At 42.4% G+C, this 72,089-nt stretch overlaps 2 long non-coding RNA genes across 2 annotated transcripts; both read right to left on the bottom strand.

The window, feature by feature from the left end:
* Window positions 1-16,982: 16,982 nt before the first annotated feature.
* Window positions 16,983-18,450, bottom strand: LOC117530321. Its single transcript, XR_004566312.1, has 3 exons — window positions 18,175-18,450; window positions 17,755-17,861; window positions 16,983-17,027 (listed from the first exon to the last, which is right to left on the bottom strand). It is a non-coding gene; the product is annotated as an uncharacterized LOC117530321 (long non-coding RNA).
* A 20,760-nt stretch (window positions 18,451-39,210) lies between these two features.
* LOC117530317 lies at window positions 39,211-57,192 on the bottom strand. The gene is made up of 3 exons (XR_004566308.1): window positions 57,132-57,192; window positions 44,431-44,633; window positions 39,211-39,902 (listed from the first exon to the last, which is right to left on the bottom strand). It is a non-coding gene; the product is annotated as an uncharacterized LOC117530317 (long non-coding RNA).
* Window positions 57,193-72,089: the final 14,897 nt, after the last annotated feature.

Here is a 72,089-nt window from a genome sequence, read left to right as displayed (position 1 = left end):
CCTAGATTCAACCTTTCATTTGAACCGTCAATGATCATGTTGAAATAACAGAATATGACATGGAAGTAGGACCAATGATTTTCCTTTTAATTGTAAACCAAATTATACATTAACTCAGAACAATTAAACTACATGAAATTCATGAAGACTGAAAAGACTGTTAAAGTATTTCAAAAACCACAGATAAAACTTGAAGAATTAAAAAAAAAAAATCATGGTAAAATATCAATAACATACCTTATAGTAAAAAGCCACACATTCTTGTGTAAATTCCTGTAAATCCACTCAAGCCAATGTCTTTTTTCCCATGAAAAAAGTCTACATTAATAAAAAATACATACATTGTTAATACATTGTTGTGTAAATTCATGTAGCCTAAATTCATTCAAAGCCACAATGTATTTTTTTCAATGAAAGAAAGTCTAGATTAATGAAAGAAAAAAAAAAAAGCATATAATCTTTTCTGAAATTCTGTCTGAACAGCACAATGTTTATTTTCCAGAGAGAAAAAAAAATTCTTACCAGTTCGCTTTTCCCGTTCATCTTTCAGGTGTGTTCATGAAGCCAGCAACAATTCCACGGATTCTTGTCCTTATCAGACTTTTTCAAACAGTCTTTCATGCCATCTTCGCTCTGTCTGATGTCGCTCCGTGACACAGACATGCTGCAAAATTCTTCTTTTAAAAACTTGAAAGTTCTAAAAGTTTGCGATGTCCACATGCTACATTTAGCTAAGCTTCACACAGGAGCCACGCAGTGTCATCGCAGCAACCAACCAGTTCCGCTTTACGACAACTGTCATAACAGCCAGGCTTTGAGTGGCATTTATTCTCCTCGAAACTTCACGGATCCGAGGAAACTGATTTGTATCTGTAACACACAGATCAGTGTCCGTGGACTTACAAAACTTGCATGATGTAAAAAAAAAAAAAAAAAAAAGAGAACGCTTTGCGATAACCATTTAAAAAACTCAGTAAAGATCACAATTAAAGAGTGCAACAGTAACACCCCCTCCCCATGATGAAATCCGCGGAATCCCACGGATCCGCGGAGTTTTCACAGCCATGGATCTTCAAATTACATTTAATGAGGCAGTATGGGTTGATGTTTTGAGGATGTTTTCATCTTCAATCTGTTCCAAGACATTCTCTTATTCAACTTAAAGTGGTTCACCAGACACACCTACACAAATCCAAACTTGCCAAAATTTATCCTCAAATTGACCCAACGTGCAATAGATGTAAATCAGGGGAAGTGACTCTGATACATATGTTTTGGACTTGTCCTAAAATCCCAGTTTTTTTGGAAGGATGTTTGTGAAGCACTTTGCAACAAAAGTAACCCCGTTACTTCTGCTTTTCAGGGTCACCCCTGAAGGACTGGTGGAGGTTTTAGCGTTATTGCCTTTTCACTCTCTTGGCCCATCGTCTCATCTTAAAATGAAGGCAGCTGCCCCACCCACCATATCACACTGGATAAAAGATGTGCTGTCTAATTTAAAACTTGAAAAAAGTGTGATGAAGGGTGTCAAAAAGAAATTTTATAACATGTATCAGTTTTTCTTAACTGCTGGGTAGATTGGAAAATGCTGCTTTCAGAGTCTGCATGATTGCTGCTGCAGGGCATTTGGCCGGAAGCTCTGCTTTTCTCTTCAAAGCAAAAAAAAACAAAACAAAAACATCCAAAATGTGCCCACACTTTAGATTTAAAATGTGATGGTGGAGGTTTCATCCCCGCACCATTTCGAGAGTTGTCCGCTATTCTCCGCTTTCCATTTAAGTTTATTTTTTCCCCCCACAGATGGATGTGACGTTGCGTTGCCAGGTCGAGAGTCAATAAAAAGCATTTTGCTCTATGCTGGAGAAAAGCAGTAACTTTGTCCAACCTGGCTGATAAACGCAGTCAAAAATGAAGCATTCAAATTTAAAAAAATATCAATATTTTTGTAAAAAACAAACAAATAAACAAACAAAAAAAAACCTGCAATACTTGTGTGAATCAATTTTTTTCTCCCACCCCTTACTCACACACACACACACACACACACACACACACACACACACACACACACACACACACACACACACACACACACACACACACACACACTTTAACATAGCTTCACTTAACGTAGCTTCTTTCACGAACTGGGAGATATTAATGGTCCAGTCACGCCAGAGGGTCGTGTGCTGCCCCACGGAAAACTGCACGTTAACAAGGAACTAATAATAACTGCTCACTGTGAAACGGCAGACATGGGTCCTGGTCTTTAACAAGCAGACCGGTGAGTTACGATTGACATCTTTAAACGGCTTTGAGGGAGTTTGATGAATACATTTTGGGCTCACTGCTTCAATTAAAATAATAATAATAATCAGCTCCACTCATTATCCTCTCAGGCTCAGACACACACTGGCATGACAAATGAGTATGATAATTAGATTCACTTAATTACCAGATCACACCTGAAAATAACTTCTACATCACGTTTGAATAGGCGGACAATGCGGGACGTCCCCAAGCAATCCCAGCATGCACCGCGCCAAATCCAAAATGAAGGTATCCGTTGGGCTATAATGGAAACAAGTGCATAGGGTTGGGTATCGAGAACCGGTTCTTTTAGGGTATCGCTAAGAAATGATTCGATCCGCCAACATCATTTGCCTTTTTGCTTAATGATTCCCTTATTGGTCCTTCAGAGTGGCCATTGTTTTTGAGGGTGTTTGTCGGGAAAATTATCATTTCTCTACGTTGACTACAGACCCTGCAGCGGGTCTGTTATCAACCGTTTCTGCAGCACGGCTTTATTTTGAACCAATGCTCTGATCCACTGCTTCACTGGAACTTTGCTTCACTCCTCTTCAGAAGTGGCAACTCCGCTTTTTAACCCCTCTCAAAGCCATTAAAATACGTCAATTCTAAGTCACTTTTGTGAGGATAAAAGTGACTAACTGGGACTCCTGTCTTGTTGCGAGAAAGAAACGAGAATCATCCTTCATTCCACTGCTCCAAACGCTGCGCCGCTCGGAATGAACAACTTCAAAGCAAATCACCATTGAAATCAAATGACACCTCTTTCTAAACACTATAATACAAACAATAAACTGCAACTGATCAAAACATTTTTATTTTTCCTCCCAAAATGAGACGTCCTGCTCTGACATGCAGCAGCCCAAGACTGTATGGCTGCAGACCTGCAGACTCCAGCAGCCAGCTGAGCTCAGCTCAGATGTATGGAGAGACTTTCATGCCAAACATGTCAAATGCTTTTGACAAAAACTGCAGATTTAGTTTATTTCTATTTATGTCCAGAGATCAAGGATCCAGTGACCAATTTCATATTTATTTACTTTAAAGGAGACCTGCATTGAAAAAAATGAAGTCAGATTTTTTGAACAAAAAATGACTTACATTTACACATGAGATCCTTCTGAATGTAGTAAAGTAAATCTGCAAGCCCAGATCTGTCATTCAACGGAGAAATCTTCATTTGAAAATGACAAATTTACAGCTAACATTTAGCCCTCCGCAAATTGTCCCTCTCATCATGGACGCTGCCGAGACGTCACGGACAAGACCCTCTCTCAGCATGCATTGCGCCAATTGTAATTTGTGGATTTAAGTCAGTTTGCATCTGCACCTTTTTCTTGTCTTATACGGAAGGATCTACTTTTTTTTAAAACTTCATATTGTCTTGCGGCACATTTGGTGAGTACACATTTCTTTTATTTGTGCTTGAAAATTATTTTGGGGGACTTTTTCATACGCCCGTTTGATTGAGTGGTGTCGCAATGAAAATCTACTATCTTTCGCCTCTGGTACCATCGCGGGATATGGAGGCGAGACCCGCAAAGAATCCCAGTCATTAAAAATATATAAACCTCTCTCAGCATCCATGGAGCTCTGGGGCTCCGATTGCCGAGACATGCGGTGCTGTGGATTTTGCCGCAAGAAGTCTATCCTTGCAGCAACAGGTGTACCGGGCGCTTTGCATTAAAACAGCGAGCGTAATCTCAGGACTTGTGCCAAGTGTGCTGCAGCTCCATTCAGTAACTAGAGAGGTGATGCCGGTGTTGTGTGCTGAATCTGACACAACACCGGCTGCAAAACAGACATGGGCGGTGTGAGTGGCCCAACGAGCTCGTTAACGAGCCCGCAGACTTAATAAGAGTAGCGGAGGCAGAGAGCGGGAGAGGAAGAACGGCGCCCGCTGTCGTTGCTGATCTGAGCACACAGATCTGTATCTCACATTCATTGCAGCTTACTTTTGGATGTTGAAACCAGGACGTGTATAAGTAACATTACTAACAGATAAAATCAATTTCAATGCGGAATCAGACTGAAGGCGGGAGCGTGTCGTCTTGTCCCTGAAGGAAATGATACGGCTGTACAAACTGTTTTCAGAGGGCTAAATTTTTAGCAGTAAATTTGTCATTTTTAAACAAAGATTTCTCCGCTGAATTACAAATTTGGGCTTACAGATTTACTTTACTGCATTCACAAGGGTCTTATAAATACATATCAGCTATTTCTTTCTGAAATCTGACATTTATTTCAATGCAGGTCTACTTTAAGACTCAATAAAATGTTGACATAGAAAACCTGTAAAGCCTACTTTTAGGCCACAGAAAATTCAAAGCAGGTATCGATAAGGGAATCGATAAAGAATCAGATCAATAAGCAGAATCGATAATGGTATCCATAAAATCTTAATACCCATCCCTACAAGTTCATTTGTAGCTTTATGTGTGTTACCCTGTATTTTAATGTTTTCTTGTTTTTACATTATTATAGAACTCAAATGGAATCCCCTCTCACTATCGCACGGCGTTCTGGCCTGGAGATCGGGGTAGAAGTTCCCCGCGGCCTCGGGGGACGAAGCTCAGGGCTGAAAGGGTCTTTAGGCGGCGGAGCTAAACTAATGCTAACAGGCCCGCTAGCCGACCAGATACTAAGGTGGTCTGGAGTGTCCGTGATATCTAACTCCACTAAACTCAGAAGCTGCTCTACCTTACGGACACGGCTCTCTCAGAGGGCCACCCTGTCTGACAACATCACACAAGTTATTTTAAAGTGTTGAGCACTAAGAAAAAAAACAAGCGAAGAGCGACAGCTAGCACAAGCTAAGTGCTAACGAGAAGCTAACCACCACTAGGATTCACACAGCAGCAAATTAATGAGCTAAACTCCGTAGCTGTTGCATTTAATGACTAACAAAAGTAATGCACAGTTAATTAACATAAAAGAAACGATTCCAACCTTGTACGCAATAGAAGAGCGAAGTCCAGGCACCGAGAAGTCAGTCCATTCACAGAAGCGGGAGCGGCCCACCTGCTCTTCTTGCAATCTGATTGGCCACCCTGTGTGCTTCTCCAATTGTCATTGGCTGTTGGTCATGTCAATTATTGTGCTCGATGTAAAAGGCCTTTCACATTGAAAGTGTCAGAAGCTTCAGGCAACGCCTACCAACGCTTTGACCCGTAGAACACCGTATTTCCATAATCTCTATAAATATTCCTGAGAACTGTCAAATTGAAAAGTGTGGACATGCTTTTCACTGTTGCAGCACAAGTAATGTGCTGCTTTCAGTGTGTTTGTGGACTATTGATTGACTGGGTTTATTTTGTAAAATCAATATAAACATACAGAGGTGAATATATCAATGATGTACGGATAACAATCAACAATAAATGATTATTTCCATTGTGGTCCTTGAGAAACTATCACGTGACAAAATAGAGGGGCTTGATTAAACAGGTACAACTTATAAATAAGACTATAGGACCTTAATAATTAATGTAAATAACTATAGTTTGCACTGGAATATCAATTAAACAAGTCCAAATTGTAAAGAAAACAAGATCTTAACAGTTAATATAAATGGTAAATATATACCTATAGATATGTAGATACAACAAATTTAGCACCGATATTAAGATGAGAAAAACAATGGACCAGAAGATAGACGAGACATTTCAACTAAAAATCACATTAATAACAAATAAAAGGGTTGAGTTCCTCTTCCTTTAACTGACTGAATAAAAATCATTCTAACTGTATTTTAAAACTTACCTTGTTACTTTTTGACTGTAACCGAGGAGTGATCCCATTCCAGGCTGTGACACCAAAAGATTTTACAAGAGAAATAATGAAAGAGTAGGGCCCTGAGTGAGGATCAGACTTTAGACAAAAGGACGATGATAGATAGATCAGGGCCGTACCACGAATAATATTATGCACTAACTTAATTTTTAACTGTTTAAATCTCAGACTTACTGGGAGAATTTGGACCTGTTTGAACTCAGTGTGCCCTATGTGGGTCCTGGGAGGGACATTGAGGAAATATTGAACTATTTTGTTCCAGGTGCTTTGCAGACAATTCTGAAGGTCCTTAGTAAGACCAGAACACCAAGAAGTTCTGTGGTAGTCATAGTGGCATTGAATCAAAGCAGAAATCAGGAGTTTCTTTTTATTTCAGGATCTAAATGTCTGGTCTGGCAATACAAAAACTTTAGTTTCTCAGTGTCCATCATAGAATCACCCAGTCACATTTCATTCACACCGATAACAGCAGCTCTGGATCCCCCAGTGATCAGATGAAGCTCGTCCACTTTGGACAACAGGCTCCGTGCATTCACGTGGAGGAAATGCAGCCTTTCTGTTTGAAACAGTTGAAGTTTGGTTCTGGGGGTCGGTCTTCAACTTGGATGTCAGAAAGTGAAATGTTATTTGGATTCAGTCTTAATGTGCACTTACTGCAGGACCAAGGTTGGTCAGAGTTCCAGAGCCTGGCGTAGCTTGATGAATCCATGTCGATACATTTGCAGTGTAACACATATTGTAAGTGTCACAGCAGACGCCTTTCTGGTTGGATCTCACCGGCTTCCAACAGTCAGTACACAGAAACTCCACAGGGCTGGGATTCAGGTGTGAATTTCTGGCTAGTAGCACCAAAACCAAAGCCAGATACAAACAAGTTTTCACTGGGCACCATGTTTGTTTATGTTTCCGTTTGACAGCAGTGTCCCTGACCCCAGGGTCAAAGGCAACAAGGTTTGCTATAGTTTTCATTGTACAGTGACAATGAAAAGGAGAAATGCAGATATTCAAGATTTCTTCATTCAGAAGAAACATACTGAGAGCAGGAACAGTGCAGGTCAGCAGGCGTCGAGCTCTGAAATCAGCAGTGAAATTCAGAGTCAGCCTGAACGCAGCAGCCAGGGATCACATGCTGAACAAATCTTCCAGGGTCGGACCAGCACTCATGGACCTCCAGGTGAAAATACACATATGAGGAAAACTGTTTAAAAATGTAGTATCGTGTTGTTCTGCAGGATTTTTGCAGTTTCTCAGTGAATGAAGTAACTTAATTACCTACTTTCAGTTACTAAATTAAGCCGGCATTGTGCACTGTGCAGTTTTTAATAGTGTCTTAATAGGAGTTAATCTGCACTTTATGCTATATTGTAAAAAGTAAAATGTAAGTGTTGGGTATTTTCTCCTTCAAACATTCATTCATATAAAATCTTTAACAGTAAGATTAATTTAAAATATTATGAATGAAGTGTTGACAATGTTGATCAATACATATTGGTTCACCAAGAGAGGAGACTGACCCTGACTAGGACCCTGTAACATCGGACGACAACAGCAGCAGCTGCAGCAGGAACCTCCCAGTTCAGTCTAAAAGTCTCCGAGGTCGAATGTTAATGAACTAAACTGTTATTAACACACAATATAGCAACATGTGAATGTGAAAACTTCAGGTACTGGTTTTTCAAACTGGAAAAGGCCCGTGTACAAAGATGGAGGATTCCAGAAGCATGACAAGGCAGAGCACCATCTGAATGCCACAGTGCCACAGACAGAGGATAAGAGAGATGTCGAGAACAAGACAAGGCAATTTACTCCAGGCAATGTCTCAACAACACCAGAAAAAGGTGGATGAAAACAGAAAGTATATCAAAACAACTGCTGATGTCCTGCTGTGTACAGCCACCAAGAAAACTGTCAGAATGTAATTTAATAATTACAATAAATATAAATATTGCAATATGTGATGTGTTCATTGACAATACTGTAAAGTCTGTTGGTGAGATAAATTGCACATAAGAGCCACGTTGATGAGAATATTGTAAACAATGACCCAAATGTTTGTCAGCAGTCAGTAGTTCTGCTCTGATTCTGCACAAACACACAGACAGAAATCGTCGAGGTCGTCACATCAAACGTCACGTGTTCGCTCGTCACCTGATGCTGTCAGAGTGGCTCTGTGACGAGTGTGTGTGTGTGTGTGTGTGTTTTGGTTTTTCATTTATCTTTGATGTCTTTTTAGTAGAATGCAATGGGCCCCCTAAATTTGCACCCTAGGCTCTATAGTTATCCTAACCAGATCTGGCATTGTATCCGAGGGCTCTCTTCAAGATGGTGATCGTTCCCTTAATCGCAGACAACTGCACCTCATGTGCACTTGGGTGACCGGGGATTGCCTCAAGGTATTTCTTCAGGTTCTTCTTCATCAGGCCTGTTGCTCCCACCACAACTGGGATGATATCGATGTTTTTCAATGACCATGTTGTTCTTAGGTCATTTTTCAGGTCTAGGTATTTCGAGATCTTTCCCCTTTCAGCTCGATTCAGGCCGTAGTCATTGGGGACTGTCACATCAATGATTTTGGCTGTTTTCTCTTGTTTGTTCCAGATGACAATATCAGGTTTGATTGCACCTCCTTCAATGTGTCTTCCTGCTGGGATCTCTTTGTCGTAGAAGATCGTTACTTATCTGTTGGATGAGACTGGTGCTGGCTCGTGCTCCCAGACATGTTCTTTGACTTCCATCTCCAGTTCCTTGCAGACTTCCAGTGGAGATATTGACAGATCTTGTTGTGTCTGGATGTATAATGTCCGTCTGCCATGAGGATCTGGCATGCTGAAGTTAGATGGTTTACACTCTCAACAGCTGTATGACAGAATTGGCATTTATCATTCTGTGAGATCCCTGCCATTTTTTTGAAGCCATTTGTTAGAAGTCCCTGATCTTGTGCTCCAATCAGAATTCTTTCTCCATCAAAACCAAGTTTTCCATTTTTTAGCCACTGCATTGATCCAACTTTGTCGATGTATTCCTTTTCGAGTTCTTCTTGGAAACGTCCGGCTCTTTTGTGCTGTTTCCATCTTTCCACTCGATGTTTTCCTTCTCTTTTGCTGTATTGTTCTCTGGTCTGTCTTGCAAGTTTTGTTGCAGGCATGAGACTGTTGCTTTTTCTCTCTTGTAGAAGTTCTCCGCCAAAGTTTTTTGCCAGTTTAGTGATTGAGGTCCGTTCAGTTATGGCCTCGTGGTGTTGTGTGACCGTTTTTATGATTTCTTCTTCAGAGCTCTTTAAGTACTGTCCAATACTTAGCGATGCTCTGTAGGCCTGGTTGATTTCAGTGAGACCCATACCGCCTTCTCTGCGAGGTAGGTATATTCTGTCCATGCACTGATTTCTGTATGTGATTTTGTGGAGGGTGAGCATTTTCCTGGTTTTTGTGTCCAACTTGTTAAGCTCACATTGTGGCCAGTTCACTATGCCAAACCCATAGGTCACCACTGGTATTGCAAACTGGTTTATGGCTGTGATCTTGTTTTTTGGTGTCAGCTGTGTTTTGCAGATCTTTTTTAAGCGGTTTAGGTATTCTTTTGTTGTTCTTGTTCTCATTTTCTTGTGCTCAATTGTATTACTTTGTTCAATTCCCAAGTATTTGTATGTGGAGTCTACAGCCAGATCTTCAATGTAGCTCCCTTCATCCAATTGTATGTTTTCGTTTTTTTGTCTTTTTTCCTTTTGTCATTGTGCATTTTGAGCATTTATCCAGTCCAAATTCCATGCCAGTGTTTTTTAAGAACTTATGGATAGTTTCCGCGAGCTGAGTGAGTCCGTTTTTTGTGTTGGCATAGATTTTCAAATCATCCATGAACAACAGATGGTTCACAAGTTTTTGGTTTTCCTTTCCTTTGTCTTTACTTAAGTCATATCGGATGTCTTGCTCCTTCAGGATCTTGCTGAGCGGGTCCATGATTAAGCAGAATAAGAGAGGTGAAAGGCTGTCTCCCTGAAGTATCCCTCTCTGAACTCGTACGTCTGGGATTGTTATTTGTCCTCTGTGTGATTGAGGGTGATGGTGGTGTTCCACTTGTTCATTTGTGCTCTCAGGAAAGATCTTATTTCCTCATTGATGTTGTAGAGTTCTAAGCACCTCAAGATCCAGGAGTGTGGTACACTGTCAAATGCCTTTTTGTAGTCAATCCAAGCCATGGTGAGGTTCCTCTGCCTTGTTTTGCAGTCCTCCAGGATAACTTTGTCTGTCAGTAACTGGTCTTTAGCTCCTAATCTTCTTTTGGAACATCCTTTCTGTTCATTTTCCAGGTAGCCACCAGTGTCAAGATGTTCATAAATGGCATCAGTTATGATTCCTGTCAGCCATTTGTATGTTGTTGTTAGGCAGCAGATGGGTCTGTACTTGTTGGGAAGCTGTGTATCCTTGGTCTTTGGAATTAGGCTTGTGTTCCCTGTCATTAGCCAGTCTGGTGTATCCTCTTCTCCGTTCAACATTTTTGTGAAAGCCACAGCATAATGTTGGTGTAATGCTGTCAGTCTTTTCAGCCAAAAATTTGGGATTTTGTCGATGCCAGGTGCCTTGAAGTTACTGTATTCACTCATTTTCTTTCTGATCTCCTCTTCATTGATTACAATTGCTGGCATTTGTTGTTTGTCTTTGTTTTTCTGTTGTATTTTTTCAATCCACTCAGCCTTTTGGTGTTGTGTGTGTGTGTGTGTGTGTGTGTGTGCAGTGAAGTGTGCCCACCAGTGGCGGCGCCAAGGAAGAGCTTGGGGGGGGGGGGGGGGGGGGCGAATAATGAGCCAAGCTCCCCCTCAGCCCCCCCCAATAATTCTGCCAATAATGTGAATAGCGACTGACATATTTGTGGATCTCAACTGCAGTTTTGTGCTGAGAATGTCTCAATATTGCGTAACTGAGAAAAGTGATGAATGTGTGTGTTCGGTGATCCACCAATGCTGAATCACCTTTCACAAACAGAATTTTCAGTTTTTCAAATAAACATTGATTTGTAAAAACTTCATAAAGAATCACTTTATTTGTATATTGGTTACAACTAAATTTCTCAGGCTATATCTTTTACTTTTATCGAATGGTTATGACCTCTGTGTTAAATTGGCAATAAATATTTGATATAGACGATTTGTGTAAGGTTGATTCCATGCATTGTCTTGAGCACCATTTCAATGAATTCAGTTTGTATACCAAGATGCAAGTTTAGTAGAGAAGCTTGAATCTTCAACTGGACTGGGTTGCTTGACGCAAGGACGTTGCGCTTCAAATCACAGATGCTTCCTCAGCTAAAATTCTTGCTCTGGTGGTCTGACTTCTGTCTTGACTCTTGTAGAGAAGAATAATCAAGAAGTCACAAAAGCTGGAGTTTTAAACCTAACCAGACCCCTCCTACCGAGAGGCAGACTGCTATAGGCCAGTGACTAAACAATAGCTCTAATTAGCACCTATTGTGCTCTAGTTAACACCCTTCTAATGACAGAGTAGCTGTCCGTCCCCGCCCGGAAACTGAACATTCTTTGAATGTTCATTGAACGTTTGCATGAGAACATTTGCAAACATGGCATGAACATTGGATGATCATATGAACAAAGAATGAGGACAGGTAATGTTTGCATGCAAACATTCAATGATTATACAAACGTTCACAAACATATGAACAGTTGAACCAGAACATTAAATGAACATTTGTAGAATGTTCGAATGCTAACATTACCTGTCCTCATTCTTTGTTCATATGATGTTCGCGCAATGTTCCTGCTCAATATATCTACATTTTTTTTTTGTGATTTTTCCTATTGAGAACTAAAAATGACATAAAACAAACGTGCTCAAAAACTTTACAGAAGATTTCTTACATGGCATACCACCGACACTACTCCAAAAGATGTTCAGACAAAAGAATAAATCTTCGAGAAATAATAATGAAACCTAAAAAAAATAAATAAATAAAAAAAATCTATTGATCTACAACCAACGACACATTGTAGGAGCAAAAATAAATTCAGCTTACATCTACATACAGTTAATACTTTATATTTAAGAGCAAAACTGTGGACAGTTTTAAAACAAACAAATTCCCTGAGAATTAATCACAGATTTGAAGACTTAGTATGACAGTCAGATACGACAATGCAACTTGCCGAACACACATTTTTAAGAGCGAAACTGAACAGTTTAACACAAACACATTACAATCAAATTTCCTGAGGAAATTCACATGACAAAACACTAAGTTTTTAATCACATAGAAGTATGAGTCAGATACAACAATATAATTGAACACAATTTTTAAAGCAAAATTGAACAGTTTTAACACAAACACATTACAATTAAATTTCCTGAGGAAATTCATGATTAAAAAAAAATAATAAAAAATTATTAATTTAAATTAATGTTTGATCACCAGAGAAAAAGTTTCTCTGGAAGTAAAATTAAATTTTATCAAAAATATTCCATGTACAAGGCAAATTAAATGCTGCTGCTAATCTGCTTATAAGCTTTGATATTATGAAATATAAACACAATGCTAAAATACCCTCAGCTGTATGAGGATTGTCTTCTTAATAATTACTTAATTGGTATCGCAGTGCAAAGTGTGTGTGTGTGTGTGTGTGTACACACACACACGCCCTTTATCGTGTTATCTGAGTATAATATATTCGCCTCTATGTTTATATTGGTGTTGTAGGATAAACTCAATGACATTTTAATGGCATCCGAAGGAGATCATGCGTGTGCACATGCATGAGCTTCTGAAAAATGTGGAAGTTACCATCGACTGCAGGATGTGTGCACACTGATGTCTGCGAGATGTCTTGTGTTATCAGGTTGTGAAAATAGCGTTTTCCGTTTTCAAGCGTTTTTCAGTAGCTTTACATAATATATGATAGACATGTTAGATTTACACGGAAATTAATCTGTTTCGTAGCAGATTCTGCCATGTTGCATTAGCATACAGAGAGAGACCAGACGTCACGGTGCCTCGCTACTGTGACTGGGTGTCACCCCCCCAAAAGACAGATTTGCAAGATTGTTAGTTTCTCAAACCTGTAATCTGGGTCAGGAAGAAGTTCAGGATGGTCCCGTCTATACTTCTTCTGCTTGGAAAGGACATCTTCGGATTATGGCACAATTGTAGAAATGATGATTGATGTGATATTTATTGCAGCCTCCATAACTCTGTAAATTTGTGGCACGTCCCTGGCAAGGCTGCCGTTGACGGTTCCTGACTTGCCCTGACTGCTGAAGCACTGCCAAAGATAAACAGGAGCTGTAGCGTACAAGCAGCCCCTGACAATGCTTGTTACCATATTCTTCCCTTGTTCCATTCCAGGGGTGTATGCAGTCAAGGCATTGATTAGGGCATTCCTCTGGTGCCTGGTTCCCTTGTCCTCGCCATCAAGTCTGTCATTAGCACTCTTGAGCTGCAAGTTGAACATTTCCATTGTTAGTCATAAGCAATTATATATACTTTCCTGTTCAGATACTGTATAATTTGAGCGGCATGGTCATAACTGGTATTCAACTCCTTATTGGACAGACCCTCTATTTTTTAACAAGCTGTTTATTTGCTTGCAGAATTTTTCTCAGGTTAGTTATCAGCGAGGTATACCACACAGGTGAAAGCAGATCAGACAAAAATGATTAATCCTCTGTACCCAACGCTATTTGTGTAAAGGGCCTTTCACACCGCATGCTTTGGAAGTGTCAGAGGCACAAATCGGTCTAAAAAGCATTATTTTCAATGAAACACATAGCTTTTTACAGGCGTTAGAAGTGTCGCGTCAAAAGCTGAGCTAAACAGATGCTTCTACCAGGAGTGTGCACATTCCTGCTTAACAGAATGACATTCAAAGTTCAACTCAATCCAACTCTGAACTGTGACAAAGCTTCGCACTGTCCAATAGAAACGTGTTGGGTCCAAACATGGAAGACTCCTGGCAGAAACCACTGATCTCTACAAAACAGAAACGTGTCACAGGACTGCTCATTTATACAGAGCAGCTTTCTGAAGAAAAATCCTTGCAAATGTTGAACCCCAAAATTAATCTGATTGTGAAATCAAATTGCTATATTAAAGCTTTTTCTTGGTTCATCGACACATATACAACATGGTGATCATTCAGCTTTCCTCTGGGGGGGGGGGGGGGGGGAATCAGAGTGAAAAAATCTCAGCCCCCCTGCTGCATGCGTCGCATCAGGGCGTAGGGAGGCGTTGACACAACGTGACTGACGACACATTGGGAGTTGTTGCCTGACGCGTATAAAGCATGCAATGTGAAAGGCCCTTTAGTTGCTACAACCCCTGGCAAAAATTATGGAATCACCGGCCTCGGAGGATGTTCATTCAGTTGTTTAATTTTGTAGAAAAAAAAGCAGATCACAGACATGACACAAAACTAAAGTCATTTCAAACGGCAACTTTCTGGCTTTAAGAAACACTATAAGAAATCAAGAAAAAAAAGATTGTGGCAGTCAGTAACGGTTACTTTTTTAGACCAAGCAGAGGAAAAAAATATGGACTCACTCAATTCTGAGGAAAAAATTATGGAATCACCCTGTAAATTTTCATCCACAAAACTAACACCTGCATCATATCAGATCTGCTCGTTAGTCTGCATCTAAAAAGGAGTGAACACACCTTGGAGAGCTGTTGCACCAAGTGGACTGACATGAATCATGGCTCCAACACGAGAGATGTCAATTGAAACAAAGGAGAGGATTATCAAACTCTTAAAAGAGAGTAAATCATCACGCAATGTTGCAAAAGATGTTGGTTGTTCACAGTCAGCTGTGTCTAAACTCTGGACCAAATACAAACAACTTGGGAAGGTTGTTAAAGGCAAACATACTGGTAGACCAAAGAAGACATCAAAGCGTCAAGACAGAAAACTTAAAGCAATATGTCTCAAAAATCGAAAAATGTACAACAAAACAAATGAGGAACGAATGGGAGGAAACTGGAGTCAACGTCTGTGAGCGAACTGTAAGAAACCGCCTAAAGGAAATGGGATTTACATACAGAAAAGCTAAACGAAAGGCATCATTAACACCTAAACAGAAAAAAACAAGGTTACAATGGGCTAAGGAAAAGCAATTGTGGACTGTGGATGACTGGATGAAAGTCATATTCAGTGATGAATCTCGAATCTGCATTGGGCAAGGTGATGATGCTGGAACGTTTGTTTGGTGCCTTTCCAATGAGATTTATAAAGATGACTGCCTGAAGAGAACATGTAAATTTCCACAGTCATTGATGATATGGGGCTGCATGTCAGGTAAAGGCACTGGGGAGATGGCTGTCATTACATCATCAATAAATGCACAAGTTTATGTTGATATTTTGGACAATTAAAAGGATGTTTGGGGATGATGAAATCATTTTTCAAGATGATAATGCATCTTGCCATAGAGCAAAAACTGCAAAAACATTCCTTGCAAAAAGACACATAGGGTCAATGTCATGGCATAGGGTCAATGTCAATGAGCAGATCTGATTTGATGCAGGTGTTAATTGGGGGATGAAAATTTACAGGGTGATTCCACAATTTTTTCCTCAGAATTGAGTGATTCCATATTTTTTTCCTCTGCTTGGTCTAAAAGGGTAACTGTTACTGACTGCCACAATCTTTTTTTCTTGATTTCTTCTAGTGTTTCTTAAAGCCAGAAAGTTGCCATTTGAAATGACTTTAGTTTTGTCATGTCTGTGATCTGCTTTTTTTCTACAAAATTAAACAACTGAATGAACATCCTCTGAGGCCGGTGATTTCATAATTTTTGCCAGGGCTTGTATAACCTTTTTTTTTTCTGTTTAGGTGTTAATGATGGCTTTCATTTAGCTTTTCTGTATGTAAATCCCATTTCCTTTAGGCGGTTTCTTACAGTTCGGTCACAGACGTTGACTCCAGTTTCCTCCCATTCGTTCCTCATTTGTTTTGTTGTGCATTTTCGATTTTTGAGACATATTGCTTTAAGTTTTCTGTCTTGACGCTTTGATGTCTTCCTTGGCCTACCAGTATGTTTTCCTTTAATAACCTTCCCACGTTGTTTGTATTTTGTCCAGAGTTTAGACACAGCTGACTGTGAACAACCAACATCTTTTGCAACATTGCGTGATGATTTACCCTCTTCAGAGATTGATAATCCTCTCTTTTGTTTCAATTGACATCTCTCCTGTTGGAGCCATGATTCATGTCAGTCCACTTGGTGCAACAGCTCTCCAAGGTGTGATCACTCCTTTTTAGATGCAGACTAACGAGCAGATCTGATTTGATGCAGGTGTTAGTTTTGTGGATGAAAATTTACAGGGTGATTCCATAATTTATTCCTCAGAATTGAGTGAGTCCATATTTTTTTTCCCTCTGCTTAGTCTAAAAAAAGTAACCATTACTGACTGCCACAATTATTTTTCCTGATTTCTTATAGTGTTTCTTAAAGCCAGAAAGTTGTCATTTGAAATGACTTTAGTTTTGTGTCATGTCTGTGATCTGCTTTTTTTTCTACAAAATTAAACAACTGAATGAACATCCTCCGAGGCCGGTGATTCCATAATTATTGCCAGGGGTTGTAGTTTCCATAAATACAGCATGTTTATAATACACTGTGTAAAAAAAAAAAAAACAAGCAAAACTTTATTGAAGTGAAGAGGACCTAACAAACAGAAAACACATTAACTCACTTCTTTGAGTGACTTTACTGGAAGCCCCATTACTTCCAGGCACTGCTTGTAATTGGTTCAAGCCCACACTTCTGGTTTAGCTGGCCAACCTTCGGATAATTGTGTCAGCAGCGTCCACATTGTTCTCTCTCCTGGTATGTCTGGGAACCGACACTTTCAGGGATGGTCCAAGGATGTAGTGCATCAACTTTGTCATTCAGCTGTTCGATACTGTGAATGATGTCATTCTGCTTCTCCTGGAACACAAAATGTATATAGAGCCACATGTTACAACCTTAATACAGAAGTTCCCACTTTTTTTGTATTAAATCCTATGCTTCACAAATGATTAAGCCAATGCTGTTGACCTTTCATCATGAGCACAGACAAATCTGTGAATGAACCGAGTGATGAAAGTGAGCTATGGGGGGGGGAAAAACAAAACAAAAAAAGATCTTGACAAGGCCCTGGCGGGGTCTGGTGGTTGTACCCCAGAAAAATGTGAAATCTCAAATGCATTCTGGTGCTTACTCAGGTCTATTCCAAAAGAATCTCCAAAAATTATTTTTTTTTGTTGGCACAGGTCAGTTTTTTCACCACAGATAAGGTGGAAACCTCAGTAGTACAGCATAGAAGTCCTTGTTTCAATTGTATGGTACCATAGACAGCATGCACACACTATGCAAATGAAACATTATGCAAGGGACACAACATTTTTTATATAAGAAATTCTGAAACTTTACATCAGCAATAAATAAATATGTTTATTGAGTAACAGGGCCTGTAAGTTATTTCTTTAAGGAAGGAAAGTTAGCATATACAACTTCATTACTGACAGATTTTACTCTATTTTCAAATTATATCCCAAACAGAACAAAGTATTTCTTGCCAGAAATGTTTGAATATTTTGCTTGCTGAACATGACTTTTAGAATCTACTGGCACAAGACACTATACAATCTTATTTAACCATTATAGTACAAACCTCTGCATAATCGGGCTGATGTGAATCAACTGCAGGCACACGCTCAACCCACTGATCAGATGGAGGATTCACTGATTCAACAACTTTTATGGCAGCAGGCATGGTTGCTGTTGGGTGGGAAACAAGCAATAATCCAAAAATATTATCACAAGCTTATCTTCATAAAGTCTCTTTCTGGGCACTGACATGACTTAAACTTCAAATGCATCAACACCTAATAAAAAAAGAGTATATATTTTAGTCATGTTTTAGTCAAAATATTAATTAGGCCTGTGCCTCTCTGTGGCTAACGTTAGCTCCATGCTAGTCAAAAATGTGTTGGTTTGGTTCCCATTAATCTATAGCTGGCATAATCAAGCTTCAAGGAAGTTTTGTTATTTCTAGCTAAAACGAATTTGTGCTCACATCAGGTTCCGTTACCTTCTTTTGATAGTCACAGCGTCGATATCACGGCACAAAGGCCCAGCCATTTGAAGCTAGCTGCTACCTCATGGGTAGCTATGTGGTAGTTCTTTGTGAGGAATCCCTCACAAAGCGTCCAGCGTTAGTCTCCTCTTCTGCTCTCAGTGGTCTCTTAATCATAGTATAGAGACTTCACAGGCGAATTAACTTGTGGAACACAAACTTTTATTTGCTAAAACACAACGGAGTTGAGTGCTGTAACTCAGCTAAGTCTCCTTCTTCTGCTCTGTTAAACAGTGGGTTTTAACCCAACTCGGTGCACTACTGCCACCAACTGGTTCGTGAGCAACACTGCAAGCAACTGTGAAGCAGCAAGCATATTAACAAAATAATTTAATAGTAAATAGATCTATGTACAAAAACTACTTGAAATAAAATGAAATCATTTGAATTGTATCCTCTGATAATGTTGGTCAAACATGTTTTAAAATAAAGCACTATAGTGTTTCAGACGTTCTGACCCAATTATTACAGTAGTTTTGTGAGACAGCATTTCTCTGAGCTGATAAACCTGCTCTGGCTTTACCTTTAACCACGAAGGAACCAAACACTTATGTTAGAAATTTGTTAACTTAATTGGCAATACATGAATGTATAATGTGATTACAGGAAATTATACACAATGATCACTGATGCTTTTTTATTTATTTATTTATTAATTCTGTTTTATTTAAATGTCAATGCTTCCTGTTCATGCATGTTGAAAACATTATTTTGTAAATCAATTTTTTTTTTTAACGTTAATGTTTTTTTTTTCCTTATTTTCAAAAATGCTAAAGATAGGGGTTTTTTTTTTTTTTAATTTGGCAAAATGTATGTAACTCAGGTCTGTGGGACCTCTGGATAATAAGCTGCCACTGCAATCTGATTCCATAAAAAACATATTTTGGTAGCTGACAACCACAGTCTGTAGTGATGTAAATTATTTTGCAAAGATTAATATTCCAATTAACAGAAAGCATGTTTTGCAAGTTGCACCAAGACATGTTTCGGAGTTAGCTCTGTCAGTTTATTACAGTAATCTTGAAATTATACAGTATATTCAGTAGGCCTGAATAAATCATAAATCGACAAATTCTTGGTTACCATGGTAGAGTGCTTAAATTATTTCCTATTGTTCATTCTACCTATGTTTGCATGCATAATTTAAATGGAGTCCAACATTAACTTTCTGTATGCCGTAAATTATATTTAATGTTTTCCTATAATGTGAAATTTTACACACACACACACATATTATATATATATATATATATATATATATATATACATACATACATACATACACACACACACTTATTTAGAGGCAAGCTTTACACATACAACATGAACATTATGTAATGTTGAACATTAAGCATACATTCTATGAACATTTGATTGATTTTTGCAAATGTTTCCTTACATGTTTGTCTTATGTTTGCTTCCATGCAAACATTAGACAATCACAGACATTACATGAATGTTCACAAACTTGCTGAACAGTAAATGAACATTCTATGAACGTTCAGTTGATGTTTGCAAATTTTCACCTCCATGCAAACATTAGACAAACATCACAAACATTACATGAACGTTCACAAACTTGCTGAACAGTAAACAAACATTCTATGAACATTTGTTTGATGTTTGCAAATGTTCGCTTCCGGGTGGGTCCTAATGATGGGACGGACCCTCTCTTGATGGCTCCCTTGACGACTCTGCTGATGACGTGAATGACTCATTACCATGAACAAAAGACTGAAACTGCTTTGACCTGAGTACCCCATTGTAAACAGGGGACAAAGTGTGTCTCAGACCCCCTCCCTGGTTAAGGCTGGGTTTCAACTGTTTCACATAGAATGCTTCCTTGACACCTCTCTCAAACCATTTCTTCTCTCTGGCTAAGATTTTAACTTCCTTGTCCTCAAACGTGTGGTTAGTGTCTTTAAGGTGGAGATGAACTGCAGACTGAGGTCCACTGGTGCCCTCTCTGCGGTGTTGGTATAGTCTTTTGTGTAAAGGTTGCTTAGTCTCACCTATGTAGTGTTTGTTACAGTTTTCCTGACATCTAATAGAATACACTACATTGCTCTGTTTGTAACTAGGGATCATGTCCTTAGGGTGAACTAATTTCTGTCTCAAGGTGTTAACCGGTTTAAAGTAAACTGGGATTTTGTGCTGTCTGAACAGCCTCTGTAGTTTTTCCCCTACTCCTGCTAAATAAGGGAGACACTCTTCTTCTTGTCTCCGTCTCCTGTCTATCTGGTCTCTTTGTTCTCTGGGACTTCTGCACTTTGTCCAGGGACCATCGTGGGTACCCACATACTGTGAGGGCTTTCCAGACAAGGTGTTGTTCTTTAGCCCTTCCCTCTGCAGTTGTGGGCACCTGTAGGGCTCTGTGTTGAAGCGTCCTGATCACCCCGAGCTTGTGTTCAAGGGGGTGGTTTGAGCCAAAGAGCAGATATTGGTCAGTGTGAGTTGGTTTTCTGTAAACTCCTGTCTGGAGCTGCCTGTTCTCTCCATTCGTAACATCACAGTCCAAGAAGGCTAAATGGTTGTTTCTGGCATCCTCACATGTGAACTTGATATTGGCGTCCACCGAGTTGATGTGTTCTGTAAAGTCCTCAACTTCCTGTTGCTTGATTTTAACCCATGTGTCATCAACATATCTGAACCAGTGACTGGGAGAGATGCCCGTGAAAGACGTCAAGGCTGTCTTCTCCACTCACTCCATGTACAGACTGGCCACAATGGGGGATACCGGCGACCCCATCGCACAACCATGAATCTGCCTGTAATAATTCCCCCTAAACAGGAAATATGTGGTGTTAAGACAGATCTCCAAGAGTTGGCAGATGTGGTCTGGTGTAAGTTTGGTCCTTTCAAGTAGAAACACATCCTGCAGCAGTCTCTGCCTCACAGCTGAGACAGCCTCAGCGGTGGGGATGCAGGTGAACAAGTTGTTCACCTGCAATAGATGCAAGTTTAGTGAACTTGCAATCATTCTAAGTGATGTGTGTGTGCATTGATACCACATTTTAGAGGAGCATGGGTGACAAAAACATATACCTTGGTATTTATAAAGCAATTTACTATATATTGTTCATTTCAATGACATTTTGTGGAGCCCCTCCAACTTTTACACCAGCTCCCCCTCAGCGTCCCCAACAAAAATTTCCTGGCGCCGCCACTGATACCCACTGAACTATACACCACGGAGGCGCTGTTGCTGCGCCATCAGCTTCGTGCCAATGAATTTCGCCGCCACTCTTTTCATGGCAAAATCTTCTTTCACAGTGGAATGTGCCGAAAAAGTGCTGTTGTCCACCTCTTCCACAATTTCTCGGATAATCGCATGACGGTCCCACATCATCACAGCGTTCACTTTGGAAATGATCCGGTCGTTTCAGCGTGTTGATGCCGAGCAGAGCGCAGCGCACTCTCCACCATTGTGCGGACGTCTTTAAACCGGTTGTACCGCTTCTTAATCTGTGTGATGCCCATAGGATCGTCACCGAAAGCCGTCTGAATAATCTGAATGGTTTCCACCTGGCTGTCACCCAGTTTCTGGCAAAATTTGATGCAGTCGCGCTGCTCCAGTCGTTCCGCCATTTCCTTGCAAAGAAAAAACGAGGAGAGACTAAACCCATCCTCACACAAAGGCTGCTTACAAGCAAATGACGCAACCGACAGGTGTGAAAAAAAATCACGCATGCACACGAAGGTTCAAGGTTGGCTCATGCAAGCACACGTGATTCAAATCCATCAGGTTTTTGAAAAAAATAAAAAGGTTGGGTACTTTTCTAACAGACCTCGTATTACTCAGACATATGCTCTTCAGGGGAAAAATTAGGATAAAGTGAAATAAAGCAATCAATCCATGAATCCTAGATTGAAGCACTGCTTTGACCTGCGAATCACTGCTTCAATTTGTTCAAGGTTCAAAGCCAAGCAGCGCTGCAGAAAAGTTGATTAGAGAAATGATCATTTTCCTGACAAACACCCCCCAAGTGTGCAACTGCAAAAAAGCCTACCGGACATGCCTAGGGACAAATCGGCCTGCATACATGTCAACCCCTTTGAGGGTCTACCTGTATAACCAAGTGAGAAAATCCATAAAATCAGCACAAAATCCTTATAACCTCCAAATCATACCAAAATCAGTTTTATTACAGTACACACAACCACATAGCGGTATCACGTAACTGGGTTTTTGTCCACATATTATGAGTTGCCACAATGACAAAGTCAGGATCATTAGAATTTCCTCCACAGTTGAATTTCAAACAATAGAGATATAGTATTCATGCATCAAGATGAATTTTATAGAACTGAATGTGTCAAATTTAGTTATTTTTTCAGAAACAAGAACTGTGTGTCACTAGTGGAAATAAAATCATGAAAATGACCAAAATAAAACATACCTCAGAACTTCAAGTGTATCGAAAAATCGCCTCGCCAGTGCCTATGTTGCAGACTGGCATGTTGATGATCCTCGATCCTCCTGTGTTTATTAGGGATGGATATCGATAAGATTTTACCGCTCTGTGGGACGGTCTTCCTGCGACCGTGAGGCAGTTGGAGTCTGTGGACATTTTTAAGTCAAGCCTTAAAGCCTATTTTTATTTTTTCTTATGAATAGTTTTTATTTTTATGTTTTTTCTTTTTACTTGTTTTTAATTATGTATTTTATTTTTTAAATTTTTATTTATTTATTTTAATTTTTTTATGTTGAACTGTTCTATGTGAGGTGCCTTGAGATGGCTTTTGTTGCAATTTGGCGCTTTATAAGCCGATTCAATTGAAATTGAACATTTTATTGAGTCTCAAAGTAAATAAATATGAAATTGGACACTGGATCCTTAAACTTTGGACATAATAAACTCTACATGGTGGATCCTTGATCTCTGGACATAAATAAAACTGTAGTTTTTGTCAAAAGCATTTCCTTTCAGACATTTTGGCATGAATGTCTTTCCATATATCTGAGCTGCGCTCTTACAGCTGACTGTGCTGTATGTCAGCATCAGTTTAATTCATAAAGAACACAGGACGTCTCATTTTGGGAAGAAAAAAAAAAACACGTTTTAGTCGATTGTAATTTATTTTCTGTATTACAGCGTTTGGAAAGAGGTGTCATTTTATTTAAAGCGGCAATTTTGTGTCAACGGAAGGGAGGACGATTCTCGTTTCTTGACTACAACATGACAAGAGTCCCAGTTAGTGACTTTAATCCACACAAAAGTGACTCACAATATTTTATTGGCTTTGAGAGGAGTTAAGAAGCAGACTTATCGCTTCTGAAGAGCAGCAAATCAAAGAACCACGAGCCAGTGGTTCGAAGCATTGCTTCAATGGCTCAAGCATCAAAGTGGAGTCGCGCTGCAGATGATTAGACCCATAGATAAACCCTGAATATCCGTAAGACTTTATTTGTACGTCCGTATGACTCTGAAACTCGGAAAATCCGTATAGGTTGTCATGTATGGGCCTGACGTCGTTGCAGTCACTAGTAATCAGTGGTGTCTCTGGGTGAAAACACGACTTTTTTCGTGTGTGTGTTTGTTTTTTTTTTGTAACGAGTAACGACAGGGCGAATAGAAAATGTATTGGAGTAGAAGTATGCAATTAATTAAGGTCGGAAATGTAGTGAAGTAAAAGTGAAAGTAAGCTGAATAATAATAATAAAAACTCAAGTAAAGTTCAAAGTCTCCCAAAACATACTTAAGGACAGTAGTGAAGTATTTTTACTTCGTTACTATACAACACTGACTGTTGGTGAATTTCATGGCTTTTCATGACCAAACGTTGGCATTCAAAATTCAACAGGGAAGAACAGAACTTCAAACAAAACCATCAGAATTCAAATTTATCAGAAACTGGAGAGACAGAAGCAGTTTGGTGAATTTTATTGTTTTCCCAAACAGTATTTGTTTTCAATAAAATTCAAAATTTTGTGAATTGTGAACAGTGGTTAAATTAATTAACCTAATATGAAAACAAATGAAAACTTTTGCATGAATTTTACCTTAATGAAATGTATTTTTTAACTAAAATTTATTATTTCATATATCCACAATGAATTATGAAAAGTGTTTAGAAAAATCAAACAAAACCAATAGAATTAAAATATATCAGAAACTGAAAGAGAAAAAAGTGTTTTGGTGAATTTCACTATTTTCACCTTAAAAAAAAAATCTACAATTTCCAAAACAAATCAAAAGTTCAATATTGTGTGAGGAAGGATTGTAAATCAGTGTTTGTGAGAATCTACTGAATCTACTGGAACCTTGTTTCCCATGTAACAATAAGAAATATACTCAAAACCTGGATTAATCTTTTTAGTCACATAGCACTACTATTATTCTGAACACTACTGTACGTCTGGGATTGTTATTTGTCCCTCTGTGTGATTGAGGGTGATGGTGGTGTTCCACTTGTTCAATTGTGCTCTCAGGAAAGATCTTATTTCCTCATTGATGTTGTAGAGTTCTAAGCACCTCATGATCCAGGAGTGTGGCACCCTGTTAAATGCTTTTGTAATCAATCCAAGCCATGCTGAGGTTCCTTTTCCTTTTTTTTGCAGTCCTCCATGATAGCTTTGTCTATCAGTAACTGGTCTTTAGCTACTAATCTTCTGGAACAACCTTTCTGTTCATTTTCCAGGTAGCCACCAGTGTCCAGATGTTCATGAATGGCATCAGCTATGATTCCTGTCAGCCATTTTTATGTTGTTGTTAGGCAGCAGATGGGTCTGTACTTGTTGGGAAGCTGTGTTTCCTTGGTCTTTGGAAGTAGGTTTGTGTTCCCAGTCGTTAGCCAGTCTGGTGTGTCCTCTTCTCCGTTCAATATTTTTGTTAAAGCCACAGCATAATGGTGGTGCAATGTTGTCAGTCTTTACAGCCCAAAATTTGGGATTTTGTCAATGCCAGAGGTGCCTTGAAGTTACTGTATTCACTCAATTTCTTTCTGATCTCCTCTTCAGTGATTACAATTATTGGCATTTGCTGCTTGTCTTTGTTTTTATTTTTTCAATCCACTCTGCCTCTTGGTGTTGTTTTGGGTCTTCAAAGAGTGGTCTCCAGAATGTTTCAATTTCTTCTCTCTCAGGTGGTTGTTGTACTTCAATTGTGTCGTTTGCCAACTTCCTGTACACAAGCCTGGGTTTTTTTGGAAATTGCTATCTGTTTTGCTTGTATTTTCTTGTCTTTGTTCCTAATCCTCCCACCCAGCTGTTTATCTTCAACAATGTATTTTCTTTTAATGCAACTGACTTTTTTAAGATTCCTTTTGTGGTTTTGGCCTCCCAAAAATGTGGCCATTTGGGAGATCTCTGCTCTTAGGCGGCTGATTTTTTTTTGTTGCAATGTTTTTCCATTGTGGCACCGTATTCTTTTTCTTAATTCTGGTTCCTTTTCTCTCCAAATCCTGTGGGACTAATTTACTTTGTATGTACCATGCCGCTCCGTAATTTACACAGTTTAAATCTGTCAATGTGGTTCCTTCTGGGACCAGTTTAGCCAGTCCCAGGTTAACTTTTTGCAGGATAGTTTTGAATGTTTTTATTCTCCTTTAGTCAGTTTTAGCTGCTCTTTCATATCAATTTTTCTTGTTTCTTCAATCTTATTTGCCAATTCCTCTTCTAGTTCCTGCTGTTCTACATCTGGGTGCACCTGTATATTGTTTTGCAGATGAGCTGGTGAATGGTTCATTTTTTGGCGGGGCAGTGAATGACTGAATTATCATGTGCCCTTCTGTTTCTTTTACTCTGATCAGAAGAGCTAAATGGTGTGTCTGGTATGAATCATCGTGTCTGTTCAGGGTGCCTTTTCGTCCAAACCTTTGACCACACTCAGAACAGACAAATGTTTGTCTGTTTTTTTCCCATTTATCTTTGATGTCTTTTTAATAGAATGCAGTGGGCCCCAAACCTGGGGTCTAAAGTTGCACCCTAGGCTCTATAGTTATCCTAACCAGAGCTGGCATTGTATCCGAGGGCTCTCTTCAAGATGGTGATCATTCCCTTAATTGCAGACAACTGCACCTCATGTGCACTTGGGTGACCAGGGATTGCCTCGAGGTATTTCTTCAGGTTCTTCTTCATCAGGGCTGTTGCCCCCACCACAACTGGGATGATATCGATGTCTTTCAATAACCATGTTGTTCGTAGATCATTTTTCAGGTCTTGGTATTTCGAGACCTTTCTCCTTTCCGCTCGATTCAGGCCGAAGTCATTGGGGAGTGTCACATCGAAAATTTTGGCTGTTTTCTTTTGCTTGTTCCAGATGACAATATCAGGTTTGATTGCACCACCTTCGATATGTTTTCCTGCTGGGATCTCTTTGTCATAGAAGTCAGTTACTTTTCCGTTGGATGAGACTGGTGCTGGCTCGTGCTCCCAGATGTGTTCTTTGACTTCCATCTCCAGTTCCTTGCATACCTTCCAGTGGAAATATTGACAGATCTTGTTGTGTCTGGCTGTATAATGTTCGTCTGCCATGAGGATATGACCTGCTGATGTTAGATGGTTTACACTCTCAACAGCTGTATGACAGAATCAGAATTTATCATTTTGTGAGATCCCTGCCATTTTTTGAAGCCATTTGTTAGAAGTCCCTGATCTTGTGCTCTAATCAGAATTCTTTCTCCATCAAAACAAAGTTCTCCATTTTTTTAGCCACTGGATTGATCCAACTTTGTCAATGTATTCCTTTTTGAGTTCTTCTTGGAATTGTCCGGCTCTTTTGTGCTGTTTCCATCTTTCCACTCAATGTTTTCCTTCTCTTTTGCTGTATTGTTCTCTGTTCTGTCTTGCAAGTTTTGTTGCAGGCATCAGACTGTTGCTTTCTCTCTCTTGTAGAAGTTCTCCGCCAAAGTGTTTTGCCAGTATGAATTGTGTCCTGTATGAATTAACGTGTGTTTTCAAGTGGCCCTTTTGTCCAAACCTTTGACCAGACTCAGAACAGACAAATGCTTTTTGCCTTTTTTTTCCCATTTATCTTTGATGTCTTTTTAATAGAATGCAGTGGGTCCCAAACCTGGGGTCTAAAGTTGCACCCTAGGCTTTATAGTTATCCTAACCAGAGCTGGCATTGTATCCGAGGGCTCTTTTCAAGATGGAGATCGTTCGCTTAATTGCAGACAACTGCACCTCATCTGCGCTTGGGTGAGAGAGGATTGCCTCAAGGTATTTCTTCAGGTTCTTCTTCATCAGGCCTGTTGCTCCCACCTGTATGAATTATCATGTGTGTTTTCAGGTGTCCCTTTCGTCCAAACCTTCGACCACACTCAGAACAGTCAAATGGTTTTTGTCCTGTATGAATTATCATGTGTGTTTGCAGGTGACTGTTTAGTCCAAATCTTTGACCACACTCAGAACAGACAAATGGTTTTTGTCCTGTATGAATCATGATGTGTCTGTTCAGAGTGCCCTTTTGTCCAAATCTATGACCACACTCGGAACAGACAAATGCTTTTTGTCCTGTATGAATTATCATGTGTGTTTTCAGGTTGCCCTTTTGTCCAAATCTTTGACCACACTCAGAACAGACAAATGCTTTTTGTCCTGTATGAATTATCATGTGTGTTTTCAGGGTGCCATTTTGTCCAAATCTTTGACCACACTCAGAGCAGACAAATGCTTTTTGTCCTGTATGAATTATCATGTGTGTTTTTAGGTGGCCCTTTTGTCCAAACCTTTGACCACACTCAGAGCAGACAAATGCTTTTTGCCCTGTATGAATTATCATGTGTGTTTTCAGGCTGCCCTTTAGTCCAAATCTTTGACCACACTCAGAACAGCCAAATGCTTTTTGCCCTGTATGAATTATCATGTGTGTTTTCAGGTTGCCCTTTCGTCCAAATCTTTGACCACACTCAGAACAGACAAATGCTTTCTGTCCTGTCTGAATTCTAATGTGTTTGTTCAGAGTGCCCTTCTGTTTATGTCCTTTACTCCGATCAGAACAGCTAAATGGTTTTCCACTTGCTTTCCTCCCCTTTTGTTGCTCTGAGTTGTTCATGTGACCAGATGCTTTTCCATATTCAGAGCCTTTAAATTGTTTTTCATCACTGTTGCCTGAACGAACAATATTGGTATGTTTTTGACAGTTAAAACTTGACTGAAGTTCTCTGGTCTGTTTCCAGTCATAACTGTCATGAGTCTCAGTTCTAGAACTGTCTGAATTCCTGCCACTGGTATCTGGTTGTAAATGACTGTTTGGACCTGAGTTGCTGGCTGGTTGTGGTCCTCTATCGTCCTCTCCATCAGCTTCTGCTATCAGTGTTCTGTTTACAGATGAGCTGCTGGCTACAGGCTCAGCCTCTGTGCTCTCATCACTTCGGCTTTGATGAAGCTGTGATGACACTGGTTTTTCATCATTATTTTCACTCTTCACAGGGACGGCAGTGAAACCAAACTTGGTGAGATCTGCCTCCTCCAGCTGCTGAAGCTGCTCTCCCTGCTGACTTATCCACAGCTTCTCTTCTTCTTTAATGTCCTCCTGGTCAACACTCAGATTCCATTCCTGGTGTTCAGGGAGAGTTTCTTCTTTAATCACCAACAATGGCTGCATGTCTGCAAAGAAACAAATTAACAATAGATGTTCGAACAACACTCACTAAAAAAAGTATCAGTGGTGAGTTTGACCTGATTACAGTAAGTTATTGCACTGATGGAACTGATAAAGTAGAAATGTACATCAGCATTTGTTTTAAATTTCACAAATTATAATTCACGTCCTTGTCTTCCACAATTGACTATTGCAGTGTTTTTGGATTTTCTGGATTGCTATAAAATAGTGTAGGATGTCTACAGATGGTACAGAATTATTGTTCCTCGAGTTTTGATGAAAACCAGGAGGTTTGATCACAGACATTCTGGCTTCCCTTCACTGACTCGAAGACTATATTTCAAGATTTTATTAGACATTTCAGGCTCTAAACGGTCATGAACTCAACTATCTTGCTGAACTTGTTCAGCCTTATGTCCCTCCTCGTGCCCTGTGGTCCTTGGATCCAGACTTGCTCTGTGTCTCAAGGGTTAAAAAGAAGTCAGCAGGCTTCAGAGCCTTTTTTGCCGTGGTCGTATCTTGTGGAACAGGCTGCGTGTTGGCATTTGAAATGTGACTTTAAGACTATTTTTAAAACACATTTTCTGTAATTAGTTTGAAAGTTTTTCATCTTTTATTTTTTCTTGTTGCATCTAATTCTTTTCTGTTGTTTTAATTTTGGGATATGGGCATCTTTGTTTCATGTTCTTGCAGCTATGTTCAGCACTTTGAGTTTTTTCCTTCAATTAAAATGCTTTACAAATGTATTATTATTATTTAGGGCAGCACGGTGGATTAGTGCTTCGCACTGTTGCCTCAGCAAGAAGGTCATGGGATCGATTCCCCACCTGTGGCCTTTCTGTGTGGAGTTTGCATGTTCTCCCCGTGTTTGTGTGGGTTCTCTCCGGGTGCTGCAGCTTCCTCCCACATCCAAAGACCTGCATGTTTGGTGAACTGAAATCTTTAAATTGACCCTTGGTGTGTGTGTGTATGTGAGAATGTTTGTTTGTCTATATGTGGCCCTGCGACAGATAGTTGTCCTGTCCAGGGTGTACCCTGCCTCACGCTCCATGACAGCTGAAATGGGCTCCGACCCCTTGTGACCCTTAATTGGAGTAAGCGGGTACAGAAGATGGATGATTATTACTACTTACATGGCACTCGAACAAGATGTCAGAAGTCATCAAATATGATATGAACACATCTATAGTGACGTTATGAGAACTACAGTCCACACTCCCAATGCTGCCCATTAAACGTGAACGTCCCTTCATGGACAGCGACATGACGCCTCCTAACCAGGCAAAATATTGACGAAGTTGTCAGATGTTAATCCATTTTCAATGGTGATTCACGACTGAACACACACAGAAAAACACTCGCAAAATATGTGTTAAAATGCCATTCTGACCTGGATATCGAACCAGTAAAATTAATTAACATTAAATCATGTGAGGAAAGTATTAAACTTACTCTGACACCCACACATTCTGAAATATTAGTGTTGAAAGTTACACAGATCTGATCTGTTCCAAGCTGCTGAGCTGCTGCTGTGTGACAGGCACAGCGCGGCTCCTAAGACCATTACGATACATTTATCTATATATTTTTACACAATTATCCTTTATTGACCGAGTTTCATTCATGAAGTCAGTGGTGTGTGTGTGTGTGCACAATTCTGTGTGTAGGAGTGACCGTAAGTGGCACAGTCATTATAATCTCCGAGCAGCGTCTCATTATTTTAATGTGTGTAAAAAATAAATAAATAAATAAAAAATCGTAGGTCTTGAACAATTTTAATCACTAACGACAAGTATTTAACTAGACATCGGTCTGGCAGGAGAAAATATCAACTTGACATAAGAAGAGTTAATGGTCCATGTCCACAGACGACACAGGCACGGGCAGGAAACATACACCTGTTTATCAACCAAATGTCACAGACAAAGTGACAAGAAGAACCAAAACCATGTACTTATGGAAGGAAATATTGTCTCCCTTCTTCCTCCGTTTGTGGCTTTGCCAACATGTGCAGCTTTCCAGCATATAAGCGAAGTGCACATCTCGGGCAGCGTGGTGCATTATGGGTAGGATAAATTTTTTGACTACCAATCCACAAGCTATGACGGCGGAAAGCAGTGAGGAGTGCTGTGATTTGGATCATTTCAACTGCTGGAAAGTTGACGATTTAAAGCGTTTTTGTAAGCTCCGCGGACTGCCTGTTACAACCAGGACTACGTACGGCAGTGGACAGAAATGGAAAGAAGAGCTGGCTGCCTTTGCGTACGCTGCATCGGTACAGAAACTACCATTGATGCCGACGAAGGAGGAAGAGCGCGCTGCTGTCGAAAATGACCAGTCCTTGTTGATAGTTGGAGACAAACAAATTTCTAACCCCTTGAAGGCAACTGACAGATGGTTAGACGAAGTCCAGAGTCTGAAACTGTGGATATTGCAGAATATTTGCTAAGCAGGGATGAGCAATTGCTACTCCGTCGGCTTCGTAAGGACTACAGGGAAGGTCTGTCTCATATATAACCTCTTTGGTGTCACGTTTGTTTTGATAAGTTGACAGACATACAATGGTATGTGCATGCATGCAGTTTGTGTATAGAACATGTCAATATTACAATATTACGCACCACGTCATTCATGGCGTGACATTACAGTCATAAGCCGATGCACGAAAACAGCGGCATCAGCCACATTATAATTCGGCACAGTTTCAGGATACTGACAAAATAAATGTGTGCAAGAAACTTGCAATTTTAGTCCATCTTTTTTACGTCCGTCTGGATCTTTCTTTTCTGTGGGGAAATTGTGTAGAATGAATGAAGGTTTACGACCACATGTCTTCTTCTTTCCATCTTTGTGTGGACTCGGTGTAGCTTTGCAATCATGTGTTTTCAGCCAACTTTTAAGCCTATAAATTTCGTTCGAGCATTTGAAAACAGCACAATGTGCCCCTGTCATTATTGTATGCGTCGCTTAAGGCTTAAAGTCTTTGAAACAATCCCTGTAAGCCTTAACTTTTATAGTCCGCTAATGCTACTGTATACGAAATTCAATGGGAGTGGTGTGAGTTTGGTAGTTGGGATTTTTGCCCCCGTTTGACCCACGCATGCGCAGATGCGTTGCACACTTTCCTTATTCCACCTGTTTCTTGACGAGACTAAGTGAAATTCTATGAGCAGTGCTCAGTAAATTGCTCGGAATTACGTACAAAGGCGACCACACCTCCTTGCCAGGACACGGCTCAGTGCGAGTGCAGACTCTAGTGCTCATATATAACCTCTTTGGCTCCAACATTATGATTCGCTACAATTTACTCTTTGTATAGGGGGAAAATGACACTATTGAAAATGCCAGTTAAAAACAGTCTAAACCCAAATGTTTATTCATCGTCTACAAGCAGACTGAAAAATTTTTCACCTTTGAATGTCTTTTCAATGTAAAAAATACTAACTGGTGTAAATGGCCCGGCTCTTTGTTGAATCAATCCTGAACAAAGGGCTCAGAAGCAATGCTTTAAATTCAGAAAAGGCCATTTATTTGAGTCCCATGCAAAGTCAGAACGGATCTCAACTCTTACTGAACGTAGCTCACGTGGGAAATGGTTCAGAAAAAACCACAAACACACAGTGGCACACTGGAACACACAAAAACAGGACTCTGCGGTTGATTGTTTGGCCTATTTTTCAGTATCCAGCCTGTTGACTCACTGCAGTGCCATCCTGTTGTTGTGTCTTCTCATGCAGATGAGAGAAATGTAGACTGGCTGATAGTTAAGGCCCCCTGACACAAGCATGACTGACTCACACACTAGCTTGACTTGTGCTGTGTTGGAGAGTAAACTCATCTTTAACACGTGCAGACTAAACGTGAGAGGAGCGTCGGTGCGTGCTATTGCACACAGTGAATTTTGAAATGTTCAAAAAAAATCTTTCACGCACCAATGTCGTGCTATGTGGCGTGATCTAATCGCCAACATGACGTGCAGCTCGTCAAGTTGAGCAAAAAAGAACTGAACAGAGTGAGTGGTGATGCCAGACGATCGCATCAGCGCGCAGCTCGTCTGAACGATTATAACAAGAAGTTAAATCTGTTATAAACATGCTTTAACAGCTGCACACAAGAAGGAAAGAACACACAACTGTTTTATCAAGCTATGACAATGTAAACATGGCAATTAATTACCTTTTTAGACAGCTTGCAATGCTTTCTCCAAGCAGTTAGGCGTGTGCGTGAACGGCTCCGGCTGCAGCCTCCACTGCGATTCAGGAAGCGATTAAAACAGTTTTCAGTGGCCAATTTGAAGAAAATAAATGATTAATCCACCACGAAATAATTATTTTATATATGCAGCATCCAGCGCAGAGCACGTGGCAGGCGCTAGAAGAAAGAACGGCGTCCAACTGGGAACACAGTAGGTGGGGTCATCACAACAACAGGCGTGCTGATGCGTGAGGTTTTTTTTTTCTTCCCCTGTCTGCATATATAGTAATGGAAAATGCCACACTGGCAGAACCATTTATGAACATTAATACCCATACGAGGTCTGTTAGAAAAGTATCCGACCTTTTTATTTTTTTCAAAACCATATGGATTTGAATCACGTGTGATTGCATCAGCCAAGCTTGAACCTTCGTGCGCATGCGTGAGTTTTTTCACGCCTGTCGGTTGCGTCATTCACCTGTGAGCAGGCTTTGTGTGAGCAGTGGTCCACCCCTCTCGTCGGATTTTTATTGCGAATAAATGTCTGAACAATTTAGAGCTTTGCTGCATCAATTTTTTCCAGAAACTGTGAGAGACCTCCAGGTGGTAACCATTCGGAAAATTCAAATGGCTTTGAGGGACGATTTACGGGGATTACACAGATTAAGGAGTGCTCCAGCCGGTTTAAAGACCGCCCACAGCTGCTGAGAGCGCGCCACGCTCCGAGTGCCGATCGACAGGCTGAAACAATCAGATCATTTCCAACGGGAAGGCTTTGTTGATCCGGGACATCGTCTGACTTACACAAAAATGGCAGGAGACGTGGATATCAGTACTTTTCGGCACATTACACTGTTACAGGAGTTTTTTTCATGGAAAGAAAAGCGGACGGATGCGCCACCGTGCCGCTCATGGCGCAGCACAAAACCACCTCCGTGTTGGTCTCACAGGACGGCTTTGAGATGGCTTTCAGACGGCTGTCGTTGGGTTTTCAGTCGTGTGACTAACTGAGAAATTGTGGATGAGCCTGGACATGCCAGAACATGTCCTGTGAGGCTTTATCACGGCGTTGCTTTGCGCCATGCGGCTCCACCGCGATGCGCGGAATTCCTCCGCACGTCTGTCTCAATGTGCCGAAAAAGTGCTGATGTCCACGTCTTCCGCAATTCCTGCGCTAGAGACCAACATGGAGGTGGTTTTGTGCCGCGCCATGAGCGGCATGGTGGCGCATCCGTCTGCTTTTCTTTCCATGAAAAAAAACTCCTGTAACAGTGGAATGTGCCAAAAAAGTACTGATGTCCACGTCTCCTGCCATTTTTGTGTAAGTCAGACGACGTCCCGGATCAACAAAGCCTTCACGTTGGAAATGATCTGGTTGTTTCAGCCTGTCGATCGGCGCTTGGAGCGTGGCACGCTCTCAGCAGCTGTGGGCGGTCTTTAAACCGGCTGGAGCACTCCTTAATCTGTGTAATCCCCATAAAATCGTCCCTCAAAGCCAGTTGAATTTTCCGAATGGTTACCACCTAGAGGTCTCTCACAGTTTCTGGAAAAAATTGATGCAGCAAAGCTCCAAATTTTTCAGACATTTATTCGCAATAAAAATCCGACGAGAGGGGTGGACCACTGCTCACACAAAGCCTGCTCACAGGCGAATGACGCAACCAACAGGCGTGAAAAAACTAGCGCATGCGCACGAAGGTTCAAGCTTGGCTGATGCAATCACACGGGATTCAAATCCATATGGTTTTTGAAAAAAATAAAAAGGTCGGATACTTTTCTAATAGACCACGTATATGCAATTTATTCTTGCAAGACAGAAGGTATGTAGTGCATAAGTGAATGTGGTGTGTGTGTGACCCACATCCACCCTTCCCAATCAGCCTATAACATCCTACTCAAAGCCAACCGACAACTTCTATCAGGAAGGGCCGACCACCAAAACAACACAAAGACAGACAAGAACAAGAGACAAGTGGTGAAGACAATAACTGTGATGTGAGACACCGAGGAGACGGGGCCCTAACCATACAACATACCATGACAAACAACCACACATGAACAAACACTGACAGCAACAGTCTGTTGTCTAATTAGTGAGCATTCATACCCTAATTGAGAACACCGTAGCGTTAATCCCCTTAAGAGCATCCAAAAACCGAACTGTGGTGACGGCCACAAACACGCAACCATCCACACAGAGAACCAGATCACAGCTAAATATCCGATCACTACTGTGGCTGGTGTGTTGGGCCAAGACAAGAGTACAGAACCTTACCATATGACACAGACCACTCCGGCACATCAGAAGCCATGCGCCCGACCGCGAGCAATGACGGAAGTGGGTCCAAGATGCAGGGCCCCAGGAGAAAAAGGGCAGCAGAAGGGCACAGAGGCCAGAAAAGGTAGCCCCCAGAGCCACCGGGCAGCACAGCAAACCAACAGGGGAGCGGCCTGACGGCGCCGGAACACACCCCTGACACCACCCCTCCCCACGGAGGCACAGGGAGCTGCCCCATACCCAAGGGAAGCACACAGTGCACCGGCCCACCAATAGGGGGAGCCCCAGAACCACGCCACCAGGGCCACGGCCCCCGGGGGCGGGAGTGAGCGGCGGCAAGGACGGGGGGCAAAGGAGCCACCGCAACAGAATCCAAAGCACAAGGTAGGGACCAGCGAGCCATACGAAGGCGGGGCCCAGCCCCCAGACAAGAGGCGAGGCCCAACACCGGGGCCAGGAAGAGCACAAGGCCCCCCAGGCAGCCAGCAGGGCCCCCCAAACCCCCCACCTCGGATCCCACCCCAAACACCAAAGCCCATGATCAGGAGACCGCCCTAGTGAGAGCGGGGCCCATTCCGCGGAGACCACGGCCCCCATCCCCCCAGCAGCCGCCAACCCCCCCAGTGCCAACACCCACCCCCACAACAGGCCACGGGACCCACAGGCCCAGAGCAGGGTCACGGGACCACGGCAGAACCGGTGAGGCAGACCCCCTACCCCTGAGCCCCAGACATCCACAGCCACCCGGGGCCAACCCCACATGCCACACTCATCCTACCTACCTACCAACCCCACCATAGTTGTTACAATTAATCTCCCTTGCTGTGTACGACCCCCTAAGTGTGCAAAGATAAAGTGTTGCATTAAAAGCAGGGCAAGAGACGGCAGGTAGCAGACTGCCGTGGGTGGCCACGGCACACCGCTGTGCCACAGCCTGCCCTGCAAACCCACCACCGCCTAGTGACCCCGACTCTAAATTGGTGAAGGTGTTTACTAAACGTGTAGAAGTAAGGTGTGTGCATTAAAACTGCAAGGCAGGAGTTACGGATGGAGATCGCAGTGGAAGGCTGCAGTGCACAGCTGCGCCACAGACTGCCCTGCAAACCCATCCCCAACACCATACCGCAAATCTATGTGAACCCTTGCTGAGGATGGAAGTGGGATCCACAGGCCGGTAATCATTCAGTCAGGTGACGTTGGCCTTTTTAGGTACAGGAATAATTGCGGCTGCTAGATAGCAGCTTCTGGACTGTTGGAATCCAGCTCGGTTTCTGTAAATCAGCAGCAGCTGGTTTTATCCCTCTGGGCTGCCAGTCGTAGCCTGATTTTGTCCATCGTATTATGGATTGAGCGGGCATTTGAGAGAAGGATGGAAGGCAGAGGGGGCCTATTGGGTTAACATGGCCTGCACACTTCCCCGCTTGCCTCTCGATCGCCGCCACGCGTAGCACCTTCCCCGTCTCACATTGGAGTCTGATGCTCTGATGATCTCTGGAGGTATTAACATTGTCCGTGAATGAAAGTGTCCCCGGTGCTGAGTGCGAGTAGATCGGCACGACTGTACTGTAGACACACTGTCAGATCGAAGTAGAAAAGAATGCACAAGTAGTATGAGAGAGCTCAGGGCTGCTGCGTCTATGCGCGCCACCATCTTTCTTTAGTAACTTGTCCAGAATTAGATTGGTTAAAATTTTAATCAGATAATGAAAACATTAGCTTTGATGATTAGCAGAACTGTGCCCACCACTGTGTGGGCCCCCCTTCTTGCTCAATTTATATTCTGCAGCTAGTAACAGTAACAACAGTAACAGTAATGTCCTCATGTTGTTTAATCAATTAACCCCCCCACCCCCACTTCTTGCTTGATTTATATTCTGCTTCTAGCCACAGTAACAATGAATTTAATCTTTGTGTTATCTATTGTTTACTTATGTGTTCTGAGGAGGTCAGTATTATCGTACCTCTGGTGGGATCCAGAAGCATCCATCTTTGGATTTCTCCAGCTCAGGGACTTGCACCTGGTCAATATCGGCTATTGATAATTTGTTTTCACACCAGCTGATGTCCTGCTACCTGCAGGGATTAGTTCCACTAATTCAACCAAATCTTGTTCCCCTAACGTGTATATCAGTCCGACAGAGAAGTTTTACACGCACAGAAAACACACTCATTGACCTGAAAATCTCCAACATAGTTAAAAATGACTCAATTTCTAACACTGAGGAAATATCTTATCCTTCTTCTCTTACTGACTGGCAACGAAAACCCTAACCTAGGCCCCTCGCCCTCCCTGAAAATTGACACCCCTGATCATTTCAGAGCCAGATCAGCCCTTGGCATCCTTCATTTCAATGTCAGGAGTCTACTCCCTAAGATTTATCTAGCACGAATCTGGGTACAAACAATGGAAGTCGATATCCTCATATTGTCCAAGACATGGATGAGTAATCAATCTAGAATTCCAACGTTGCTATCAACAGCTACGTTTTTCATTGTGATCGTCCCAGGGAAGGCGGAGGTGTCGCCATTTATGTAAAGAACAGGACTAATGTGACTCTCTTCTCCTCTGTTTTGATTATCAAACAATTTGAACTTCTGGCATTGAAACATGAACTCCAGCATAGACAGTCCCTCACAGTCATGGGCTGTTCCAGGCTCCCCTAAGCCTGCTGTGAGGCTCTAAGCTCAGGGCTAAACCCTGGTCAGCTTGTGTTAGTGGGGGACCTAAACCTTGACTGGTTGTCTTCAGCCTCAGACTGCCTAAAATCTGTGATTCACTGAATCTAAATCAGTTGGTCGTCAGCTCTGTAACAAAAGCACCTTCCTAATTAAGATGGCTAAATCTGAATGTTTTTGTAATCCAAAATCTATAAACATTTAAAGACCCCAAAAACATCTGGAAGGTTGTGAGATCTACTTCTGGTGTCACGTCTTGTGACACCCCCCCCCCAAAATAACACTTCTTTTGAGATTATTGGCAGCTTGCAAACCAACATGGCGCACTACCGCCACGAACTGTTTGGGGGTGGAACTGAATGAATGGATTCTGGCATACATGAAAAAGAACTCAGAAACGTTCACCATGTTAGTAAAAACCGGGATGTCTGAGAATTTCTAGAAAAATTTCATCACTGAGATTTTATATATATATATATATATATATATATATATATATATATATATATATATATATATATATATGTGTGTGTGTGTGTGTGTATAATTAGCTTCCGATAACTTTTAGACCGCTAACATTTTTGCAGGCATAGTGAATAAAGCTGCATAGTTAAAAACATTTGTAAAGTCTGAAATCATAGTGCCTGTCTGTTACATGTTTTGTAGCAGACAAATAGCTGAGTGGTAGAGTTCAATTTTGAAGGTTTTAGCATTTACAGTGTAGCGCATGGCCTCGATTCGCCCTAATTAAATAAATACATTAATGCTGTCTCAACAAAAACCTGAGGTTTGAACTGAGGACAGAAACTGTGTTTTCACTCTCAATGGAGAAATTCCTGTTGCCCATCTCGATGATAAGCTTTGGACACCTCCCCCCGAGGGCCCCAACTCTCGCCACAGCAACAGGCCTGTAACTCAAATTTCTTCAAAGGAGCCCCTTGCTTGGTTTCTTGGTTAAATTTCGGTCACTATGAATTACATGACATTTGAGGGCTACGAGCTTAGGACGGAAGAAATTAGACATGTTTAATTTTCTTTGGCATAGAGCGCTGGACACAGTTTGAAGCAGGTCTACACAGCACAGCGTTACTGCATGCAAGTCTGTGCAACCCTGCGATCCTGTACACAACCAAGAACTGAGTGCGTCAGCTGGAGAACATGAGAACATGATCACACAGCCCACAGCACCTGTGTGTTCAGAACAGGGAATCGAACCTCAACTCAGAAATCCAGAAACACAACAGAGGTCAAGGTCTCTCTCTCTTTCCTGTGTAATTTCATCAATTTCATAATTTTTTTTGCAATGTTGTCATTTTTCATTTCAGAATACAGTGAATAATTCCATTTAAGCAGATAGCGATGCTGCGGACACAGGGAGCACAAGAATTAACGAATTTATTATGGCGGAATTAGGGCGGATTGTGGGTCAATCAGAGGGTGGACTTAGCCAGCTTCAGATTTCACAAAACCAGATTCAGATTTCACAAAACCTTAAGATACCTCTTGCCACAGTCAACCGGGTGATTGTACAGTTCACAAGCGAAGGCAAAGAGACAACATCATCCTGCCCAGGTCGACCAGGACCTTCTGAGAGGTGCTTTCGGTCTGTGAAGTTGACTGTTGAAAAAAATCCCCATTGCAAAGCTACAGAAAAATACATTTCCTTCCTTCGCCAAGGACATCTAACAATATTTTCAAGTCATCAGATGGTAAAGAAAAACACCTTATTTATGCAGGATAGTGCCCCATGCCACACAGCTAAAAAGACCAAGGAGTGGCAGGACAAAAATCACATCAAATGTCTTCCATGGCCGAGTCAGTCCCCCGATATGGATCCCACTGAACACCTTTGGGCCATACTGGACAGAGTTGTGCGAAAAAAGCCAGGGAAACCAAGGTCAAAGGCAGATTTGTTCAACTTGAGTGCTTCCTGGGCTGAAATCCCACAGACGAAGATCTGCCAGTTCGATGCCAGAACGGGTCAAAGCCTTAAAAAGTACAAAGGGCATGAGTATCAAATACTAAACAAAGAATTTAAAATGATAAAATTATTTTGTTTACTTGTTACTTGTTAATAAAACTTTCAGAAAATCATGGTGTCTATTTACTTTTGACATGTGTCTGTATTTTCTTTTATTCACTTCATTTATAATAACTTCTAATGTTGTCTGTGTTGCTTATCCAAGCAAATGCTTTGCATATAATCACTTCATTTAAATGACATGTGTTCCTTGTAACTGAAGTATGTGAAATGTGATGTTTCTGACATCCATATTTTGATAATGAAATATTCTGCTAATCAAGTGGTGTGTGTAGTATGTGTTTAAGCCTTTAATAATGCTATATTCATCCTAAAAATGTCATCGAACAAATAGTATACCAAAATGGTGAATGTGTTTAATTGAATCATTTGTGTCTGCCTTTCTGAGCACATGAAGTTTTCAGTGAAATTACACACCCTAAATATTCTTTATTCTTTGACAAACATAAAGTAACAGCTTGACACTTTTAAGGTTCATCAAGTCTTTTGAATTTTTAAGAGAACGTCTGATCTGAACTTTTCAGAATAATAGCGAATTGAAAGAAAAGAGATTTTCCTTCTCTGTAATTTTCCAACACTCTTAAAGTTTTAACTTTTTCCCTAAATTCACAAAGACTTTTAATCTGGCTCCAACAAACTTTTTAAAAGCTACCAGAAACCATTTTCAACAAACGCCTTTCACCTCTGGGGTTGAGCAAGCTGACGACCTGACTGCAAGCAGCCATCCTGTCAGTAAAGCCAGCTGACACAAGCCTTTGTGATCACCCGGGGAGACCAATGAGTTAACCCTTGACCCAAGAGAGCACGCTGCAAAGAACCTAACCCATCGATGAAGGACGAACGGGTCCACCCGAACCATCTCTTCAACGGATCAGCTAAGTGACCCAGTTAAATGTTCCAGAAAAAGGGTTTTGTTGTCAAGGGATGCAAAGTGGCTTCTTTTTAAACATATTCATATGTTTGTTTAATAATTTTCTTAAAAATAACTGGCCTCAAATTTCATCACTAAATTCTAATTAGATTTATTTACTTAAAGTTTTTAAAGTGGATATGACATGTAAACAATTAGGTAAAACTGATATAAACATCAAAAATATACATACAGTATAGTAAGTTGAAAGTGGTTTTAATCATTATCACTGAGAAATGAAGTTTGTACAGCTTCTCAAGTGTGTTTCTTGGAAAGTGTGCTGGCAGCGTTCCATCAGCAGTCACGTGATGCCGTGACGTCACAGCGCGTAGAGTCCCGTCTTTGTCTGTTAGACTGACAACAAGAACAGATAGACCTCAGCAAGGACAGTGACTGAGATCAAGAACTTTTCTGACTCCTCTTCAAGTGTGGAATATTTCTGTGAGGAAATCGAGACTGACTCGGATCCTGAGGATGTCGCAGCAGTGATTAGACCCTACAGACTCGAGCTGTATCTTTCGGATGAACATTCAAACCAGGAGCATTCTGGCAGCGACAATAATGCCGACGGTGCTTAAAGCGGAGCTGAAGCAGAGGCAAGAGATGTGCCAATTCCGATGGATTTTGAAAGGCTGCAGAATACGGAATGGTAAGGGAGGCTTTGATTTTTGTTGCTGCTGTTTATAACACTATAATTATACCATTTTCGATTCTAGCGTCTGTTTACTGCCTTTATTATTTTTACGGACCCGCGATAGTGTAGCTACTACTTGCGGCCCACTGTCATTACCTTCGGGTTTTTGCCGTTTTCGAATGCCAGACATTACATTCATCTGTGTTTAGTTACATTATTTTCAGGAAAGAATAGGAAACAAATAGAGAAAGTTTCGAAAAAGATTGCTGAAAACAACAGTGAACATGGCGCCGCCGTGTTTAGTCCGTATTGCACTGATATTTTTAAGTTCCTTGCCCATTTCAAGATTATTGTGAACATATTATTTGGGGTTGACATTTTAGGTGTTCCTGTGAGCGGTGCGAGAACATGGAGACGGTAGAGGAAAGTGTCTGGAGCAAATGCGGGTGTGCGAGCGGAGGGAGCGGCAGCCTGACATTTCGTGCATCACACAACACCGTGGCTTTCGATCAATCTGCCTGGACTTGAAAAGGCTAAATCCTTTCGCCCTTGTGTTTGTGCAATACGCTGCGACACACTGGTCAGGCATATTGACAAGCGCGCAAGCCGATATGGTCCACAGGCAGTGACGTATTTCAGGTTTGGTGCTTAGTGGGAAGCTGGTCATGGGGCGTGCACATTTTTCAGTGGTGGGACGTTCAAATGTTGTATACAACGGGAGAACCGCATCGATTTTCCCAAAATGCTTAGGTTGACCGAATTATATAACCTTTGTTACATGTAATAAGACTATGTTGTCTTTAAGTGTCATATCCACTTTAAGCTTTATCTCTCTTTCAACGTCTCATGAGTAAGCAAACTGTGTCCATAAATGAACTTATTTAATCACTGTCCACAAAAATGCCAGTAAACTGTTCATTTCTTGTATAATTGTAAATAAAATGTAAATATTTCTGCTGTGGTTCATTTTGTGTTCAGAAGGAAACCTTTGGTCAATCGTATCGCAGAATTCAGACTTTCAGATCCGAGACTGATTAATTAATATGAGACTGATTTGATTAATTTGAGACTGATAAATTAATGAATGCTTAAATTAAAGTACCTATGCTTCAAATGGATGGTGCACCTCATAATATAATAACTAAATAATTGTTAAACTCAAATTGTTAATTACCTTGGTGACCCATTAAATGAGGTCTAGGCCAATCTAATTCAATTTGGGAGTTTAACATCTGTGTTTAGCAACATAATTTTGGTGCTCTTCGTGAGACCAATAAGTGCAAGGCTTAATTACTTATTCACTACACTGGTGCCTGCGTGTGAGGTGCCATTCATTCCAAATAAGTAAATTAATGAAATTTGTTACATTTTATTTTGGTCCCTCCGTGTGAGATTTAGCAAATTTGCTACACCACATTTTTGGTGTGCCCGTGTGAGGCCTAGCAAATTCATTACACTACAACAGACACACATGCTGCAATGCATTATGGGAATTAGTTTCCGGTCATCAGTGGTTAGTCAGTATAACACAGAAGTTACTGTTTTGTATGTTGGTTTTTACAAATAAATCTTGTAAATATGTCTTTTTTTATATGTTAAAAAAGGCAATTTGAAAACTGAAATTTCTGTTAAGTGATTCAGCACTTTTAGTGAATGTGTGACAATTGCTATTCACACTGCCACCTACTGGATGGCAATTGTCCAATAATGCATTGCAGCATGTGCGTCTGTAAATGCTAAATCCTTCAAAATTTGTGCATTACTTTAAAACAAAAACATATCGCTGATATTTTCACTTTGTAAAATGACAGAGGTGATGTTAATTTCAATAATTTGAATTAGTTCATTTAAAATTTTAACCATAAGTCAAAACTGTCTGCCTGTGCATGACTCCTGTGTGATACGCCTGCAAGTCTGTATGGTGTGAAAATAAATGATTTTTTCTTTCTTCCTTTTCTCTCTGGTCACCGGGTCTCTTTTGCTTAGAGAAGGTTGATCTGAGACAGAATCACTGACTCGTTGTGTCAGTAGCTACGAGTGTACTGGAGTCAAGAATGAAAATGATCTGTTTAGCTTTTTGCTGTAACTTCTCAGTTTAGTTTTATAAAAGTTTACTTTTCAGTTAGCGGATTAACGGTTATTGAAGCTAACTTCTTGGTTAGCTGTATTCACCACTGTGTCCCCACAAATAACACAAAGAGTGGAAATGCTGATTTTAGAAACTAAAGCTGCAGTTGATGGGGGTAAATTGAAGCTGGATAGTGGGAAAAATATGAAGGGCAGCTTTATACATATGACACATTCAGGTTGCCGTCTTGCACCGCAGCCGCTGAAATGTACATATATTTGTGGTAGACAGGTCTGGATTACTGCAGTCATCTGGACAAAGTAATAAACAAATCAGTCTAATTGATTAAAAGCACCTGCAACATCTGGACACTCACTGCAAGTTTTACTTGCACTTCATCTCAGTTGTCAAGGTCAGTAAACGTTTATCTGTCTGAAACATTTGAGGTGTTTTGCATCGACTATTTATGGCTGAATTTGGTCGTTTAGAGGGTGGAATATGTGGCTGATCCAGGTGTGCACAATTCTAGAGTGTGATTTATAAAGAACATTGTTTGCAGGTGTGTGTCTGCATGTTTTTTATAAAACTGATTTTTTTTTTTGCACACTTTCAGCTTTTATGCGCATGAGTCCTTGGCTCTGTTTTATAAAGGAGACTCTTGTTCTTCAGTGTATTCTAACAGCAAATGAGAGCCTTTACATAATGAAATTTTTACAATTGTTTTAATTTTTTCATAAAAATCATTCTCACCCTACTGCACAAGTATTCGCTTAATTACCGATTGAATACCTGATTAGGAAAATATTTGACAGTCATAACAGCCTGTTATGGGCTAAAAGTAATAGAATATTTAGTGAACAAACCTGCTTTGTACAAGCGAACTCGAGGATTAAAAGCAGCTTCCAGAACTTTCCGTCCTTTGTTCTCTTCTTTTAAACAATGAATTTCTTCTTCATAGTTTGCGATCAATCCTGCTAACAATTCAAATACTTCTTCATCAGCAGCTGTTGGCAGTTGTTTCAGCCTGTCCCTCAGCTGTTGGGCTTTAGACATGCTTGTAGAAAACCTTTAAAAAGACACAAAAACAGTTACTGACCAAGTGAATTGATGAATCAGGGAATTATCAGGGTGGGAAGAAGTGAAGAGATTGAGTGACAATTGTAATTCCTCCCGGTTTTTTATGCAATATAATGCCCCTTACAAAAAAAACAAATCAATATATTCCTCAGTTTGAATTTATTGAAAGTCGCGTTGAAACCAGACCCGGGTCCCCAAAAACAGAGCCCACAGACGGACTCCATTTTGTGAAAAGACCATGAACATGGCTGACACAATATCTTTATACAAGACAATGTGGGCATTACAGTGGGTGGGTTTTAGTCTCACAAACCTAATCTTACTGGTTCCCCGCAGACTGAGGGGAAGCTCCACCCCTTGTCATCAACCAAGTTGTCATCAACCAAGTTCCTTTGTTTCTGATCAGAAAAAAACAGTTCAGACTAGTTGACATACATACTCAAGCAGATGACCATAACTCACCAAAAGCACAACCATTTAAGCAGAGCAAATACTTGATATCCAACATGAAATCATAGAATAAGGAATTAACACAGATATTATCTAACACAGAACAACGGCCTTGCACCATTATGCTGCCATCTAATGCCACTATATTGAGTGGCATCATCTCGTGATGTTTTAGCATGAAACCTGGTGGGAATCTGACGGCACACAAACCCATTTTTGTGGGGAAATTTCACATAAGCAACTTCAGCTCTTGATTTTATCCAGTTTACATCCAGATGACACAAACCATGACAAAATGCAAATGATACACAAAGACCGATGATCAGAAGATGATCTCTGCATTTTTTGTTTCATCTTGGTGATGACCACAGTCTGTGTGGGGTCGTTAAGTCGACTTGACTTCTTGGCATTGTTATAGATGATAAACGTGGATGGCGTGAACGTACTGATCAGTGTCAAAAGAAGATTAGAAGTGGCATATATGCGCTTAACATGAGTAAGAATTCTCTTTCCATTTTAAACAGGAAAATGTTATAGTTTAATTAATTCATATCTGCTCTATGGAAGTGTGCTTTCGGGAATGGTGCATAAAAAATACTTAAAGGCTGTACTTTAAGAACACGACTGTGTTCTTGCTCTGGGGGTTGATAAGGTTAGACCTTACTTGTATGAAGCACCTTGAGGCAACTTTGTTATAAATGAAAATATATTGAAATTGAAGAACATGCACCAGTATGACATAGTGGTGCAGCTTAGTTAAAATTTCCATAACAATCATTCAGCTTGTGATAAAAGCATAACATCTGGCACACATATTTTAAATTAAACTTATATTTATTTTCAGATACGGAGACATCCTGGAGCTGACCTCTCATGAGCTGCAGGGGTCAGTAAATAATTACACAGGGTCAAAATTTAAAAATGCTCCAATCATGTTGAAAACTACACCACATTATTTGTCTGATCATAAAGATTCTGAAAAGGTATAGTTTGGACTATCTATGACTGAATGTGATGGAGTTAAGGAGTAAAAACAGCAAAAATGATGACAAAGGTCAGTTTCAGTTTGTACAGGGGTCAAAAGCTAAAGTTGCTCCAATTTCAGTAAACAATGCAAATTATTGATTGGGTTGATAGGGTTCTCATAAGGAATAGTTTGCACCATCTGTCATGTTTAGTTATCATGTTACGGAGTATCATGTCACATGTCATAGAATCCAATGGACGTCAACCTTTTTTGACCTTTACTTTGGAGACCAAACATTCAACACAGTCAAAACTGTTCCATTTATTAATCCTGTTCGCCAAGTGATAAATTGTGATTGTTTTTGTATTACTGTTCGTAGTCTGATAGAAATGTTTTAATATTGAAACGGTATAAACGGGTTGGATATTTAAACGCCAGATAGCTTCAGCCTTGACCTTTTTCACTCAGCCACTAGGAGTGTCGGGGAAAAAAATAAATAAATAAATAAATAAATAAATAAATAAATCGATTCACGTCTGAATCGCGATTCTTATTTATTACAATTCTGAATCGATCCAAAATGTCCAAAAAAGATTTTTCTGTACTACAGCATCCCCGCAAGGGGAGGGTCCGGCGTGCTTCAAACATTCGTGAGCTGCAGCTTAGCATGGCGGACGAAGAACTAATTCAGCCAGCAACATCTTTGCTGAAGGAAAATATTTGGGCACACTTTGGATTTTATTTCTTGCTGTGTAAGAAGGAGCTTGACATGACTTATGCAGTGTGCAAAATCTGCAAAATGAAAGTCAGGTACTTTGGAAACACTTCAAATCCGCAAGCCCACATGCTACGCCATTACCCGGAGCTAAAAGAGGGGAGCAGCGGTATCTGCTGACTACTGACCAGCGCTTTGCTAAACTGCCAGCCAACTCCAAACAAGCAAATCAGATAAGTAAATTTACATCTAGAATCACTTGATTAACCTTGTAAAGCTGCATTTTCTTAAATATAAACATTTTTTAAGTAATATAACTATTTCTCAGAGCTCTTTGAATCGAAAATCAATTCTGGATCGAATCGTCGCCCCAAGAATCGGAATTGAATTGAGAGTTGTTGTACGATTCACATCCCTATCAGCCACATGTGTTTTTTTCTGTATTTTCTGTATTTTCCTTTTTTTGTTTGAATTTATCGATTCATTCATTTATTTTCTGTTATTGCATCAGTTTGCTGATTGAAATAAATAAACTAAATCAAATCAAATTTGACCTTGTTTGACATACAGTGATTTAGGCGGTATTGTATCACTTCCTGTTCCGGAGCACAGCGGTGTTTTTCTGTATCTGTTAGCTGTTTAATCTGCGCAGTTAGATTGATCTAGTTATCTAGATTATGATTTGTTTCCCAGTGTAATCTTTACGTGCCTTAACTAAAGCACTCCTTCTGCTGAATCACCTCTAAATTATTTACACATTATTCACTTTGCGTGTTTTTAGGAATCCGCTAGCTTAGCGTAGCTACTAGCTCTTAGCCGATTTAGCATGGCGGCTTCTCCTGTCTCTCCCGCACTTTTCTGCTCTGGGTGTGAAATGTTTAGGTATTCCTCGGCCTCCTTTAGCAGTAACGGTACTTGTAATAAGTGTAGCTTATTCGTAGCTTTGGAGGCCAGGCTGGGCGAATTGGAGACTCGGCTCCGCACCGTGGAAAATTCTACAGCTAGCCAGGCCCCTGTAGTCGGTGCGGACCAAGGTAGCTTAGCCGCCGTTAGTTACCCCCTGGCAGATCCCGAGCAGCCGGGAAAGCAGGCTGACTGGGTGACTGTGAGGAGGAAGCGTAGCCCTAAACAGAAGCCCCGTGTACACCGCCAACACGTTCACATCTCTAACCGTTTTTCCCCACTCGGCGACACACCCGCCGAGGATCAAACTCTGGTTATTGGCGACTCTGTTTTGCGAAATGTGAAGTTAGCGACACCAGCAACCATAGTCAATTGTCTTCCGGGGCCCAGAGCAGGCGACATTGAAGGAAATTTGAAACTGCTGGCTAAGGCTAAGCGTAAATTTGGTAAGATTGTAATTCACGTCGGCAGTAATGACACCCGGTTACGCCAATCGGAGGTCACTAAAATTAACATTAAATCGGTGTGTAACTTTGCAAAAACAATGTCGGACTCTGTAGTTTTCTCTGGGCCCCTCCCCAATCAGACCGGGAGTGACATGTTTAGCCGCATGTTCTCCTTGAATTGCTGGCTGTCTGAGTGGTGTCCAAAAAATGAGGTGGGCTTCATAGATAATTGGAAAAGCTTCTGGGGAAAACCTGGTCTTGTTAGGAGAGACGGCATCCATCCCACTTTGGATGGAGCAGCTCTCATTTCTAGAAATCTGGCCAATTTTCTTAAATCCTCCAAACTGTGACTATCCAGGGTTGGGACCAGGAAGCAGAGTTGTAGTCTTACACACCTCTTTGCAGCTTCTGTCCCCCTACCATCCCCTCATTACCCCATCCCCGTAGAGACGGTGCCTGCTCCCAGACTACCAATAACCAGCAAAAATCTATTTAAGCATAAAAATTCAAAAAGAAAAAATAATATAGCACCTTCAACTGCACCACAGACTAAAACAGTTAAATGTGGTCTATTAAACATTAGGTCTCTCTCTTCTAAGTCCCTGTTGGTAAATGATATAATAATTGATCAACATATTGATTTATTCTGCCTTACAGAAACCTGGTTACAGCAGGATGAATATGTTAGTTTAAATGAGTCAACACCCCCGAGTCACACTAACTGTCAGAATGCTCGTAGCACGGGCCGGGGCGGAGGATTAGCAGCAATCTTCCATTCCAGCTTATTAATTAATCAAAAACCCAGACAGAGCTTTAATTAATTTGAAAGCTTGACTCTTAGTCTTGTCCATCCAAATTGGAAGTCCCAAAAACCAGTTTTATTTGTTATTATCTATCGTCCACCTGGTCGTTACTGTGAGTTTCTCTGTGAATTTTCAGACCTTTTGTCTGACTTAGTGCTTAGCTCAGATAAGATAATTATAGTGGGCGATTTTAACATCCACACAGATGCTGAGAATGACAGCCTCAACACTGCATTTAATCTATTATTAGACTCTATTGGCTTTGCTCAAAAAGTAAATGAGTCCACCCACCACTTTAATCATATCTTAGATCTTGTTCTGACTTATGGTATGGAAATAGAAGACTTAACAGTATTCCCTGAAAACTCCCTTCTGTCTGATCATTTCTTAATAACATTTACATTTACTCTGATGGACTACCCAGCAGTGGGGAATAAGTTTCATTACACTAGAAGTCTTTCAGAAAGCGCTGTAACTAGGTTTAAGGATATGATTCCTTCTTTATGTTCTCTAATGCCATATACCAACACAGTGCAGAGTAGCTACCTAAACTCTGTAAGTGAGATAGAGTATCTCGTCAATAGTTTTACATCCTCATTGAAGACAACTTTGGATGCTGTAGCTCCTCTAAAAAAGAGAGCTTTAAATCAGAAGTGCCTGACTCCGTGGTATAACTCACAAACTCGTAGCTTAAAGCAGATAACCCGTACGTTGGAGAGGAAATGGCGTCTCACTAATTTAGAAGATCTTCACTTAGCCTGGAAAAAGAGTCTGTTGCTCTATAAAAAAGCCCTCCGTAAAGCTAGGACATCTTTCTACTCATCACTAATTGAAGAAAATAAGAACAACTCCAGGTTTCTTTTCAGCACTGTAGCCAGGCTGACAAAGAGTCAGAGCTCTATTGAGCTGAGTATTCCATTAACTTTAACTAGTAATGACTTCATGACTTTCTTTGCTAACAAAATTTTAACTATTAGAGAAAAAATTACTCATAACCATCCCAAAGACGTATCGTTATCTTTGGCTGCTTTCAGTGATGCCGGTATTTGGTTAGACTCTTTCTCTCCGATTGTTCTGTCTGAGTTATTTTCATTAGTTACTTCATCCAAACCATCAACATGTTTATTAGACCCCATTCCTACCAGGCTGCTCAAGGAAGCCCTACCATTATTTAATGCTTCGATCTTAAATATGATCAATCTATCTTTGTTAGTTGGCTATGTACCACAGGCTTTTAAGGTGGCAGTAATTAAACCATTACTTAAAAAGCCATCACTTGACCCAGCTATCTTAGCTAATTATAGGCCAATCTCCAACCTTCCTTTTCTCTCAAAAATTCTTGAAAGGGTAGTTGTAAAACAGCTAACTGATCATCTGCAGAGGAATGGTCTATTTGAAGAGTTTCAGTCAGGTTTTAGAATTCAACATAGTACAGAAACAGCATTAGTGAAGGTTACAAATGATCTTCTTATGGCCTCGGACAGTGGACTCATCTCTGTGCTTGTTCTGTTAGACTTCAGTGCTGCTTTTGATACTGTTGACCATAAAATTTTATTACAGAGATTAGAGCATGCCATAGGTATTAAAGGCACTGCGCTGCGGTGGTTTGAATCATATTTGTCTAATAGATTACAATTTGTTCATGTAAATGGGGAATCTTCTTCACAGACTAAAGTTAATTATGGAGTTCCACAAGGTTCTGTGCTAGGACCAATTTTATTCACTTTATACATGCTTCCCTTAGGCATTATTATTAGACGGTATTGCTTAAATTTTCATTGTTACGCAGATGATACCCAGCTTTATCTATCCATGAAGCCAGAGGACACACACCTATTAGCTAAACTGCAGGATTGTCTTACAGACATAAAGACATGGATGACCTCTAATTTCCTGCTTTTAAACTCAGATAAAACTGAAGTTATTGTACTTGGCCCCACAAATCTTAGAAACATGGTGTCTAACCAGATCCTTACTCTGGATGGCATTACCCTGACCTCTAGTAATACTGTGAGAAATGTTGGAGTCATTTTTGATCAGGATATGTCATTCAAAGCGCATATTAAACAAATATGTAGGACTGCTTTTTTGCATTTACGCAATATCTCTAAAATCAGAAAGGTCTTGTCTCAGAGTGATGCTGAAAAACTAATTCATGCATTTATTTCCTCTAGGCTGGACTATTGTAATTCATTATTATCAGGTTGTCCTAAAAGTTCCCTAAAAAGCCTTCAGTTAATTCAAAATGCTGCAGCTAGAGTACTGATGGGGACTAGAAGGAGAGAGCATATCTCACCCATATTGGCCTCTCTTCATTGGCTTCCTGTTAATTCTAGAATAGAATTTAAAATTATTCTTCTTACTTATAAGGTTTTGAATAATCAGGTCCCATCTTATCTTAGGGACCTCGTAGTACCATATCACCCCAATAGAGCGCTTCGCTCTCAGACTGCAGGCTTACTTGTAGTTCCTAGGGTTTGTAAGAGTAGAATGGGAGGCAGAGTCTTCAGCTTTCAGGCTCCTCTCCTGTGGAACCAGCTCCCAATTCAGATCAGGGAGACAGACACCCTCTCTACTTTTAAGATTAGGCTTAAAACTTTCCTTTTTGCTAAAGCTTATAGTTAGGGCTGGATCAGGTGACCCTGAACCATCCCTTAGTTATGCTGCTATAGACGTAGACTGCTGGGGGGTTCCCATGATGCACTGTTTCTTTCTCTTTTTGCTCTGTATGCACCACTCTGCATTTAATCATTAGTAATTGATCTCTGCTCCCCTCCACAGCATGTCTTTTTCCTGGTTCTCTCCCTCAGCCCCAACCAGTCCCAGCAGAAGACTGCCCCTCCCTGAGCCTGGTTCTGCTGGAGGTTAAAAGGGAGTTTTTCCTTCCCACTGTCGCCAAGTGCTTGCTCACAGGGGGTCGTTTTGACCGTTGGGGTTTTTCCGTAACTATTGTATGGCTTTTGCCTTACAATATAAAGCGCCTTGGGGCAACTGTTTGTTGTGATTTGGCGCTATATAAATAAAATTGATTTGATTTTGATTAAGCTGTTGCAACTGTCAGCACGTTTGTGTGCATTTGTTTCTGTATAATAATTGCTCAACGTTTGTTGTTGTAAAAGAGTCAAATGTATTACAAATTGTAATTTTTTACATTTATTTTTGTTTATATATTAATAATAATAGCAACAACAACAATAATAGTAATAATAACTAATAATGCTACAATACAATTTTAGAGGAAGAGACAAAAAGAACCTGATTAAAAACACAACATGTTATATGGCTGGGGGGGCCTGGCTGCCTTTTTGTTTCTGTCCTTTGTTTCTCCTTCCAGGTGGCTTGCATTTGGGACTGAGTGGCTGTGTTGCTGAGGTTATCAGGACCTCACCCTGATCACCTGCGGCTTGTCAGGACTCACAGCTGAGGTGCATCTATATGGATTGGAACATGGTGGCATTTAAGACTGGAGTATACAGTGTGTATTTGCCAGAGACTCGACCTTGTGACCAGACGGGTGAGATCGTCGTCTCGGCAGCCATCTCATCATCAGTGGATGCAGAGAACGTCCAGGGTTTGATGCACAGTCTGTGAAAGAGGAGGGGGTGAGGTCTCACGCTCGTCAGCACACTTCCTGAGGTACGTTAGATTTTGTGACTAACATTTATACAGTCAGTAAATGTGGTGTCCCTCACACCTTATTATATTGAGCTGTACGTTAGTCATGTATCGGCTTCCACTGCAGTGGAGTTATGTGAACTGGATGTTCCATGCCTGCAGGTTGGGAAGTTGATTAGTAATCAAGCCAGGAAGTGTTTGCTGTTTGTACACCTTTAACTGTTCTCTCTGTGTGTAGAGTGTGGACTCACATAATGGTTCCTTCTTTCACAGACTCGGTTTGTTGCGGCCACCTGGGGGGTGTCGGCGGGGTCCTTGGGTCCGAACAGCTTCTGGCTCCGGACCGTTAGCGCTGCTGGGAGCGCACCACGCCAGACCGCACTTTCTGTTATTTTTGTATCACTGTTATGTATTAAATTCAGTTAGCCTTTATACCGTGCTCTGCTTATTTCATACTGGGTCCTTCAAATGCTGGTCGGTTCTCCGAGCTGCGTCCGACACATAACAACAGAAAATATAAAACCAACTAACAATGAACATAAATAAATAAATAACCCTTTCCTGTGAACACCTAGTGACTCTTACACCTCCACTTCATACTTGTCTTATTTAAGTTTAATGACAATTTGTTTCGGTCAAACCATATTTTCATTTTGTTAATTTCTTCAGTGATTTCCTCCAGAACTATCTGCCGAGCTAGAAAACTGCTGCATCTTAGTAAGAGCAGAATACTACTGGAATGAATTTGAATAAGGAAAGTCGTTTTTTTCTCACCAAAACGGTTGCTGCACTCACTGCAGTTTCTTGTCTGGAATAGTCCCAGATTGCATTTCAGAGCTTCTAGAATTCAAACATGTTTGTGCAGGTGGTGTTGGGGGGTAATTTTGGGTTACAGCTTTTTGTTTTTCACCACTTTCATCCCTGAATATGTCAATCTTGAGTCACTTTTGTGCAGATTCTCACAGACGCCGTGACGTCACACGTGACCTAATTTCTAGGCCCCATCTTTGTTTGGCGGAAACGTGAACACATCCCCAAAGTTCGTTGTTTCTCTACTTCCAAGTTTGTTTTTCTGATGACGTATCAGTACGAAGAGAATTTGCCACCTGAGGCACAGAATCGATACAGACAGAAGCAGGAGTTGGCAGGAATCCGAAAATACCCGTATAAGATTATTGCAGACGACTGGTTAGATGATCCTAAACAATGGCCAGAGATGGATTACAAACACGTCTACACATACTTCATCAAGAGTCTTCGTGAGTATTTTGTTATATATATGTATACGAGGGTAGGCTGAAAAGTTCTAAGGCTCACCAAGAAGGAGAAATGCCATTTCAATAAAACTTGGCATGCATTAAGTTCAACTCTTCTGATGACTGTGTTTTTTTCTTCCAGGTTGTGAGGTAGTTTGTGGTTCATAGCCAAGTTTGAAAGTTCGTGGTAGAGGGAAACGGCAAAAATGGACAAAATCTGGCATCGCGGTGTGATTAAGTACCTCCATAAGAAGGGCTAGCAGATGCTGTGGGAATATCCCGTGAGAGAATTGAACACATTCTGCATGAAGAACTTGGAATGTCAAAGGTGTCAGCTCGGTGGGTGCCACGTCTTCTGACGCCTGATCAGAAATGCACCAGGCTAGTCATGTCGAAGGCAAACTTGGCGCAATTTGAAGAGGATCCAGCCAATTACATGGAACGTTTTCTTACCCAGGATGAGTGTTGGATTCACCACTTTGAACCAGAGACAAAAAAAAAACATCAATGCAGTGGAAACACCCAAGGTCACCACCTCCAAAGAAGGCCAAGGTCATTTCGTCTGAGGGGAAGGTCACGTTTCAGTTTTCTGGGATGCCAAGGGCATTGTGTTTGTGGACTATCTTGAAAAGGGACAAACCATAAATGGACAGTACTATTCTAACCTACTGAGACAGTTACGCGAGGCTAACAAAAAGAAGCAACCAGGAAAGCTGACGAAAGGGGTGCTGTTCCATCAAGACAATGCCCCAGCTCACAAGTCAACAGTGGCCACGGCCACTATCCACAAGTGTGGATTCGAACTGGTAGATCACCCACCATATTCTCATGACTTGGCACCCTCGGACTTTCATCTGTTCCCAAACCTGAAAAAAATCTTGGCTGGGAAGCACTATCGGAGCAATGATGAGGTGATGGCTGCCGTTGAGGACTATTTTGACTCTCAAGATGAAAGCTTCTATGCCAAGGGAATTGAAGCACTCAAGCACCGCTGGAAGAAGTGTGTGGAGTTACAGGGAGACTATGTAGAAAAATAACCCTGAATTTGTTCAATTTGTCAACTGCATCACAGTCAGCCTTAGAACTTTTCAGCCGACCCATAAGAATATATTAATAATTGTATCAGTTAAGCCCCGGTCATGTGGCACTAACGATGGACACCGAAGCCAAAACAAAACAAGAAATCTGGACTTATGTTGACTTTCGGAGACATCGTTCAACCGTCATCCAGCTTCATTTCTGTAGCTGGCGCTTTATCAGAATTTTCAAACTGTTGAAAAATGTGAACGGATCCTGACGACAACCTCAATTCATAAATATGAACACAAAGTACTTACGAGATGAAATGGGCAGAACACAGATAGCAGGACCAGACTTGGGATCCCATCGGTTTTTTTTTGTTGATACTCCTGTCGGTGTTTACAGCGGCCCCATTGATTGCAGCGAGCCATTTCTCGCGCCTGCATTTCTCCGATGCTATAATATAGAACTGCCGTTCTGGATAACTCTTGGTTGGCTGTACAACCCAGAATACAACAACTTTTGGGCATTTTTGTGCTGCTATCAATGTTACTGAAGTTGTGCAATTCCCCCAAGCTAAGACGGCGCCTGGCTTCCGGCTAGGAAGTTCCCAGATATCCGACTGCGAGAATTCAAGTCACTAACTGTGACTCCTGTCTTGTTGCGACAAAGAAACGAGAATCGTCCTCCATTCTGTTCACACAGCTGCAAACACTGTGCGCTCTCTGCTGAGTCAAGTTAGAACGATAGAGTCCAGTCGGAATTAATAACTTCAAAGCGAAACGCTGTTTAAATCAATTGACACCTCTTTCCAAATGTTGTAATACAAACAAACTGCAATCGATCAAAACGTTTTTTCCTCCCAAAATGACACGTCCTGCACTGCCGTGCAGCATCCGAGCTCAGCTCAGAGGTATGGAGAGACATTCACGCCAAAATGTCTGAAAGGAAATGCTTTTGACAAAAACTGCATTTTGTTTATTTTTATTTATGTTCAGAGATCAAGGATACAGAGACCAATTTCATATTTATTTACTTTAAGACTCAATAAAATACAACGAAATCCTGTAAAGCCTACTTTTAGTACAAAATTCACAAGAGGTATCGATAAGGGAATTGGATTAATAAGCAGAATCGATAATGGCATCAATATCGATAAAATTTTATCAATACCCATCCCTACTCCGGCTATACTAAAATACGAAAAGAACGAAATGGAGACTAATAATCACCAAATGGGGGTAAAATGTAATGAAAAGACTGACTCCAAATACGATTAAATATGATTCAATTAATTCATTTTATTTTACTATTTTTAAGCGAAATGGGACTGATAATAACGAAACTGGGGTTAAACGTAGCGAAATGGAGCAGACTGACTTATTGACTGAAGTTTCATCTCTTGAACGCCAGATGGCGCACCTGCCCCAACAACATGAACTGAGCTCATGTCAAGTAATTATTTGGAGTCAGTCTGGTTCAATCTGCTCCATTTCGTTACTTTTTACCCTCATTTCGCGATTATCAGTATCCAAACACCCTAAATTTGAAAATCTGCATTATGGCGCTGAGAATGTAACAATCTGGTGCAGCGCTAGTGTTGGGCGAAATGAAGCGAGGCTCCGAAGGCTGTATCGAGCAAAAGGAGGCGTGTCAAATGAGGCCTGTATCAAACCACGTGACTACAGCTAAACGAGGCCTCGTTTGCTGAAACCACGTGACTGCTTCGTTGAGCGAATCGATTCGCTGAAAAGCGCTCGAAAAATGCAGGAAACGTTTGGTGCTTGCCCAGTCCAGCGCGTGGAGGAGAGTGATTGACAGGTTCAATGCCTGCAGCTGGGATGCAATTTTATGGATTGTTTTAAATTGTTGATTATGGACTTAGCAGCCCCTCTCTCCCCAAAATAGTCTTTCATTGTTATAAATTATTATTTGAAACCACCCATTTAAAAAAATGACATTAATATATGTCTCAAAACTAATATGTCTAGGGCCTTATTTGTTTAATTCACTAAGTTAACGAACAATATTATTCTTGGTTCATTCATTTATTGTTTCAAGTATTTATGTGCACAATTTAAGGTCAAACATCAAATCCAGGGGGTCATCAGAGTAAATTCATCCTGTGCATTTCTTTCTCCACTTGATGGCAGTACAGCAAACCAAGCACTGCGTGAGGCCTCGAGACATGTATCGAAACGTTTGATGAGAAGCCTCGAGTCTTGAATGGGGCTTCATTTGCCCATCACTATGTAGTGCCACGTTTCCATTGTGTAGACAGAAACCTGAATACAAACGTTTAGTGGACAAACCTGCTCTGGATCAGCGAACTTCAGGCTTGAAAACAGCATCCAGCACGTTGACTAGTTTCTTCTCTTCTTTAAATCCACTCGGTTCTTCTTGCTGCTCTGCGATCTGTTTGTTTCTACCAACTCAAATATCTCGGTATTAGCAGCAGTTAGCCGCTGCTTCAACAACCTTCTCAGCTCTTCCACCTTTTCGCGCTAACTTCACCTTTTCTTCTTCTTCCGGTTTAATGTCGACTTTTCTGCTTCTGGAGCTCTTCAAAAAACATATTCAAGGATCACTGAGGGAAGTTTGATCTGTTCAGAGAACAGTTTTCAGCGTCTTCAGCTGACTAGCTTTAGCCTCGAACGACAAAAGGAAAGTTCTTCTTCGTTGGATTCTTCTTCTTCTATGAAGTTTTTGGCGGTTTCGAAACCAACATGATGCATTACTGCCACCAACTGTTGGGGTGTGGAGCATTAATGAAGTCTGATGTATGTTATATTAATGAGGAAATGTGGTTGATAAGGGAGGGGGAGAAAAAAGGTGGAGGAAATTACACTGTACTATATTCTGTTGAATAACTCTGTTCCCTTTAAATATGCTAATACGCCTCCAAGCTGGTGGGATGGGTGTAGAAAAAAAAGTAACCCTTTGAGGGTTATGAGGGTAAAATGAAACGAAATGGAGCATACTGAAGCAGAATGACTCCAAATAATTACTTTTATTTAAGTTTTAGCTTTTGTTTTTATGAGATGAGCTCAGTTCATGTAGTTGGGGCAGGTGCGCCATCTGGCGTTCAAGAGATGAAACTTCAGTCAATAAGTCAGTCTGCTCCATTTCGCTACGTTGGGGTTTAACCCCCGTTTCGTTATTATCAGTCCCATTTCGCTTAAAAATTATAAAATAATAGTCATTAATTGAATCATATTTGGAGTCAGTCTGCTCCTTTTCGTTACTTTTTACCCCCATTTCGTGATTATTAGCGTCCTTTTTTGCTCCATTTCATTCATTTCGTATTTTAGTATAGCCGGGGTGTTCACTCTGTTTTCTCAGATACTTTTGCTTAAATTGTTTGAAATTTGTCATTTTTCAGCCACGCGGAGGGATTTTTCTTGCCTCCATTGATTTCCTGTGTAAACTCATAAAGCAGCCATCAGTTTGGGAAAAAACCCACCATTCATAGACACAAAAGCCGATCCTGTCAGATCTCAGAAACTAAGCAGTGCGGGACCTGGTTAGTAATTGGATGGGAGACCTCTTTGGAACACCAGCGGCTGTGTGTGTTTCTCCAGGTAACACTGGAGTTGCGTCAGGAAGGGCATCCTGCATAAAACCTGTGCCAAATATCAATGCCGATCTGGTTGTATCTGCTGTGGCGACCCCAAACACTACTTGAAGTAACGAGCTGCGTTTAACATCTCATGACCACCTCCTGATCGCCGATCGTATGGTCGAATGAAAATCAAACCTGTTTGATATTCTTGTGCCTGTGCAAACACCGCAGACCTTGTCTTGTAATTTTTTTTTAAACTTTGATGTTTCCCATGGAGCGTTTTTGTAAATTAAGTTTGAAAAAAGCATCTGTTTACGTTTTGCTTCTGGAAACACGAGTCTGACATGTGGTTTTTGAACGTACAATGTGTGTGAGAACATAAATTGGGCGCTCTGAACTTTTCCACCGTGCGGTTCTGTGGAACAGTGTCTGCCTAGTTTCAGTCTGAGCACTGCCATGAGCACTACTGGCCAGTAGATGGCAGTAGAGACCTTGAAAACTTGCCAAAACAAAATTCCAGATAATCTGTGTTGCTACTTGCTATGTTTAAGATGCATGGAATTTAATAACAGCAAACACAAAAACAACGTCTCTAAACCCAGAGATTATATTCATGAGAGTTGTAGGCACTAGAGTTTAATGCTGTTGTCCTGATCAGAGTGTCTCAATTGCATTCTCCTATTGTGAACGTGGGGTTAAAAGAAATGTTTTTTTGTTTTTTTTGGCCAGTTCTTCTTTGACTGCAGAGGATAAAGCGGTTTCTTCTAGAACCAGCTCTTCTCTGTTTGTATAGGGTAGAAGTACACATCTGTTCACCTTTGTTTACCACGTTAATGGTCTAAAAGTTATTGGACAAAAATTTATCGGAAAATAATTAGTCCGATAAATTCAAAGTTAATTTCAAAGTTATCTGAAAAGATAATCCAATAATAGAAAATTTATCTTCGAGAATTATCGGTTATTGGATTATCGGAAGTGTGCCCACCACTGGATCACTTACAGATCTCTTGTGTCTTTCATTGAATTTCTGAAGTTTTCCATTTTGTACATGATCTATCTGGTTCTTCACTTTCCTGTCTGGAGAAACTCACATTGCTTTGTGAATGGTCTATTTGTGGGTTCAGTGTTCTTGTTATTATGACCTCATTCATATCACACATCTTGCAAAGTTTTCCTCATTGTCATTCAGTAATCCAGCCCATATCTACGCGTTAATAACCCCAGTTTCGACAGTATTCATGTGTGTAAAATTCATTTTTGACTTGTTCACCTGTGTCCTCTCTGGGTGTGTAAATATGTGTAACCATTCGCTTTATGTGCTTGGAAAAGAATCTTGCTTGAATTACTGTCTTGTTTATTGGGGTTCATTCGATTCAAGCTCCTGCTGCTCTTTCTGACATCAGTCACTCTGTCTCTGTGGCTGCTGTTGTCTCTTCCAGAATAAATAAAGGTTTCTGCAGCTGCAAGTTGTACTTCCCCTTTGTCCCGTCCAAAGTGTTCCACTCATGCTCATGATGTCTTTCTCCATCCTGCTACCTTCACTTGTTGCTTGTGCTGTGTTTCCACTTGTGCACGTGTACGTATGTCCCAGTTACTTTCATGATGGTCATTTCATGATGTGCATTAGGTGCTGTCAGGAAAGATGACTTTAAGCTTACTTTCAGCTTGTTTTCATCTTGGAATATAATACGTGCCATGGAATTAATATACATGCTGTTGGATTAAATTGCACAGTGTTTGGTACCTTCCAGGAGTAAGTGAGGTCATGCCAGACTTTTCCATTGTAAATGGGGAGGCCCACGGAATGAACTCGGTGGTGAAGACGAGGGAATATGTCTAAGAATGATTTTAACATGACAAGTATGATCAAATGGAGTATTAATGTGTTAAAATTAAGAGTTGATTAGAAAATGTATTTTACAAATAAGTGAAATGAATGATTATATGAGTTGTTTTTCATAAAGAGTGCAGAGTCAGAGAAAAAGAGGAAGTGAAGAAGATGTCGCAAGTAAGGCAAGAAAAGCTGATGTTAAACAACTGATCAAATGATTAAGATGTTGGTAAAAATGAAATGAATAATAAGGAATGAGAATGTTTGTATATGATCATATGAATTGTTTTTATGTAAAAGAGAGTTGAAATGATTGATGTGATTTTGAAGAAATGATTTAAAAGAATGAATTCTCGGAAAAGCTGAAGTGTTAACAGAAAAGAGGAACTTGAGAAATAAGTTACTGGTAGGGGCTGCGGAGATTTCCAGTAAAGCAGAAGGAGAAGGGAGGAGGTTTTGAGTCAACAGCGTCCCCATGGTAACCAAGATCATGTGAGGACGACTGGAGTCAAGAACATATACAACTTGTTGAAACACCAGAAAACTGGGTTATTCTTACAGGGAGAGGTGCTGTTGCCACTACTCCCCTGCTACGAGGAGATCACAAGACTTGACCATCTTGTGAGCAGCAATTGGAATCGTGGAGTGAGAGGACTGGAGCCATAAAAGATCATTTGAGAGAGATTTCAACTCCCACTCAGGCCGTCCAGTCACGGAGTAGCAGAACAATGGAGGATAACCACTGGCCTTAAGTCTGAGTGGGGAATGTTCAACGATTTCTCTCTCAAGGAATATCACAGCATACCAGAATGGATTAGATCAACTTTTGGTTGATTGAAGACGGAATAAATTCTTATGTTAATAGCTGATGAAGAGGAAATCAAGTTCATCGAGCTGGGGACCCTAACCTCAAAAACCTCCTTCCCTCACTCCTAGAAAAAATTGTTAAGAAGTCAATCCAGTCCCAGTCAAAGTAAGATCAGTCAGAATTATTGAATTAAACAAAAATCTCTGCCAATCATTATTCTAATTATACTTGAATTACTGTTGTGAAATTATCACCATATAACCTATTTTGATTATGTTATCGGCACTTGCAAAACCTGGAATAAAATTCCAAGCATGCAGTTAAAGTGTTAAGGCTCGGACATTGCATTATTGATGCTTCTTAAGGTGTAAAAGTTAAGTTTATTGGGTGTACAGCATCAAAAGGCTCTAAAAGGTAGTCTGGTTTTTTTAATGAAAATAACACATCCTGGGGACTCGCTGTACAAGTCACTAAATTTAAAATCTAGCAACATTCCAAGAGCCCTGATCCATAAGAGGAGAGCTGCCGTTAATGGGCGTGGCTGGTTCGTATCCTGGTTCCTGAGAAGGCTATTCGACCGGGGTGCGAGATCAGCTTCAGCGGGGTGGACGTCCGGATGGAGGCAGTGAGCAGCTAGACGAAGCTCCTCGCCACCAGCTTGAACAGCCTTTGTGCAGCCCTGCCGGGTAATACCCGTGGAGACACGAAGGTTGGACCCCAGAGACGGAGAGCTGGTTTTACACAAACACACTCATCGGAGGGTGAGCGTGTGTCGTGTATCTAAAAAGCGGGATCTGACAGTGCACCACTGATCTTTCTGGAACTATGTGTTTTTCTGTTTTGTTCTTTTTTTGGTACGTTGTTACAACCCCAATTCCAATGAAGTTGGGACGTTGTGTAAAATGTAAATAAAAACAGAATACAATGATTTACAAATCCTCTTCAGCCTATATTCAATTGAATACACCACAAAGACAAGATATTTAATGTTCAAACTGATAAGCTTTATTGTTTATGTGCAAATATTTGCTCATTTTGAAATGAATGCCTGCAACATGTTTCAAAAAAGCTGGGACAGTGGTATGTTTACCGCTGTGTTACATCACCTTTCCTTTGAACGACACCCAATAAGCGTTTGGGAACTGAGGACACTAATTGTTGAAGCTTTGTAGGTGGAATTCTTTCCCATTCTTGCTTGGTGTACCAATTCAGTTGTTCAGTCCGGGGTCTCCGTTGTCATATTTTGTGCTTCATAATGCGCCACACATTTTCAATGGGCGACAGGTCTGGACTGTAGGCAGGTCAGTCTAGTACCTGCATTCTTTTACTACGAAGCCACGCTGTTGTAAGACGTGCAGAATGTGGCTTGGCATTGTCTTGCTGAAATAACCAGGGACGTCCCTGAAAAAGACGTTGCTTGGATGGCAGCATGTGTTGCTCCAAAACCTGGATGTACCTTTCAGCATTGATGGTGCCATCACAGATGTGTAAGTTACCCATGCCATGGGCACTAACACACCCCCATACCATCACAGATGCTGGCTTTTGAACTTTGCACTGATAACAATCTGGATGGTCTTTTCCCTTTTTTGTCCAAAGGACACGACATCCATGATTTCCAAAAACACTTTGAAATGTGGAGTCATCAGACCACAGCACACTTTTCCACTTTGCATCTGTCCATTTCAAATGAGCTTGGGCCCAGAGAAGGCGTTTCTGGATGTTGTTGATGTGTGGCTTTCGCTTTGCATGGTAGAGTTTGATGGTAGATGTAGCGATGAACTGTGCTAACTGACAATGGTTTTCTGAAGTGTTCCTGAGCCCATTAATATCCTTTACATAATGATGTCGATTTTTAATGCAGTGCTGCCTGAGGGATCGAAGGTCACGAGCATTCAATGTTGGTTTTTGGCTTTGCTGCTTACGTGTAGAAAGTTCTCCAGATTCACTGAATCTTCTGATTATATTATGGACTGTAGATGATGGAATCCCTAAATCCCTTGCAATTGAACGTTGAGAAACATTGTTCTTAAACTGCTGGACTATTTTTTTCATGTAGTTGTTCGCAAAGTGGTGATCCTCGCCCCATCTTTGCTTGTGAACGGCTGAGCCTTTTAGGGATGCTCCTTTTATACCCAATCATGACACTCGCCTGTTTCCAATCAGGTGTTCTTTGAGCATTCATCAACTTTCCCAGTCTTTTGTTGCCATGTCCCAGCTTTTTTGAAATGTGTTGTAGGCATCCATTTCAAAATGAGCAAATATTGTTGTGTGGGCCGCTGAAGAGGAGGTACTGCTGGCCCACCACCACCAGAGGGCGCCCTGCCTGGAGTGCGGGCTCCAGGCACCAGAGGGCGCTGCCGCCGACGAGGGCTGCCAGGGTGACAGCTGTCACCCATTACTGGACACAGCTGACTGCACTCAGGACGGAGGTATATCAGCAGGACAGCGTCTCCACCTCAGTGCCGAGATATCGCCTTGAGATTAAGGTAACCTTCTCTGCAAGCTCATATTGAAGACTCTGATAAACCTTGGTAAACCTTTTCAGGACAGCTGACTACAGAAAGCTACTTGCTTGGATAAGTACTCACCTTTCCTGCTTCATTGTAACAAGAGGTGGAGGCGGCTTCTCCCCTCTCCGTCTACTGGGTGCTGTCGCATCCATACCTGTGTGTTTGTGCTCTTTCCCGCCAGCAGTACCGGATCCGACGAGCGGAGGCAGTGGCCACCTGGGAATTCGGGACTTGGCGGTTCCAGTACTTCTGGGGTTCGGTGGCAGAGGAAATCTGGGTGGTTCCGGTTCGACTAGGACGGACGCCTCCTACCTTCGAGCCTGCCCACACGACACCAGCAGATTTCGGCTTCAAACTCCAAATTATTAATTGTTGTATTGGTTGTGCTCTTTTCACAACAGTAAAACTTGTTATTCACCTTTCTCCATTGTCCGTTCATTGCGCCCCCTGTTGTGGGTCCGTGTACCTACACTTTCACAACAGGATATCTCGGCCAGCGTCATGGATCCCGAGGGGCGTCAACCGGCTGTTGAACGGCCAATGGAAGAACAGGGCGCAGCGGCGGCTTCGGGAGGGGTAGTCGGTGAGTTGCAGCGGATCCTCACCGCTTTCACCACTCGGATCGATTTCATGACCGAGCAGCACGTTCTCCTAAACCGCAGGGTGGAGGCTCTCGCCGCACAAGTGGAAGCGCGCCCTCCGGGCGCCGCTGCGGCTCTCCCTCCCGAGGACCCTGCGTGTGAGAGTGACGTTCCACTGGTCGTTCAACGGTCCCTTCCTCCGTCCCCAGAAGCTTACATAAGCCCTCCAGAACCGTACGGAGGCTGTGTGGAGACGTGCGCGGATTTTTTGATGCAATGTTCGCTCGTCTTCGCACAGCGTCCCGTGATGTACGCGACTGACGCTAGCAAAGTAGCTTATGTCATAAACCTGCTTCGCGGGGAGGCACGCGCTTGGGCTACAGCGCTCTGGGAGCAGAACTCACGGCTCCTTCATTCATACGATGGGTTTGTACGGGATCTCAGAACGGTGTTCGATCATCCCAACAGAGGCGAGTCCGCTTCAACCGCACTACTGTCCATACGACAGGGGCGTCGGAGCGCAGCTGCCTATGCAGTCGCCTTCCGCATCGCGGCGGCGAGATCCGGCTGGAATAGCACTGCCCTCCGCGCTGCCTTTGTAAACGGACTGTCTCTGGTCTTAAAAGAGCACCTGGTGGCTAAGGACGAACCGCGGGATTTAGATGGGCTCATCGATCTAGTTATACGACTCGACAACCGGGTAGAAGAACGCCGTCGGGAACGAGGCGAAGGGCGTGGCCAGGCACGCGTCGTCCCTCTCCCTTCCGGGTCCGATCGAGCTCCGCCCTCCCCACGCTCCTCTGTTCCTGCGCTCCGTGGGGTCACAGCTCCCCCTACTGACGAAGCTAGGGACACGAGTAGGGCAACATTTAGGGCACCAGATGCACAAAGGAGATGGACCCACGGAGCGTGTCTTGTTTGTGGTTCAATAGAGCACCATGTGAGAGACTGCCCCGAGCGGTCAAACGCCAAACGCCCGCCCTTAGAGACTGGGCCAGGGGTGGGCCAAAACATTCACGTGGGACATACCCACATTGCTACACGACTCCCAGTCACGATCCTGTTTGAGGATTCAACCCTGAAGGCCCCAGCACTGGTGGACACGGGCTCTGAGGGGAATCTGCTAGACAGTAGATGGGCCAGGGAGATAGGGCTCCCTCTGGTGGCTCTTACCTCGCCTGTGCAGGTTCGAGCACTAGATGGCTCCCTACTCCCACCAATCACACACAAGACACCTCCAGTAACTCTGGTGGTGTCAGGCAACCACCGGGAGGTGATCGAGTTCTTCGTGACTCAGGCCACCTCCCGTGTGGTTTTAGGATTTCCATGGATGCTTAAGCACAATCCCCGGATTGATTGGCCGTCCGTGGTGGTGGTTCAGTGGAGCGAAACCTGCCATCGGGAGTGTCTCGGTTCCTCGGTTCCGCCCGGCTCCCAAGCTAAGGAGGAGGTCCGAGTCCCGCCCAATCTGAAGGCGGTGCCAGCGGAGTACCATGACCTTGCGGACGTGTTCAGCAAGGATCTGGCTCTCACGCTTCCTCCCCACCGCCCGTACGATTGTGCCATTGATTTGGTTCCAGGCAGTGAGTTCCCGTCCAGTAGGCTGTACAACCTCTCACGGCCGGAACGCGAATCAATGGAGACCTACATCCGGGACTCATTAGCCGCCGGGTTGATCCGGAATTCCACCTCACCGATGGGCGCTGGTTTCTTTTTTGTGGGTAAAAAAGATGGCGGACTTCGTCCATGCATTGATTACAGGGGGTTGAATGAGATCACGGTTCGCAACCGATACCCGTTGCCCTTGTTGGATTCAGTGTTCACCCCCTTGCATGGAGCCAGAATCTTCACCAAGCTGGATCTTAGGAACGCGTACCATTTGGTTCGGATTCGGAAGGGAGACGAATGGAAGACGGCATTTAACACCCCCTTAGGTCATTTTGAGTACCTGGTCATGCCGTTCGGTCTCACTAATGCTCCCGCGACCTTCCAAGCGTTGGTAAACGATGTCTTGCGGGACTTCCTGCACCGGTTCGTCTTCGTATATCTAGACGATATACTCATCTTTTCTCCGGATCCTGAGACCCATGTCAAGCATGTACGTCAGGTCCTACAGCGGTTGTTGGAGAACCGTCTGTTTGTGAAGGGCGAGAAGTGTGAGTTCCACCGCACTTCTTTGTCCTTCCTGGGGTTTATCATCTCCTCTAACTCCGTCGCCCCGGACCCGGCCAAGGTTGCGGCGGTGAGAGACTGGCCCCAACCCACAAGCCGTAGGAAGCTGCAACAGTTCCTCGGCTTTGCTAATTTCTACAGGAGGTTCATCAAGGGCTACAGTCAGGTAGTTAGCCCCCTGACAGCCCTGACCTCTCCAAAAGTTCCCTTCACCTGGTCGGACCGGTGCGAGGCCGCGTTCAAGGAGTTGAAACGGCGCTTCTCGTCTGCACCAGTTCTGGTGCAGCCCGATCCTAGCCGCCAGTTAGTGGTTGAAGTGGATGCCTCGGACTCAGGGATAGGAGCGGTGCTCTCCCAGAGCGGGAAGACCGATAAGGTCCTTCACCCGTGTGCCTATTTTTCCCGCAGGTTGACCCCCGCTGAACGGAACTATGACGTCGGCAATCGGGAACTCCTTGCTGTGAAAGAGGCCCTCGAAGAGTGGAGACATCTGTTGGAGGGAACAGCCGTGCCATTCACGGTTTTCACTGACCATCGGAACCTGGAGTACATCAGGACCGCTAAGCGTCTGAACCCCAGGCAAGCCCGCTGGTCACTGTTCTTTGGCCGTTTTGACTTCCGGATTACCTACCGCCCCGGGACCAAGAACCAGAGATCGGATGCATTGTCCCGGGTGCACGAAGATGAGGTCAAAACGGAACCGTCGGATCCCCCGGATCCCATCATCCCGGAGTCCGCTATCGTGGCCGCCCTCACCTGGGACGTGGAGAAGACCGTCCGGGAGGCCCTGACCCGTGTCCCGGACCCCGGAAACGGACCAAAGAACAAACTATACGTCCCACCAGAGGCCAGGGCCGCAGTCCTAGACTTCTGTCACGGTTCTAAGCTCTCCTGTCACCCGGGGGTGCGAAGGACCGTGACAGTCGTCCGGCAACGCTTCTGGTGGGCATCCCTGGAGGCCGATGTCCGGGATTACGTCCAGGCCTGTACCACCTGCGCCAGGGGCAAGGCCAACCACCAGAAGACCTCAGGGCAGCTACAGCCACTGCCCGTGCCTCATCGCCCCTGGTCCCACATCGGCCTGGACTTCGTCACGGGTCTCCCGCCGTCCCAGGGAAACACCGTCGTCTTCACGATAGTGGACCGTTTCTCCAAGGCGGCCCACTTCGTGGCCCTCCCGAAGCTTCCAACGGCCCAGGAGACAGCGGACCTCCTGGTCCACCACGTCGTCCGTCTGCATGGTATACCATCAGACATCGTCTCCGATCGCGGTCCCCAGTTCACCTCACACGTCTGGAGGAGCTTCTGCCGGGAACTGGGGGCCACGGTCAGCCTCTCGTCTGGGTATCATCCCCAGACCAACGGGCAAGCAGAGCGGGCGAACCAGGACTTGGAGCAGACACTACGCTGTGTGACAGCCGCGCACCCGACGGCCTGGAGTACCCACCTGGCCTGGATCGAGTACGCTCACAACAGCCAAGTGTCATCAGCCACCGGCCTCTCCCCGTTTGAGGTGTGCTTGGGGTATCAGCCCCCCTTGTTTCCGGTGGTCGAGGGAGAGGTCGGTGTGCCCTCGGTCCAGGCCCACCTACGGAGGTGCCGTCGGGTGTGGCGTGCCGCCCGCTCTGCCTTGTTGAAGGCCCGGACGAGAGCGAAGACACATGCAGACCGGCGGCGGGCCCCGGCTCCCACGTATCGTCCTGGGCAGGAGGTATGGTTGTCCACCAAGGACATTCCCCTTCAAGTGGACTCCCCCAAGCTCCAAGACCGATACATCGGCCCCTTCAAGGTCCTCAAAATCATCAATCCCGCCGCAGTGAGGCTTCAGTTGCCGGCCTCGCTGCGGATTCACCCGGTATTCCACGTCTCCCGGATAAAGCCCCATCACACCTCACCCCTCTGCACCCCGGGTCCGGCACCACCTCCTGCCCGGATCATCGACGGGGAACCGGCTTGGACCGTGCGTCGGCTCCTCGATGTCCGTCGAATGGGTCGGGGTCTTCAGTACCTGGTGGACTGGGAGGGGTACGGCCCCGAAGAACGCTCCTGGGTGAAGAGGAGCTTCATCCTGGACCCGGCCCTCCTGGCCGACTTCTACCGTCGCCATCCGGACAAGCCCGGTCGTGCGCCAGGAGGCGCCCGTTGAGGGGGGGGTCCTGTTGTGTGGGCCGCTGAAGAGGAGGTACTGCTGGCCCACCACCACCAGAGGGCGCCCTGCCTGGAGTGCGGGCTCCAGGCACCAGAGGGCGCTGCCGCCGACGAGGGCTGCCAGGGTGACAGCTGTCACCCATTACTGGACACAGCTGACTGCACTCAGGACGGAGGTATATCAGCAGGACAGCGTCTCCACCTCAGTGCCGAGATATCGCCTTGAGATTAAGGTAACCTTCTCTGCAAGCTCATATTGAAGACTCTGATAAACCTTGGTAAACCTTTTCAGGACAGCTGACTACAGAAAGCTACTTGCTTGGATAAGTACTCACCTTTCCTGCTTCATTGTAACAAGAGGTGGAGGCGGCTTCTCCCCTCTCCGTCTACTGGGTGCTGTCGCATCCATACCTGTGTGTTTGTGCTCTTTCCCGCCAGCAGTACCGGATCCGACGAGCGGAGGCAGTGGCCACCTGGGAATTCGGGACTTGGCGGTTCCAGTACTTCTGGGGTTCGGTGGCAGAGGAAATCTGGGTGGTTCCGGTTCGACTAGGACGGACGCCTCCTACCTTCGAGCCTGCCCACACGACACCAGCAGATTTCGGCTTCAAACTCCAAATTATTAATTGTTGTATTGGTTGTGCTCTTTTCACAACAGTAAAACTTGTTATTCACCTTTCTCCATTGTCCGTTCATTGCGCCCCCTGTTGTGGGTCCGTGTACCTACACTTTCACAACAAATATTTGCACAAAAACAACAAAGTCTATCAGTTGAACATTAAATATCTTGTCTTTGTGGTTTATTCAATTGAATGTAGGTTGAAGAGGATTTGCAAATCATTGTGTTCTGTTTTTGTTCATATTTTACACAACGTCCCAACTTCATTGGAATTGGGGTTGTATTATTCCTATATAGCTGCTGTCCCAAATCTTTTTGGAATGTGTTACAGGGCCTAAATGCAGGAATGGATGTATGTTCAGGGATGAATGAATCAGAGATGAATGAATTTGTCCACCCAAAACATGAAATATCTTTGGTACATACAGTCTGCAATGCCATAGAAGTCAAAGTAAAAGTAAGAATCACTGTGGGTTGTGTGCGTGTGTTGGGTGGGGTGTGTGTGTGATCATGTGGTGGCATGTGAAGGTGTTTGGTTTGACAGGAAGAACTTGCTGAGCTGGTACTGCAGTGTGTCTCCTGTCCCAAACAAACACAGACAGTGCGTTTTGTTGCTCGATTGCTGTTCTTGTGCTGAATTTTTGGACGTTGTGTCTTACTGATTTGACAGGTTTGTCAGGGACGTCATGTTTTTAAATCTGTCTGTCTTTCACACGTTGGGTTACAGGATTATAGATTATAGATTATAGAGGAAAAAAATGTGAATTAGCATCTTTTCATTTTTGTGAAAATGTCTCTTTTAATGCTTAAACACTTATTGCCCTGTTTTAAAAAAGACTGTCTGATATCCTCCTGACGACCTTCCTGTTAGTCAGGAGGATATATGGAGCAATTTAAATCTCTGAACAACATAAAAGTTATTAAATGTCTTTCCTCCCTTGAATAAAGTCAGCGTCTGGGTCATGCAGGATGTTCTGTAGTCTTTCCTGAGTGTCTTGTACAAAATAACTCACAAACTGGTGACTAGATTTTCACCAAACTCTGTCACATTATTCATTGTGTCTGAGCAATTTGAATCATTTCGTGATGGGAGCACGAAAGAAAAACATGAGCCTGGGTTGTGTGTGCACAAACACCCGTCACTGACACGAATGTTCAATTTGACAATTGCTGCTAATGTTATTAATATAATTTGTATAACATGGGGATCAGTTCATTCAACAACTTCAAAAAAGGGGTGTGGTTTCTCACTGTATTAATGAAGGTGGCCAGTGCGTACGCGTGTGTGTGTGTACAAAGCTGCAGAATATTTCATCCCGGTTCAGTTCATCCTGCAGCACCTGTTCTGTTTACCAAAAGTGACCCACGAGGCGGCTCACATTCCACTCTCGGCTCCAAGCCAGTGAGCCGGGCTTCTTACCCATTTAAAGTTTGAAAATACGTTGAGATCATTTCGGCCCCAAGGCCTCTAGTCATTCGCTTTACCAGATAAAACTGTGAGCGGGAAGCGCCGGCTATCTTGAGGGAAACTTCAGAGGGAAGCAGTTACTAGATGGTTTGATTAGTCTTTTGCCCCTATACTGAGGTCGGACGGCTGATTTGCATGTCAGGACCACTGCAGGACTCCACCAGAGTTCCTCTGGCGTTGCCCTGCCCAGGCATAGTTCAACATTTTTTGGGTCCTATCAGGGGCGGTCCTGGAGGCGGGCCGAGGCCGGGGCGGCATCGGGGGGGGGGGGGGGGCACAAGCATGCTAAAAAAAAAAAACAAAACGGTCAAAAAAAAAAAAAACGGGGTTGGGGGGGTTGTCCTGACGGGGGAGTTCATGGTTACGTTACGGCAGAGCCCCCCCATCTCACCTCTCGCGTTAGTTGAGCAATGCTGCACAGTGCAGAGTTTGTGCAGGGGGAGGGGGGAATCATTCAATATTTGGACGAGGAGGTGGTCGAAACGGAGTAAGACATAATCATGGATAGGAAACGATCAAAGCCATCAGGTGCCCAATTTCGAAAGAAAAAGAAAGAAGAAAAGGAGAAATGAGCAAAGGAAAAAGGTATGTATTGATTTACGTATTCCCGCAGCTTCACGGTGCTTTAAACAGTGTGGACGCTGAGCGACCACAGAGTTTAATAGCGAAGCAAATACTGCAGCGAAACGAGACGAGTCATTGGATAAATGCTGGGCTTTGTCCCGCCCATCGGACGCTCAGCGTGTCTGGGGGTCTATGGGGCAGTGGGCTGGCCTCGGCTGGCCCGGACGCTCAGCTTCTGCATGATGATTGGATGGTCTGTCTGAGGTTGAATCCCTTTTTGATCTTTTAATGTAAACATCCGTGGGAGCATTTTTAAATTTTCATTCTGTTCCGAGTTGAACCGGAGACTTTTCAAATCCTCTTAGCGGCATTTTCTTTGTTAAAAACGACTAGCGACAAATCGAGCTTCTATTTCTGGTGGGTTTTTTTTGTAGCTGCTTGTGTTTGGAGACTGACTTCTATCACTCTTTCTGACTTCTATCGCAGTTTCTGTCCCTACCGAGCAGCGGGTGCTGCTGAGCTCCTCCACCGTCACAAAGCACTCAAAGGCGTACACACTTCACACTAGCCTCGCGCCAGTCCCAGCTAGCTAGGTAGCAAGCTGCACATAATGGCAATTTGAATGTTGTGGACCGGATTTTCCATGTGATAGTCTTCCTTACGAAGAAGCCATGGCTGCTGTCATGGCTTCAGCTCTCAATGGTTTGCAGGCCAAAGTTAAAGCAATAGCCCCCAGTGCAATGTTTGTGCATTGCTATGCACACAGACTGAATCTGGTTCTGTCTCAGGGGGCTAAATGCTTATCTGAGTACAGAATATTTTTTGCATCACTCTCTGTGTTTGCCACATTTTTCTCAAAATCCACAAAGAGGATGTCTTTTCTCCAGTCTGCAGGCTGCTCAAGGTTGCCCAGAAATGCTCCTACTCGATGGAATTTCACATCACGGATAGTGAACACTGTGGCAAACAATTATGATGCCCTCCTGCAAACTTTTGTATATAGA

This window comes from Thalassophryne amazonica, chromosome 18 (genome assembly GCF_902500255.1).
Source record: "Thalassophryne amazonica chromosome 18, fThaAma1.1, whole genome shotgun sequence".
In the NCBI taxonomy this organism is placed as follows: domain Eukaryota; kingdom Metazoa; phylum Chordata; class Actinopteri; order Batrachoidiformes; family Batrachoididae; genus Thalassophryne; species Thalassophryne amazonica.
Note: the sequence above shows the minus strand (reverse complement) of the source record. Positions and strands in the feature narration are given on the sequence as shown.